This window comes from Bombina bombina, chromosome 5 (assembly GCF_027579735.1).
Source record: "Bombina bombina isolate aBomBom1 chromosome 5, aBomBom1.pri, whole genome shotgun sequence".
NCBI lineage: Eukaryota > Metazoa > Chordata > Amphibia > Anura > Bombinatoridae > Bombina > Bombina bombina.
The window spans coordinates 1,091,906,051-1,091,978,139 of record NC_069503.1 but is presented as its reverse complement, the minus strand read 5'-3'; positions in this window follow the sequence as shown (position 1 = coordinate 1,091,978,139).

Genomic DNA, 72,089 nt, shown 5'->3' with positions numbered 1-72,089 from the left:
CCCCTTGTGTCTACTGAATGCTTACCGGGAGGAGAGAGTCAGGGGGGAGTGAGATTGTGCCCAGCCCGTGTAAATAGTCAGGAAGAAACGGCTTAGAGAGGTGAGGGGATTTGTGACAGCCTTATCTATTACACAGACAGCCCCAGCATGTGGGCTGGCTGTAAAGGACACTAGATATTGAGTGTAGAAAAAGCCTTGCTCTAAAGCTAGTGGAGATTACATTTGTATTCTCATTCACTGAGAGGATTAGAAACTTTATAGTCATTTTTAGGAGAGTTAGCAGCAAAATTGCTAATACTTGTCAATTACAAACTTTATCTTCTTATCATGCTTAATTTAAATAGCCTATATTTTTTTGAGTGTATAATGGCCCTTTAACTATTGCAATATTCATATAAAGCATTATTTTCCTTCTTTTAATTCAATAATGAGATGTATATATTAACGTATATCTATTATTTGTACATTATGGTTTCTTATTTTATTTTGTATTATTTTCTTATGTGGTTTTGGAATGTTCAATATTGTTTTATTCCTAATTTCCATTTTTATTATTATTTTCATATTGTTCTTAACCTGTACATATATAGACATATATTTTGTTGTGATGTGTAATTAATATGCATATATATGAATATATAGCTGTATTTTCTGATTGGTGGATATATACTCGCCACTCCATGGTGTAAGGGGGTGTGTAAGTCTTAGTTATACCCCATTGGTTCAGCTCAGCTTAAATAGGGACTCACCTGTGGTGTTTAATCACCTCTGATGAAGCGCAGGTACGCCTGCGCGAAACATGTCAGGTGCTTTTTTTGTCTGACTATGTCCTGTATTATGGATGAATAAACACTTCTGACTATACCAGAACTTGGATCGCCTGAGCAGTGTTTGCTTTTGTTTTGTTTCTGTATAAATATATACATATATAGATAGCTAGATAGATATTTCTCTATATGTCTATACCTATATATAATATTTTTTTTGCCAATTTTTTTCTGTTTTTTTGGTGGATGTGGGTTTGAATGAGGAGGAGTATGTGAATGAGATGAGCCCCTCATATGATGTCATTGCTGTAATAATTCAAGATGTTGTTTTTGAATAAATTGCTATAGATCCTTTTGTGTTATATATTATCAGGGTGGTTAGGCTACATCCTATCCCGGGAACGGGTACATTTTTTTTTATTTTTATTAGTTTTCCAACCATAGGTATGCAAATACAAGAGATACATTTCAAAAGTATAACATTATACATTGCTTATATTTGAGTGACATTAATTAATTCTTTGGGACTGGAACCCTCCCTTGCTGGTTCTGTGATAATGTCCATGTTCAAAAAAGTTCTAAAGGCTAATTGCCAATCTTTCTCTTCTAGTCGTATGTTTAGGTCTTGATGCCATTGTGTCGTGAATAATGGTGGGGAAGGTTGTTTTGCGTTTTCCAGAGCCTTTTTGGCTCGAGATAGAGTTCCCTTAAAGGGTATCTCCGACAGGCATAATTGCTCAAAGGGGGTGGGAAGTCTCACTAAATCTTCTCTAGAGCGGTTGCTGTGAATGAAATGATTTAGCTGGGAATATTTCAGCCATGAGGTGAATGCTCCCTTCATGTGAACGCTCCCTTCAATGTGTTTGACAAGTTATCCCTTGGTTTGAGTTTGCGGTTGTCTAGTAATGAGATTATAGGTACTGAGTCAGGGAGTTCCCATGTAACTTTGGTGTTTTGCAGGGGTTCATAACCACCTGTGAGTTCCATATTTGGGGAGATTGGGGTAAGGGGTGACTGTGGTGAGGACAAAGTCGGATGTTTCTGGACTAACTGGTCCCATGATTCAAATATGTGTCTATATATAGGTGATGAGGAACAAGGAGGAGGCCTCAAATTCTTGGGGATCCAGCAAATTGAGCCTGGTTGAGGTGCTCTTAGTATCTGGGAATCTATGGACACCCAGGCTTTGGCTCCGCTCTTATTGTGCCAGTCTAGTATGTGTTGAAGTGTTACTGAGCTATAGTATGATTCTAATTGAGGGACTCCCAGTCCCCCCCCCCCTTGAGGGTCGGAATAATGTGGCTGCATTTATACGCGGTTTTTGTCTTCCCCATATGAATTAGTTGATATATCTTTGAAGCTGCTGCAGATAGGGTCTGGGGAGGGATATAGGTATTGTTTCTAATATATACAATATCTTCAGCAAGATCGACATTTTTATGGCCTGGATTCTACCCCACCACGATAGGGGTTTATCTCGCCAAGTTTGCAGGGCGTGTTGTATTTGGGTTTGTAAGGGTTTATAGTTTGCATTGAACAATTGTGGTATCTTAGGTGTTAGTTGAACTCCTAAGTACTTCAATTGGGAGCTATTTATTTTAAAGGGACATAAATCTTTTATTGTCTGAACTTCCCTTTGTGGGAGGGAGATGTTCAGGATTTCTGACATCTGCCCATTGATCGAAAAATTGGACAGTCGACTAAAATTTTCAAACTCTTTTAAGAGGGCTGGGATGGAGCGAGATGGGGATGTTAAAGTAAGTAGGACGTCGTCTGCAAACATTGATAATTTATAATGGTTGGATGCTACCGAGGTGCAGATAAAACTGAGACACTGCTGGGGTGGAATCCCTGTGATTTAACTCGTGTAGTTTGTTACAGGTACAATGAAATGGTCTACATCTCTCAGGCTCAGCTGATATACATGTAAAATACATCTGCCCATATAAAAAAAACAGTGCAACTGTGTATATATCTGACTCCCTCTTTGTCATCACTACGGCACTCTGAATATTTTCACACAAAGCTCTGTAAAACATCTCAGGATCATGTTTCACAGAGCTGTGAGTGGAATATTCCCCTTGTGTCTACTGAATGCTTACCGGGAGGAGAAAGTCAGGGGGGAGTGAGATTGTGCCCAGCCAGTGTAAATAGTCAGGAAGAAACGGCTTAGAGAGGTGAGGGGATTTGTGACAGCCTTATCTATTACACAGACAGCCCCAGCATGTGGGCTGGCTGTAAAGGACACTAGATATTGAGTGTAGAAAAAGCCTTGCTCTAAAGCTAGTGGAGATTACATTTGTATTCTCATTCACTGAGAGGATTAGAAACTTTATAATCATTTTTAGGAGAGTTAGCAGCAAAATTGCTAATACTTGTCAATTACAAACTTTATCTTCTTATCGTGCTTAATTTAAATAGCCTATATTTTTTTGAGTGTATAATGGCCCTTTAACTATTGCAATATTCATATAAAGCATTATTTTCCTTCTTTTAATTCAATAATGAGATGTATATATTAACGTATATCTATTATTTGTACATTATGGTTTCTTATTTTATTTTGTATTATTTTCTTATGTGGTTTTGGAATGTTCAATATTGTTTTATTCCTAATTTCCATTTTTATTATTATTTTCATATTGTTCTTAACCTGTACATATATAGACATATATTTTGTTGTGATGTGTAATTAATATGCATATATATGAATATATAGCTGTATTTTCTGATTGGTGGATATATACTCGCCACTCCATGGTGTAAGGGGGTGTGTAAGTCTTAGTTATACCCCATTGGTTCAGCTCAGCTTAAATAGGGACTCACCTGTGGTGTTTAATCACCTCTGATGAAGCGCAGGTACGCCTGCGCGAAACATGTCAGGTGCTTTTTTTGTCTGACTATGTCCTGTATTATGGATGAATAAACACTTCTGACTATACCAGAACTTGGATCGCCTGAGCAGTGTTTGCTTTTGTTTTGTTTCTGTATAAATATATACATATATAGATAGCTAGATAGATATTTCTCTATATGTCTATACCTATATATAATATTTTTTTTGCCAATTTTTTTCTGTTTTTTTGGTGGATGTGGGTTTGAATGAGGAGGAGTATGTGAATGAGATGAGCCCCTCATATGATGTCATTGCTGTAATAATTCAAGATGTTGTTTTTGAATAAATTGCTATAGATCCTTTTGTGTTATATATTATCAGGGTGGTTAGGCTACATCCTATCCCGGGAATGGGTACATTTTTTTTTATTTTTATTAGTTTTCCAACCATAGGTATGCAAATACAAGAGATACATTTCAAAAGTATAACATTATACATTGCTTATATTTGAGTGACATTAATTAATTCTTTGGGACTGGAACCCTCCCTTGCTGGTTCTGTGATAATGTCCATGTTCAAAAAAGTTCTAAAGGCTAATTGCCAATCTTTCTCTTCTAGTCGTATGTTTAGGTCTTGATGCCATTGTGTCGTGAATAATGGTGGGGAAGGTTGTTTTGCGTTTTCCAGAGCCTTTTTGGCTCGAGATAGAGTTCCCTTAAAGGGTATCTCCGACAGGCATAATTGCTCAAAGGGGGTGGGAAGTCTCACTAAATCTTCTCTAGAGCGGTTGCTGTGAATGAAATGATTTAGCTGGGAATATTTCAGCCATGAGGTGAATGCTCCCTTCATGTGAACGCTCCCTTCAATGTGTTTGACAAGTTATCCCTTGGTTTGAGTTTGCGGTTGTCTAGTAATGAGATTATAGGTACTGAGTCAGGGAGTTCCCATGTAACTTTGGTGTTTTGCAGGGGTTCATAACCACCTGTGAGTTCCATATTTGGGGAGATTGGGGTAAGGGGTGACTGTGGTGAGGCCAAAGTCGGATGTTTCTGGACTAACTGGTCCCATGATTCAAATATGTGTCTATATATAGGTGATGAGGAACAAGGAGGAGGCCTCAAATTCTTGGGGATCCAGCAAATTGAGCCTGGTTGAGGTGCTCTTAGTATCTGGGAATCTATGGACACCCAGGCTTTGGCTCCGCTCTTATTGTGCCAGTCTAGTATGTGTTGAAGTGTTACTGAGCTATAGTATGATTCTAATTGAGGGACTCCCAGTCCCCCCCCCCCTTGAGGGTCGGAATAATGTGGCTGCATTTATACGCGGTTTTTGTCTTCCCCATATGAATTAGTTGATATATCTTTGAAGCTGCTGCAGATAGGGTCTGGGGAGGGATATAGGTATTGTTTCTAATATATACAATATCTTCAGCAAGATCGACATTTTTATGGCCTGGATTCTACCCCACCACGATAGGGGTTTATCTCGCCAAGTTTGCAGGGCGTGTTGTATTTGGGTTTGTAAGGGTTTATAGTTTGCATTGAACAATTGTGGTATCTTAGGTGTTAGTTGAACTCCTAAGTACTTTAATTGGGAGCTATTTATTTTAAAGGGACATAAATCTTTTATTGTCTGAACTTCCCTTTGTGGGAGGGAGATGTTCAGGATTTCTGACATCTGCCCATTGATCGAAAAATTGGACAGTCGACTAAAATTTTCAAACTCTTTTAAGAGGGCTGGGATGGAGCGAGATGGGGATGTTAAAGTAAGTAGGACGTCGTCTGCAAACATTGATAATTTATAATGGTTGGGGCCTATAGGTACCCCTGAAATGCTTGGGTTGGTTCTGATGTGCGATGCTAAAGCTTCCATGGTGAGTACAAATAGGATTGGTGAGAGAGGGCACCCTTGTCTCATTCCATTTGCGATTTTAAAGCTATTTGATAATACCCCATTAACCCTAACTTTTGCTGAGGGGTTTCACACAAAGGATATTAAACCTAAAAGTAATTTTAACCCTCCTCATACTAATTCTTCAGTAGAGGCGTATATTAAATTAGTGAAGAATGAATTTGAAAAGTTGAGAAGAAACTTTAAATTCAAGACTAAATTTAATCTTACTGCATCTGAGTGGGGTTTGATCAAAGATATTCAGAACCACAAAGAAATAGTTCTGAAACCTGCTGATAAGGTTGGGGCACTTGTAATCATGAATAGAACTAAATATAAAGAGGAGGTCTCACGCCAACTTCAAGATAAATGTAATTATGACACTTTAATAGGTGACCCTACATTAAGGATAAAACAGAAAATTCAAAAGACTGTAGATGAGTCTCTTTTTTCACATATTATCACTAAAAAACAGGCAAAATTCCTGATAAAAGAGAACCCCTGTTTTTTATATATTGCCAAAGATCCACAAGCATCTGGAAGACCCTCCGGGATGCCTGATTGTGGCTGGGACTGAGTCTTCCAACCTCCGGCAATATTCTAAGATGATATTATCAGACCTTTTCTGGGTTATGTGAGATCATATCTGCAGGACACCAATAACATTTTTGAACAGAATCTCATCACAGATTGTCCCCCCAAACAGCATACTCATTACAATGGACATCACAAGTCTCTATACCTCCATCCCTCACCGTTTGGGCATTGAAAGTATGTTTTACTTCTTAGGGAAACATTGATTGTACTCACCAACCGAGAGGCGATTAATTCAGGATTTTTTTGAGATTATTTTGTATGAGAATTACATTCTCTTCGGGGACATATTCTATGTCCAAAAGAAGGGGACTGCAATGGGCTCAAACGTAGCCCCAACCTATGCGAATTTAATTGTTGGGAAATTTGAGGAAGAGATGGTATTTAGCAATCAGGGCTATAGAGACTATGTGATAGGTTGTTACAGATACATCAATGATATTTTCTTTGTGTGGACAGGAGGACTAGAAGAATTATTACAATTGTTGTCTCGAATGAATCTGTCCAATGACCATTTGAAATTCACAGTTGAATACAGTCAGGAGAGGGTTAGCTTCCTAGACACTAGGGTTGCTGTGAGGGGGGATAGCCTGAGGTGTGACCTCTTCATAAAAGAAACAGATAGGAAAAATGCATTACATTACGAGAGCTTACACCCACCCACATTGATTAAAAATGACCCCTTAGTCAACTTCTGAGAACCAAAAGGCTAGTTGACAATCCATTTGTCTGTCAAAAGAGATTGGATGAGACAGACGTTACTTTTCAAAAAAGAAGCACAGTTGATCAGGAGACTAGATGCCCTTACACCGAGGGTTCTAAATAGAGATATCTCCTGGGGTATCTTTGTATGAAATACTGTTTAGGGCAAGAATCACAAATGAGATTGGAGAGTGAGGGGGGTTGGTTCCTTCTTTTTTCACAATCTCTATAGTGTATATATTGTATAGATAGCAATTCCATGTAAAAATAATATATAAAGAATTTTTTGTGTTGCCAAGTTTAATTAAAGATGGGAGGTATGAACACAGTGAATGTATATAGGTTTAAGATGTTTGTTGTGTCTTCCTCCATCTGAAGACATATGCAATGGGGTTGAATGGTATTAACCAATCAGGATTCAGTTATGACCTATAAAAGGCATCCTGCTTGTACACACCCCATTCTCTTTGACAAAGGGCAGAGTCCCGAAACACGAATCAGATATCTTATGATGCCATCACCTGCTCCGGTCTGTGTATCTGAACGCTGCATGTTGATACTGAACAACGCTGACTACTTACAAAACATGAAAAGATTCCTGGATAACGGTGACAGTGAGGTAGGAGACCGGGTAACCGGCTACAGACGGAATCACTTGCATACATTGAGATTATGACACAGACTCACCTATTAAAAAATCCAAGTGTTGCGGCAAGTATATGTGGTTATAAAGTGGGGATATTGGTTGTTGGAGTGAGTGAAAATTAAATAATAAATTGTTATGTTATTGCAATTGTTTGTATCACTGTCACAAGTATATAGGGATTAACTATCAAACTAGTGTTAACCTACTTCAGACGCAGACGGTACAGATTACAGACCTTTGTTTAACCTACTAAGAGAGATTGCATGTCAAGTTTAACCTGGTGAAATGATGGTAACATAGTGGATGATATAAATGGCAAATCTTGAAAGTGATATTTAGTCGAAAGTCCGGTTTGATAAAACAAATTTAAATACACTGAGACTGTATATCTTGAGAGTGCTGGTAATATACTGGATGATATAACTGGCAAATTTTGAAAGTGATACCTGGTTTCAAGTTCAACTTGATGAAATAACTATAACACACTGGGACTGTATAATTTGAGTGTGTTGACAACAGGTGCAAAATCACCTCCACTCAGGATCGTCTGAATTTAAAAAGCTGGGGTTTATTCAAATCATAGTAACTATGTCTGCAGGTGATGCTGATCATTTCCCCCTTGGGATGCCTTGGGGGCTGCATAATTTCTGATTTGTTTCTTTTTTTTCTATTTTTTGTACTTATTAATTGGCAACTTTTTATTTTTTTGCCATCAGATTGGCAACTTGTCTGTTTTTTTTTCTGTTTTTTTGGTGGATGTGGGTTGAGTGAGGAGGGGTATGTGAATGAGATGAGCCCATCATATGATGTCATTGCTGTAATAATTAAGTTGTTTTTTTCTAATACAATGTTATAGAACCCAGTGCTGGGACCCTTTTGTATTATATATTATCAGGGTGGTTAGTCAACATCTTATCCCGGGCACAGGTACATTATTGTCTGTTAATTGTCTTACTGTCAGGGTTTTTTCCCTGTTTTGTTTGCCATGTGCTGCTGGCAGCCATTTTACTCACCTCTCTTGCTGACTCATACTGTGTGATGCTGCTCATTTCCTCCACTTCCTTTATGGCCAGACTGGTGTACATCATCCATGTGAGACAGGTCGCAGTCTCAGAATTGTGATGTCATCACTTATTATTTAAAGGGCATTTGTTCAGTATGCTTTGCCCTTGCGTTGTCTCAGACCTGTTTGTGAGAGCTCCTTTGTTTACCTGGCTGTCTGACATCCCTCCTGGTTCCTGATCCCTGGCTTGTTCCTGACTCTGTTGTTCTCCTAGTTCCTGATTCCGGCTGGTCTGACTACTCGCTTTGGCTCCTGACTCGGCTCATCTGACTATTCGCTTTGGCTCCTGACTCGGCTCGTCTGACTACCAGCTCTAGTTTTGATTCCTGGCTTGTTATTTGACTTGTGGACTTTTTATTATTTTTTTCTATTAATAAAGGTGTGATTATTTTTGCACTTCTCGTCTCAGTCTGATTTCTGGCATCCTGACATTACGCAAGGGCCATGAATCCTGATGGTGCTAATAATCCACCTTTACCTGCCATAATTTCCAGGATGGATGAACAGGATCACTGCTTGGATCAATTTGCACTAGCCCTGTAAACCCTGCTGACTTGCACTGCACATTTGGACTAAAGTGTCCCGCAAGTTATGGCTGCTCCTGTTTCCGCTGCTGCACCTAGTCCTACCAGGAGCATGTCCGGTTCTGCACCTCTACCTCAGCGATATGGAGGCGATCCTAATCAGTGCAGAGGATTTTTGAACCAGGTCGGCATTTACTTTGAGATGTTACCAAAGGTGTTTCCCTCTGACAGAGTTAAGGTGGTATTTCTCATCTCGTTACTCTCTGACACAGCTCTTGCCTGGGCTAATCCCTTGTGGGAGACTAATAAACCTGTGATTTCAAATTACCCTGAATTTGTGGCCTCCTTTCAAAGGGTATTTGATGTTCTGGCTCGCTCCTCCTCTGCTGCTAAATGACTCATGTTCATTCAGCAAGGTACAAGATCTGTTGCTCAGTATGCCATTGAGTTCAGTACGCTTGCCGCAGAGGTAGTTTGGAACAATGAAGCCCTTGTTGCCGCCTTCTTTCATGGGCTCTCTGATGCGATTAAAGACGAAGTTGCTGCCAGAGTTTTACCAGAGGATCTCAAGGCATTGGTGTCTTTTTTGATCCTAATTGACATCATACTCAGAGAGAGGCCCTCTTTCAAGGAGCGCTTGCGGAAGCCTCCTTTTCCTTTGTCTCCTACGTGTTCGTTCCCACCCATGCCTCCTGGTCCCGAGTCACCAGGTACTGCTGAGCCAATGCAGTTGGGATTCATGTGTCTATCCACGGCGGAGAGGGCCTTTAGGAGGAAGGAGGGGCTCTGCCTCTATTGTGGGTTACAGGGCCACCTTTTGAAGTCTTGTCCTACATGGCCGGAAAACGCTCACACCTAAGGTCCTGTCGGGGGCAGACCTTGGGTGGTTTATCCTCATCCCTGGAATCACTAAAGGAGAAACCTTTAGTCATGGTTGTCCTTTCCTGGGTGGACTCCTCCATAGTCACCTAGGCTCTTGTTGACTCCGGTGCTGTGGGCTATTTCATTGACAGGGCTTTTGTATCAAAGCACTCCATTCCTGTTTGGCCTAGGTCCGTTCCGCTTGCTATTGAGGCCATTGATGGCAGGCCCCTTCAGCCCGCACTCGTTACTCATGAAAATGCTCTGTTATCCATGGCTATTGGGGCTCCAAAAGCACAATCCCAGTCTCGACTGGCGCAGGTCCGAAATTTTGTCGTAGTCTCCTCAATGTATTTCCACTTGTCTTCAGAAACCAGTTAAAGTCTTGTGCACTTCTTCAGTATCTCAATTGCCAGAGGAGTACCGAGAGTTCCTAGACGTTTTTGACAAGGTGCGTGCTGGTACGTTGCCTCCTCACCGGTCTTACGATTGTGCCATAGACCTGTAACCCGGAGCCATTCCTCCTCGGGGCCAGGATTACCCTCTGTATGTTGCTGAGAATTGTGCTATGGAGGAGTATGTTGCCGATGCTCTGTCACAGGGGATCATCTGCAAATCCTGCTCTCCTGCAGGGGCTGGCTTCTTCTTTGTGAAGAAAAAGGGTGGCGAGTTAAGACCATGCATCGATTATAGGGGTCTTAATCATCTTACCATTAAGAATGCTTACCCTATTCCACTCATTACAGAACTCTTTGACCGCCTCAAGGGAGCTACGGTCTTTACTAAACTTGATTTGAGAGGAGAGTACAATCTCGTTAGGATCGAGGGCCATGAATGGAAAACAGCATTTAACACCAGGAGCGGGCATTATGAGTATCTTGTAATGCCCTTTGGCCTATGTAATGCTCCTGCTGTTTTCAAGGAATTTATTAATGATGTCCTATGAGATATGTTGCAGCAGTGTGTTGTGGTGTACTTAGACGACATCCTCATATTTTGCCCACACTTGAGGCTCATCGTTCTGATGTTACATGGGTTCTTCAGAGACTACATGAGACCCGTCTGTTTTGTAAGCTCGAGAAATGTGAGTTTCATCAGACTCAAGTAACCTTCCTAGGTTATGTTAACTCAGTTGCAGGGTTCTCCATGGATCCTGACAAGTTATCTGCAGTTCTGCAGTGGCCTTGCCCAGTTGGTCTTCAGTCTATTCAACGTTTTTTGGGTTTCGCCAATTACTATAGAAAGTTTATTAAAAACTTTTCTTCCTTGGTCAAACCTATCACAGACATGACCCATAAAGAGGTCACCTACTGCCATTAAGGCCTTTGATAGTCTTAAGACTGCCTTTGCTACCGCTCCAGTTCTGGCTCATCCTAATCCTGTACTGCCTTTCGTTCTTAAAGGTCGATGCGTCTGAGACTGGAGTAGGTGCCCTCTTGTCTCAACGTCCTACGCCTGATGGTTCCTTGCATCCGTGTGGTTTCTTCTCTAAGAAATTGTCTCCAACGGAGTGCAATTATGAAATTGGTGACAGGGAATTACTGGCCATAATTTTGGCCCTCAAGGAATGGAGGCATCTACTCAAGGGTACTAGCGTGCCAGTGCTCATTCTTACCGACCACAAGAATTTAACTTATCTATCTGAAGCAAAACGTTTGTCTCCCCGACAGGCCAGATGGGCACTATTTTTGTCTCAGTTTAATTATGTGGTCTCCTACCTGCCTGGTAGTAAGAATGTTAGGGATGATGCCCTCTCTCGACAATTTTCGCCTCTGTCCAAAGAAGAGTCTGTTCCTACTCCAGTTATACCCCCTGACCATATTTTTGCTACCATACGAACTAATTTGACTTCTCCCTTGTGGGAGGAGATCCTGGCTCCACAAACTAATGCACCTCCTGAGAAACCTAGTGGTAAGAGTTTTGTTCCTGAGAATCTTTGAACTAAACTTTTGCACACTTACCACTATCCTAAAGCCGCAGGTCACCCAGGCAAGAACCAAATGATTTGGTCTGTCACTCAACAATTCTGATGGCCAGGTCTTCCTTCTGATGTTGCTGCGTATGTTGCCTCCTGCTCAGTTTGTGCACAGAATAAGACTCCTCGACGTCTTCCTGTGGGTCTTCTTCAACCTATTGCTAATGGTGAGCGTCCTTGGACACATCTTTCCATGGACTTCATTGTCGAGCTCCCTGTATCCAATGGCAATACTGTTATCCTTATGGTGGTTGAACGTCTTTCTAAAATGTCACATTGCATTCCCTTTAAGAAGTTGCCTACTGCTCAGGAGCTTGCTTCAATTTTTGCCCGGGAGGTCTTCCGTTTACATGGGTTACCCAAGGAGATAGTGTTGGAGATAGCAGCCAGTTTGTCTCCAGATTTTGGCGTTCCTTTTGTGCTCAAATGGGGATCCAGCTTTCCTTCTCCTCGGCATATCACCTTCAATCCAATGGTGCTGCAGAACGGTCTAATCAAGCTCTGGAACAGTTCCTCCGTTGCTATGTCTCAGATCACCACAATAATTGGTCTGAACTGTTACCTTGGGCAGAGTTTGCTCGTAATAGTGCTATTAATGCTTCCTCCAAGTTATCCCCGTTCATGGCGAATTATGGGTTTCAACCATCCTTGTTGCCCTATTCATTCAGGTCTCAGCGTATTCCAGCTTTGGAGGAGCATCTCCGGCAACTCCGTTCCATGTGGGTGCAGATTCAGGCTGCCTTCATCGTTCTATGCAGCGCCAAAAGTTCCAGGCTGATCGTAGGCATCTGCCCGCGCCTTCCTACCAGGTTGGCAAGAGAGTTTGGCTGTCCTCCTGCAACTTGAACCTTCGTGTTCCTTCCAATAAACTGGCTCCCCATTATGTTGGTCCTTTTTGAATACTCCGACGGGTCAATCCTGTGGCCTATGCTCTTGAACTTCCTCCTGCAATGCGCATCTCCAATGTTTTTCATGTCTCCCTCTTGAAACCATTGGTTTGTAATCAGTTTACCACTGTGTTGCCTTGTTCCCGTCCTATCTTTGTTGACAACCATGAGGAGTATGAGGTCAGCAGCATTATTGACTCTCGTATGTCCAGGGGCTGAGTACAGTATTTGGTTCACTGGAGGGGCTACGGTCCAGAAAAGCGTTCATTGGTTCCCTCCTCTGATGTTCATGCTCCCGCCCTCCTCCGTGTCTTCCATGCCTGTTTCCCCAATAAGTCTTTTGTCCTCCCGCGGGGGAAGGGTTGTTAAGGGGAGGGTACTGTCAGGGGTTTTTCCCTGTTTTGTTTGCCATGTGCTGCTGGCAGCCATTTTACTCACCTCTCATGCTGACTCTGGTGCATACTGTGTGATGCTGCTCATTTCCTGCACTTCCTTTTATGGCCAGACTGGTGTACATCATCTGTGTGAGACAGGATGCAGTCACAGAATTGTGATGTCATCACTTATTATTTAAAGGGCCTCCGTGCCCTTGCGTTGTCTCAGACCTGTTTGTGAGAGCTCCTTTGTTTACCTGGCTGTCTGACGTCCCTCCTGGTTCCTGATCCCTGGCTTGTTCCTGATTCTGTTGTTCTCCTTGTTCCTGATTCCGGCTCGTCTGACTACTTGCTTTGGCTCCTGACTTGGCTCGTCTGACTATTCGATTTGGCTTTTGACACGGCTCGTCTGACTACCAGCTCTGGTTTGGATTCCTGGCATGTTATTTGAATTGTGGACTTTTTATTATTTTTTGCTATTAATAAAGGTGTGATTATTTTTGCACTTCTCGTCTCAGTCTGATTCCTGGCATCCTGACACTTACTGGATAAGCGGTGCTGTCACATAATTCAGTGAATATATATATATGTGTTTATAAATGTAAATATGTCTGGAAATACATGTATATATATATATATATAGATATATATATATATATATATATATATATATATTGGGGTGGTATTAGAAGAGAAAGTGGTTATTCAGCGCTAGGTGTCCCCCCCCGAGAGGAATATAGTTAGTAGTGTAATAGGATGAACTGGCTGCCCCTATACCTGAAATAAGGGCAATTGCAGGGTCCCCACCCTGCACTGTCCTATTTCAAATGTTAGAGAAAACTATTGTTAATAGGATGAACTGGCTGCCCCTATACTAATAGGATGAACAGGCTGCCCCTATACTAATAGGATGAACTGGCTGCCCCTAACCTGTGTTAGGGACTCAGGCAAAGAAAAGGACCTTGACGTGGTGCCTGAGCTTTCCCATTTGGCCAGATGCGGTGACTAACCTTTCCAGTTGTGATTTTATCTTAGCTGTGAGCTAGCTGCTGAGGGAATAATTAAGCAAATCCAAAAGAAGGGAGAAAGAAATCTCTACCATACTATGGCCTAGATTTGGAGTTTTGACGGTAACGACCCGCGTAGCTAACGCCGGCTTTTTTCTGGCCGCACCATAAAAATAACTCTGGTATTGAGAGTCCACATAAAGGCTGCGTTAGGCTCCAAAAAAGGAGCGTAGAGCATTTTTAACGCAGCTTCAACTCTCGATACCAGAGTTGCTTACGCAAGCGGCCAGCCTCAAAAATGTGCTCGTGCACGATTCTCCCATAGAAAACAATGGGGCTGTTTGAGCTGAAAAAAAACCTAACACCTGCAAAAAAGCCGCGTTCAGCTCCTAACGCAGCCCCATTGTTTGCTATGGGGAAACACTTCCTACGTCTGCACCTAACACTCTAACATGTACCCCGAGTCTAAACACCCCTAACCTTACACTTATTAACCCCTAATCTGCCGCCCCCGCTATCGCTGACCCCTGCATATTATTATTAACCCCTAATCTGCCGCTCCGTAAACCGCCGCTACTTACATTATCCCTATGTACCCCTAATCTGCTGCCCTAACATCGCCGACCCCTATATTATATTTATTAACCCCTAATCTGCCCCCCACAACATCGCCTCCACATGCCTACACTTATTAACCCTTAATCTGCCGAGCGGACCTGAGCGCTACTATAATAAAGTTATTAACCCCTAATCCGCCTCACTAACCCTATAATAAATAGTATTAACCCCTAATCTGCCCTCCCTAACATCGCCGACACCTAACTTCAATTATTAACCCCTAATCTGCCGACCGGAGCTCACCGCTATTTTAATAAATGTATTAACCCCTAAAGTTAAGTCTAACCCTAACACTAACACCCCCCTAAGTTAAATATAATTTACATCTAACGAAATTAATTAACTATTATTAAATAAATTATTCCTATTTAAAGCTAAATACTTACCTGTAAAATAAATCCTAATATAGCTACAATATAAATTATTGTCATCCATCCTGGCCGACGACTGAACGACAAATGACGGTTCCTTTAAATGACGTCATCCAAGATGGCGTCCCTCGAATTCCGATTGGCTGATAGGATTCTATCAGCCAATCGGAATTAAGGTAGGAATATTCTGATTGGCTGATGGAATCAGCCAATCAGAATCAAGTTCAATCCGATTGGCTGATCCAATCAGCCAATCAGATTGAGCTCGCATTCTATTGGCTGTCCGATCAGCCAATAGAATGCGAGTTAAATCTGATTGGCTGATTCCATCAGCCAATCAGAATATTCCTACCTTAATTCCGATTGGCTGATAGAATCCTATCAGCCAATCGGAATTCGAGGGACGCCATCTTGGATGACGTCATTTAAAGGAACCGTCATTCGTCGTTCAGTCGTCGGCCAGGATGGATGTTCCGCGTCGGAGGTCTTCAGGATGCTGCCGCTCTGTTCCAGATGGATGTCGATAGAAGATGCCGCCTGGATGAAGACTTCAATCGGATGGAAGACCTCTTCTGCCCCGCTTGGATGAAGACTTCTACCGGATCATGGACATCTTCAGCCCCCCGCTTGGGCTTGGATCAGGACATCGGAGGAGCTCTTCAGGACCAATCGGTGAACCTGGTATGGTGAAGACAAGGTAGGAAGATCTTCAGGGGCTTAGTGTTAGGTTTATTTAAGGGGGGTTTGGGTTAGATTAGGGGTATGTGGGTGGTGGGTTGTAATGTTTTTACAGGCAAAAGAGCTGAACTTATGGGGCATACCCCGCAAAGGCCCTGTTCAGGGCTGGTAAGGTAAAAGAGCTTTTAACTTTAGTAATTTAGAATAGGGTAGGGCATTTTTTATTTTGGGGGGCTTTGTTGTTTTATTAGGGGGCTTAGAGTAGGTGTAATTAGTTTAAAATTGTTGTAATATTTTTCTTATGTTTGTAATTATTTTTTTATTTTTTGTAACAGTTCTTTTTTATTTTTTGTACTTTAGTTAGTTTATTTCATTGTAGTTATTTGTAGGTATTGTATTTAATTAATGTATTGATAGTGTAGTGTTAGGTTTAATTGTAGGTAATTGTAGGTATTTTATTTAATTAATTTAATGATAGTATAGTGTTAGGTTTAATTGTAACTTAGGTTAGGATTTATTTGACAGGTAATTTTGTAATTATTTTAAATAGGTAACTATTAAATAGTTCTTAACTATTTAATAGCTATTGTACCTGGTTAAAATAATTACAAAGTTGCCTGTAAAATAAATATTAATCCGAAAATAGCTACAATGTAATTATAATTTATATTGTAGCTATATTAGGATTTATTTTACAGGTAAGTATTTAGCTTTAAATAGGAATAATTTATTTAATAAGAGTTAATTAATTTCGTTAGATGTAAATTATATTTAACTTAGAGGGGTGTTAGTGTTAGGGTTAGACTTAGCTTTAGGGGTAATAATACATTTATTAGAATAGCGGTGAGCTCCGGTCGGCAGATTAGGGGTTAATAATTGAAGTTAGGTGTCGGCGATGTTAGGGAGGGCAGATTAGGGGTTAATACTATTTATTATAGGGTTAGTGAGGTGGATTAGGGGTTAATAACTTTATTATAGTAGCGCTCAGGTCCGCTCGGCAGATTAGGGGTTAATAAGTGTAGGCAGGTGGAGGCGATGTTGTGGGGGGCAGATTAGGGGTTAATAAATATAATATAGGGGTCAGCGGTGTTAGGGGCAGCAGATTAGGGGTACATAAGGATAACGTAGGTGGCGGTCGGCAGATTAGGGGTTAAAAAAATTATTAGAGTGGCGGCGATGTGGGGGGACCTCGGTTTAGGGGTACATAGGTAGTTTATGGGTGTTAGTCTACTTTAGGGTACAGTAGTTAAGAGCTTTATAAACCGGCGTTAGCCCAGAAAGCTCTTAACTACTGACTTTTTTCCTGCGGCTGGAGTTTTGTTGTTAGATGTCTAACGCTCACTTCAGACACGACTCTAAATACCGGAGTTAGAAAGATCCCATTGAAAAGATAGGATCCGCAATTTACGTAAGGGGATCTGCGGTATGGAAAAGTCGCGGCTGAAAAGTGAGCGTTAGACCCTATTTTGAGTGACTCCAAATACCGGAGGTAGCCTAAAACTAGCGTTAGGAGCCTCTAACGCTGGTTTTCACGGCTAACGCCAAACTCCAAATCTAGGCCTATGGAAGCAGGAAAGCAGTGTTTCTAACAACACCAAAGAGGCAGAGAAGCAGCGTTTCCAGATTGCTGGGGGACAACTGTATTTATTTAAGACGCTTCCCACTTACCTCATAGGATTGAGGTCATATCTAGTAAGTGGGCATTTATTTACAACATAAGGATCAGATATAAAACTACCATCTATTCCACGTTGTTTATTTTACATAAATCTACTTGAATTTTTGGGACTACAAATACCTGTGAACTTTTGTGTATTCTATGATGTCATATTAGGTGAATTTTTAGTACCCTTAACCGTAATAGAAAGGGAAACTTTTTTTCCTTTCAGGACATCTAATTGATCTGATTGGTACACCACTCTACTCAAATACAAAATAACATTTGCCAATATGTTTTGATACAACTAATTCAATTGCCGCTGTTTAAAATATTTATAGTAGATATATTGCATAGTAAAATCTGTTTGACATAACAATTCGATTTTTCTGTCTACACCAACTACTTTGATACCACTATTAATAATATATTAATAATATATTGGCTACTAATTTTTATGAACAGTGCGCCCCAACACCACTCTTCCAAACAATATATATATATACATGCACAGTTTATATATAAATACATATATATTTATATATAAACTGTATTTAAATACATCTAAACATATTTTCATGCATACATATACATATTTATACGTATATTTGTGTATTTCTATGTTAAAGACCTTTGCAGCCTTTTTTTACATTTGAAACCTTCTATCTTTTACAGTATATATATATATATATATTATAAGACAGTGTGATTATAACTTTTAAATTATAACTTTAAATTAATTTTATGTGTTTTGTGTGACTTTTTTGACTTGCATAAAAGCTAACCAGATCTCTGAAGTTGCGCTATCCCAGCATACAATTGCCCTCAAGTGAACACGTTTACTTTCAACTTTTGCACTACTTCCGCCGCATGCAAAGAGCTGCAATAAGGTTTTCTTTATCCCTCTGTGTGCAAGATGCCAGCTATAATTAGGTATAAATTTGCCTTATATGTATGCTATGGGGTCAGTTTAGAACTATCTTAAAGTGGCTTAAATGAGCAGTTTTAACTGATAGTTTTAGATGAATTATATTAATTTCTGTGACATCACCAAGTACTTAATATATTGTGTTTTTTTGTTGGTTTTTGTTAATATATTGTGTTTTTTTGTTGTTTTTTTCTATTCTCTTCTGTAAGAATGTAAGAAGTCTTTTTCTAAAGGGACACTCTACTCCAGAATTGTTATTGTTTAAAAATATAGATAATCCCTTTATTACCAATTCCCCATTTCTGCATAACCTTTACCTCTGTGATTTCATTGTATGTAAGCCTCTGCAGGCTGTCCCTTTATTTCAGTTCTTTTTACAGACTTGCAATTTAGCCAATCAGTGCCCTCTCATAAGTAACTCCCCAGCATGAGCACACTGATATCTGCATGGCACACATGAACTAATGCCCTCTAGCTGTGAAAAATGGTCAAATGCATTTAGATAAGAGGAGGCCTTCAAGGACTTAGAAATTAGCACATGGTTTAGCTTTCAACTAAAAATACCTAGAAAACAAAGCAAATTTGATGATAAAAGTGAAATGGAAAGATGTTAAATTTCAAACTCTATCTGAATCATGAAAGTTTAATTTTTACTAGACTGTCCATCTTATTGTTTTATTATTTATCCCTATTACTAATATGTCTCTAAGAGTATTGCTAAATATTCACTAAAACCATCACATTTTCAGTAACAGTTTCAAGCATTTTTGTTTCTTACTGTAAAAGCAGTCGCTTCCTGAAATTTCCAATATTTGAGGTTGAAAGTGATCTGAGAGCAATTCAAGTGACCTTTATTAATACATTTTTGTTTGTTTTTCTGGATATGTGAAATCATTTAAAGTATCATATTGTAGTGATAATGTTTCCCACAAATTAGGAATACAGTGTAATTGTATAGAAAGGGGAAACACATATTATAACACTCTTGATGAGTCTTACCACAATATTCTCCATGTGTCCCTAAAGTATAATTGAAAGATTATGTTATAATTATAAGGAAAATACAATTTATTTGCAATATTGAACAAACAAAAAGCAAATGACAGCAATATACAATAAGCATTAGCAAAATTGATTATGGAAATAAATCAGTAGTCTTATGCAAACGTATGCTACATCACAATAATGTAACAAGATTATAAAATAAGCAATATAATTAACAAACCTTTTACTAAAAAAAGATATTACAGAAATAACTACAGAAAATGTGTATGCAATTAGGGATGGGCGAATGTGTTTATATTCAAATTTGAATGTTAGAACGAATGTTATTATAGAAATTCAATTTACATAATAAAATGTTCATAAAAACAAATATTCTTAAAAATTATATTATCGAATGTTATTTACAGTTTTCGAATGTCACTTTCGAATTCAAATGTCACATTTAAATTTGAATGTAGCATTCTAATTCGAATGTAGCATTCAAATTCGAATATTACATTTATTTAACACAGTTGTAGACTAGAAATACTATTTCAAATTCAAATTCAAATATTACATTTATTAAACACAGTTGTAGACTAGAAATACTATTTTGAATTAAAATATGACATTCAAATTCGAATGTGACATTTGAATTTGAATGTCACATTCGAATTAGAATATTACATTTCAAAAATTTAATGAATACATAGCTAAACATTCTATTATTCAAACAAATATATTCGAATTTTATTGAAAAATTAAAAAAAAACTAAATTTTAAAATAGAATGTTAGAATGTTTTATAAACATTCAAAATTCGATTTGAACGGATGTATCAAAATTCTTTTTCAATTTCAAATTTTAGAAACATTCGCCCATCCATATATGCAATGCAAAATATAGAAAAAGAATGTGCAATAGTTTCATAAAAATACCAAGCAAACAACACCTGCATTGTGTATGAAGTAGTTTTGAGATAAGGATACATATTGAGAACACAGCTCTTCATAGAAATTTGTCTCTTACATTATGTGTGATGCATTTACAAATGCTGCAGTATAACAAATAATGAGAATTATGTCCATTATGAAATTTGAATCATTTTAAACAATTTAGATTTTTCAAGCGCATATTACCTTACCCTGGGCCATTAGAGAGATCCATGAAGTTGTAGAAAGTTAATATAAATCACATCTACCAAAAAAACTGGTAACAAAAAAAAAGTAAAGATTTTTTATAATATACTGCAATAATAGCCCTTTGTAAGTAATATGTGTGGGGTCATCTGCAAAGCAAAGTGTTAGTGATAGGAAGATATAAAAGTCCATGAGATGCTGCAGGTTTTGGAGTTAACCCCATCTGGGCTTGGTTTAAAGTAGTCATCATGTTGTCCTTTTGCCCCTTATCAGTCTGGCAATTGGTTTGCACTCATGCACTCTGTGTACCCTCGTTTTGGAAAAACTCATATTTAAATGTTTTAACCACCTATGGTATGTAAATGACTACGATTGGCTACTTGTAACTAACATGATAATGCAATGAATTTCTAATAAAATAGTTCTTTAACCCCCTTCATGGAGCATGGAGAGCTATGCCCGTCATGCACATCCCGGCCTGTAGGTGCATGATGAGCTCTTTTCGTCATGCAGGAGGATTTTGGATTAAATACTATTTTTAGCTATCCCCCACACTAAAGGAAAAGGATCTTTGGTGGCCTCGTGGGAGGCTTCATATGGGTTATCACAGAGTACACATGTATTTAACTATATATCTGATGTTTTTTTTTTTATAAAATATATTTATATGAATATATACAGTTATAGCTATATACAGATAAATTTAGAAATAAGTATTTAGAAATACAAAGAACATTTTCCCCTATGTGAATAACATTGGAATGTAAAATATGTACAGTGCATGCACCGAAAAACACATTATTAAATATTAAATATGATTAAAATTATTTTTTTCTTATTTTCAGGTATTTGAGTGGAAAGGGCTTCAACACATTAAAAACACACATCTAAGCTCTCTGATGATCGACCAATGTAAATCAAACTAGAACTCAGACCACATGTTTAAGACAGCTAGGTATCTTTAAATATTAAAGGTATTTAGGGATTGTGGGCAACCTTGCCGAGAGGAGAGAAAAAAAAAAAAAAAGGGGAAGGGAAGGAAGAGGAGGGAAGGGATGGGCAGGGGTGAAGAGGAGACAGTGACTTCATACACAGATGTCCAAAGAACATAATTAATTTTAATTTTAATTCTAGATCTAAATCTCCACAGGAGACCTACTAGCAATCGGCAATCACACTTTCTAGGCATTGTCGCCAAGCTTCCCAGCACATACAGTGCATTGTGATATTATTGTTGGCTGCAAACACTGCGCATTCCATTGTTTCAATATGTACCATAGTGGACTTAATCTGGCTCCATCTTGGGCCCTTAGATTGGAGTTATGCCCTAGCCATGTTTATCTTAACAGCCATGAAAATATATATACATAGAAGTTTTAGGTGCCTAGGCATCTTATCAGAGATTAAATGGAACAATGCTGCAGCTGGGCAATTCGTTTCCACCATACCTAGTTTGACGCAGTAGTATAATGCTCTATTCCAGATTCTTTGGATCTTGGGACACTCCCACAAATGAGCAGGGGAGCCCACTTTGCCACAGCCCCTCCAACACAGAGAGGAATTTGTTTTGGATATCTGAAACAGGCGTAAGTGAGTATAGTGCCATTGTGTCAGGATCTTGAAGTAAAGTTCAAAGTAGGTGGTGTTGTGAACCGCACACTTGGTGAGTAGGGTTGTGGATCTCCAGGCCTTCTCAGGAGCCTCAAAGTGTAAAGCGCCTTCCCAGTGTGTTATATAGAAAGATTTATTATACAAAGGTGCCTGTATGATAGCAGATTAGGCAAAGGAGAACACCACTGAGGTGAGAGTTTTAGCTTCCCAGAGTTTTTCCCATAAAGTTTGGGATCTCAAAGGTCCTGAGGCAAAACCCCAAGCCCGTAAAAAGTTTTGCAATCTGAAGAACTCAAAGCTCATTAAAGGCGAGGAGGAAAATCAACTTTGAAATTGAGCGGCTGTGTGAATAGGCCAGTATCCGAAAACAGATCTTTTATAGATTGAATCCCTAGAAGTTCCCACTCTAGAGGGTGTGGGTCTGCCAAGGCACTCAACAGGCCGGAGATAGAATGAGTTGGGGAGGGATGCGGAGCAATTCTATTTCTATGATGAATTTTATCCCAAAACCTCAAGTTAGAAGCTGTAATATAGTTCAAACTTATCTCTGGTTTTCTGGAGTGTTTCGGAATCCAAATTAGATCTCGCAAATGAATCCCCTGTGGTAGAGATGCCTGTTCAATAGTGATTTTGGGAATAGTTCGCCGGCGAATAGTTCCCGGCGAACAGAGCTTGTTTGCATTCGCCGCGGCGGGCGAACATATGCGATGTTCGGTCCGCCCCCTATTCGTCATCATTGAGTAAACTTTGACCCTGTACCTCACAGTCAGCAGACATATTCCAGCCAATCAGCAGCAGACCCTCCCTCCCAGACCCTCCCACCTCTTGGACAGCATCCATTTTAGATTAATTCGGAAGCTGCATTCTTAGTGAGAGGAGGGACAGTGTAGCTGCTGCTGATTTAATAGGGAAATCGATAGCTAGGCTAGTGTATTCAGTGTCCACTACAGTCCTGAAGGATTAATCTGATCTCTGCTGTAAGGACAGCACGCCAAAAAGCCATTTTTAGGGCTAGAACATCAGTCTGCTTTTTTTTTTTCCTGTGTAATCTAATTGCAGTTGCCTGCCTGCCAGTGTGTGTGTCAGGCTCACAGCGTATACTGTGCCCACTTGCCCAGTGCCACCACTCATATCTGGTGTAACAGTAGTGTACATTTAAAAAAAACAACACTTTTTTGACTGTGAAATAATAGCAGTCAGTTTATTTCATATGTGTGCGTTTTAGGGCCTGCCAGGACACAGTGTCACACCAGTGCAACTCATATCTGGTGTAACAGTAGTGTACATTAACCCCTTAATGACCACAGCACTTTTCCATTTTCCGTATGTTTGGGACCAGGGATATTTTTACATTTCTGCAGTGTTTGTGTTTAGCTGTAATTTTCCTCTTACTCGTTTAGTGTACCCACACATATTATATACAGTTTTTCTCGCCATTAAATGGACTTTCTAAAGATACCATTATTTTCATCATATCCTATAATTTACTATAAAAAAAAATATAAAATATGAGTAAAAAATGGAAAAAAAAACACACTTTTTCTAAATTTGACCCCCAAAATCTGTTACTCATCTACAACCACCAAAAAACACCCATGCTAAATAGTTTCTAAATTTTGTCCTGAGTTTAGAAATACCCAATGTTTACATGTTATTTGCTTTTTTTGAAAGTTATAGGGCCATAAATACAAGTAGCACTTTGCTATTTCCAAACCATTTTTTTCAAAATTAGCGCTAGTTACATTGGAACACTGATATCTGTCAGGAATCCCTGAATAGCCATTGACATGTATATATTTTATTTTAGAAGACATCCCAAAGTATTTATTTAGGCCCATTTTGGTATATTTCATGCCACCATTTCACCACCAAATGCGATCAAATACATTTTTTCACAAACTTTAGGTTTCTCACTGAAATTATTTACAAATAGCTTGTGCAATTATGGCATAAATGGTTGTACATTTGTCTCTGGGATCCCCTTTGTTCAGAAATAGCAGACATATATGGCTTTTACGTTGCTTTTTGATAATTAGAAGGCCGCTAAATGCCACTGCGCACCACACGTGTATTATGTCCAGCAGTGAAGGGGTTAATTAGGGAGCATGTAGGGAGCTTTTTGGGGTAATTTTAGCTTTAGTGTAGTGTAGTAGACAACCCAAAGTATTGATCTAGGCCCGTCTTGGTATATTTCATGCCTCCATTTCACCGCCAAATGCGATCAAATAAAAAAAAAGTTACATTTTTCCAAATTTTAGGTTTCTCACTGAAATCATTTACAAACATTTTGTGCAATTATGGCACAAAAGGTTGTAAATGCTTCTCTGGGATCCCCTTTTTTCAGAAATAGCAGACATATATGGCTTTGGCATTGCTTTTTGGTAATTAGAAGGCCGCTAAATGCCACTGCGCACCACACGTGTATTATGCTCAGCAGTGCAGGGGTTAATTAGGGAGCTTGTAGGGTTAATTTTAGCTTTAGTTTAGTGCAGTAGACAACCCCAAGTATTGATCTGGGCCCATTTTGGTATATTTCAAGCCACCATTTAACCGCCAAATGCGATCAAATTAAAAAAAATAGTCAACTTTTTCACAAACTTTAGGTATCTCACTGAAATTATTTACAAACAGCTTGTGCAATTATGGCTCAAATGGTTGTAAATGCTTTTCTGGGATCCCCTTTGAAATAGCAGACATATATGGCTTTGGCGTTGCTTTTTGGTAGTTAAAAGGCCACTAAATGCAACTGCGCACAACACATGAATTATGCCCAGCAGTGAAGAGTTTAATTAGGTAGCTTGTAGGGAGCTTGCAGGGTTAATTTTAGCTTTAGTGTAGAGATCAGCTTCCCACCTGACACATCAGACCCCCTGATCCCTCACAAAGAGCTCTCTTCCCTCCCCCACCCTACAATTGTCCCCGCCATCTTAAGTACTGGCAGAAAGTCTGCCAGTACTAAAATAAAAGGTATCTTTTTTTTTAATATATTTTTTTAGCATATTTACATATGCTGTTGTGTAGGATCCCCCCTTAGCCCCAAACCTCCCTGATCCCCCCCAAAACAGCTTCCTAACCCTCCCCCTCTGCCTTATTGGGGGCCATATTGGGTACTGGCAGCTGTCTGCCAGTACCCAGTTTGCAAATAAAATGTTTTTGTTTTTTTATTTTTATGTCATTTTTCTGTAGTGTAGCTTCCCCCCCCCAAGACCAATCCCCCACCCGCTCCCAGATCCCTTAGATTTCCAAGTACTAAATATTTTGCACCCCTTTCTCCCACTTATAAAACATTTTTTTCTGTAGTGTAGCGGTTCCCACCCGCTCCCTCCCTGTGCACGTGCCCGCCCGCCTCCTCCCGTGCACGCGCGCGTGCCCCTGCCCCGCACTCTGACAAGGACCGCATTGATGGCCGCCCACCCGCCTCCCACTTAAGCTCCCACCCACCAATGAATGCGGCCGCAGGGGTAAAATTTGTTATTGCAGGATGCCTCGATATCGAGGCATCCTGCAATAACCGGAAAGCAGCTGGAAGCGATCAGGATCGCTTGCAGCTGCTTTCCAAACCGAGGGCGTACGCCATACGTCCTCAGGCATTAACTGTATTTTTTCTGAGGACGTATGGCGTACGTCCTCGGTCATTAAGGGGTTAAAAAAAAACAACTAGAAATTTGAAACAATAGCAGTCAGTTTCCTTCACACGTGTGCATTTCAGGGCCTGCCATGGCACAGTGTCACACCAGTGAAACTCATATCTGGTGTAACAGTAGTCTACATTTAAAAAAAAATAAAAAATGTGACTGTAATAGATTGAATAGCAGTTAGTTGTCTGCAAGCGTGTGTGTCAGGCCTACAGCGTCTACTCTGCCAACTTCTGCCAGTGCACAGTGCCAACACTCATATCGGTTGTCACAGTAGCTTGCACGCATAGTACCACTAATCGAAAAAAAAAAATGACAGGCAGAGGCAGGCCACCCCGCAGGGGCCGTCGTGGTCGTGGTGCTGTGATTCCCTTTGGCCCTAGAATAATGCCCAGTGTTCAGAGGCCACGTACCCGGAACTCAAAAAGTTCTGAGGACATAGTTGACTGGCTGACACAGGACACCCAATCTTCTACAGCTTCTGCTTGGAACCTTGACGCACCATCCTCCTCCAGCTTAGCTTCGGGCACCTCTCAAGTTACCATTCGCCCGCCTGCCGCCACCACCAACATTAGCACCACAGCCGCTTCACTTGATCTGTCAGAGGAGTTATTTACACGTCAGTTGGAAGAAATGAGTGATGCGCAACCATTATTGCCAGAGGATGTAGATAACAGGGATATGTCTCAGTCAGGCAGCATTACACACATGGACGTTCAGTGTGATGATGATGATGTTGTACCCGCTGCTGCTTCCTTTGCTGAGTTGTCAGATACAAGTGAAGCGGTTGATGATGACGATGCGTCCGTGCATGTCACGTGGGTGCCTGCTAGAAGAGAAGAAGAACAGGGGGAAAGTTCAGATGGGGAGACAGAGAGGAGGAGGAGACGAGTTGGAAGCAGGGGGAGGTCGTCTCAAGGAGCTAATGGCACAGTCAGACAGCATGCATCGGCACCCGGGGTCAGCCAGACAGCACGCCAATCAACGCATGCTGTTGCCACCACCAGAATGCCTTCATTGCAGAGCTCAGCAACAGTGTGGCATTTTTCTAGTGTGTCTGCCTCTGACAACAGAGATGCCATTTGCAACCTGTGCCAAAAGAAACTGAGTCGTGGGAACTCCAACACCCACCTAGGTACAACTGCTTTGCAAAGGCACATGATCGCACATCACAAATGCCTATGGGATGAACACATGAGGACAAGCAGCACACAAACTCAAAGCCGCCATCCTCCTCCTGGTCCAGCATCTTCAGCCACATCAACCACTGCTGTTCTCCTTGCCCCCTCTCAACCATCCGCCACTCCGTCTCTTGCCTTGAGCAGTTCCTGGTCATCTGCCCACAGTCAGGTGTCTGTCAAGTACATGTTTGAGCGTAAGAAGCCAATGTCACAAAGTCACCCCCTTGCCTGGCATCTGACAGCTGGCTTGTCTGAACTCTTAGCCCGACAGCTTGTACCATATAAGCTGGTGGAGTCTGAGGCGTTCCAAAAATTTGTAGCTATTGGGACACCACAGTGGAAGGTACCCGGCCGAAATTTCTTTGCACAAAAGGCAATCCCCAACCTGTACTCGATTGTGCAAAAGGAAGTAATGGCATGTCTGGCACACAGTGTTGGAGCAAGGGTCCATCTGACCACTGATACCTAGTCTGCAAAGCATGGTCAGGGCAGGTATATCACCTACACTGCACATTGGGTAAACCTGCTGACGGCTGCCACGCATGGAATGCGTGGCTCTGCAGAGGAGTTGGAAGACCGAGTCAGAGGAAAAGAGGAGGAAGGAGGAAGGTTGCTTTGAGGAGGTGGAAGACCAAACACAGCAGGTGTCCCAGGGGGCTTGTTGTCACCTTGGTGTTGTACGTGGCTGGGTGGAGGAAGAAACCTTCAATGACATCAGTGAGGACAAGGAACGGGACATGGCTAGCTTGGTATCCAACCTTGTGCAAATGGGGAGTTTGCGGTTGTGCAAATGGACTGTTTGCGGTGCGTTAAACGGGGAGTTTGGTCTGTCACTATGAAGCAGGCATAACCCTTACACTACCTGATCGATACAACATCATACCTGATGTTTTAAAGCATGTTATTCCAAACAATTTAGGAATGTTAGGTGATTTATGCCCTTTATGGATTAAAACCAGACTCTGCATCAACTATGTCATTTTCCATGGGAGTTTTGCCATCGATCCCCCTCCGGCATGCCACAGTCCAGGTGTTAGTCCCCTTGAAACAACTTTTCCATCACTATTATGGCCAGAAAGAGTCCCTGTGGGTTTTAAAATTTGCCTGCCTATTGAAATCTATGGCTGTTCGCCCGGTTCGCCCGTTCGCGAACATTTGTGGAAGTTTGCGTTCGTCCATTCGCGAACCCAAATTTTTATGTTTGCGACATCACTACTGTTAAATTTCCGCCCATCTACTCTCAGAACACTCTTTTCCCCATGCTGTAATATGGGATAACCTGGATGCTTCGTGATATGCTGCTATATTGGGAGCTGCTGCGCCACCAGCTAATACTGGGTAGGACATGATTTTCATTGCCACTCTAGGGCGTTTTTTTCTCCAAATGAAGTTGTTACACAGTCACTGAAAATGTGAAATAATGCTCTTAGGTACAGGAAGAGGAAGACATTGAAAGAGGTATGTTAATTTTGGCAGGAGGTTCATTTTAATGGCAGCCACTCTGCCCCACCAGGATATATTTGGTGAATCCCATTTTGTAAGGTAGTCTTTAAACTTGCGTAATAAGGGGTGGAAATTAGAGGTTATAATGGTAGAAATATCCTGTGAAAATATGACCCCAAGGTGCTTTAACTGTTTAGTGGACCAGACAAAAGGGAATTGTCGTTTTAAGGTATGGAGGTCTGAGCTTGAGACGTTTAAAGCAAATGCTTCGGTCATGGTGTAATTTAACTTATACATACTAATATATGAAAATGTTTCTAGCAAATCGAATAACTTTGGTAGTGATTTCAATGGGTCAGTGACCAGGACAGTTAAGTCATCCGCGAACAAGACTACCTTTTGGGTAGGGTCGTAGATTAGGATCCCCAATATCTCAGAATAACCCCTGATGGCCTCCGCAAGCGGCTCCATCATAAGGGTGAAAAGCAAGGGGGATAGCGAACACCCTTGTCGGGTTACATTTGTGATCTTGAATTCGGAAGATAAAAAACCAAGACCTCTCACTCTAGCTGAAGGGTTGGAGTACAAAGCGAAATTCTTAGTGCAAATAGAAGGTGTAAACCCAAAATTCAATAACTTCCCTCATATATAACCGAGCCGACCCGCTTCAAAGAATATATTTAGCAGTCTCCTTGTGTTATCAGGGCTTTGTCGCCCCAATGTAAAACGAAACCCACTTGATCCGGGTTCACTGAACATGGAATCAGTTTGTTGAGGTGTTCAGCCCAAATCTTAGCATAAAGTTTTGCATCCAAGTTTAGAAGGGAGATTGGCCTAAAATTGGGGAAAGCGTCTGGGGTTTTCCCAGGCTTAGGTAGAGTTATAATAGATGCCTGCAGGAATTCATTTGGAAAGTAGCCCAATTGTTCAGCTGAGTTAAAAATGCGCGTAAGAAGTGGTGTCAAGCAGCCACTAAAAGTTTTGTAAAAAAGGTCGGAGTATCCGTCTGGGCCTGGGGTTTTGCATGGTTTAAGAGATAGAATGGCAGCTCCAACTTCCTCTGCCGACATTGGAGTTTCCAATGATGTAATATGATCAGAGGAGAGTTTGGGTAGGGATAAATTATGACAAAAAGGATTTAATATCTTCAACCTTGGGAGTTGCATGACCTCCCAAAAGTTGCAAATTGTATAGATGAGCATAGTATTGGGCGAACTCCGACCCGATATCTTTAGGGTTAGTCACTTTGCGAATACCAGTGATCAAGTAGGGAATTCTGGCTTGGGCTGTCCTCTCACTTAATTTCCTGGCTAGTAAATAATCAGGTTTGTTTCCTTTAAAGTAAAATAGTTTCTTGTTTTCTCGTAGCCTATTCTGTACTCTTTGGTTTTCTAGTACACTAAGTTGTTGTTGTACCAAAGAGATTTTTGGTAAAAGGGATGGGTCTAAGGATAGCTTATGCGATTCTTTCAAAGATCTTAATTCCATGTGTAGATGAGCCAAAGATGTTGAGGATTCTTTTCGAGTTTGAGCCTGGAGTTTAATAAACAGACCTCGCATGTATGCTTTGAGTGCTCCCCACAAGAGAAAACTATCGACATTTCCTTTATCATTTAATTCAAGAAACAGTTTGATCTCTGACTCGAGGCTTTCTATCTTCCCCAGAATTGATAACAATGAATCTATTAAGCGCCAAGGAGGTCTAGGGGTTAACTTTGATACTCCAGATAAATGGATAGATACTGGGTTGTGGTCAGACCAAGTTACCTCACCAATTGTTGAACCTTTTATCTTGTCCAGAAGCCAAGAGTTACTAAAGAAGAAGTTGATTCTAGAATAAGAATAATGAACCGAAGAGTAATATGTGTAATCCTTACTGGTAGAGTTAAAGGAACGTCACACATCAAAGAGGTTAGCCTGAGTTAGAAGGGTAAAAATTTTTTGTACATGTCTATAGTAGCTTTGTCTATTGATTTATTGTGAGGTAGTTTTTTGTCTATCGTAGGGTCTGTGACCATATTAAAATCACCAGCAAGTAGTAAAAGACCTCACTTTACCTTTTCTAGATGAGTTAAAAACTTCTTGAGGTGTCTAATTTGAGATGAATTTGGACCATAGTAAGATGCCACAGTATAAATATTACCCTCTAATTTACATACCAATATAATGAATCTCTCTTGGGGGTCAGCTTCTACCTGTAGTTTCTCATAGGTGACATCTCTGTGGACCAGTATGGCCATGCTAGTTTTTTTTGTAAAGGAGGCTGCTTCCACAACCGGGAAATAGGAGGAGCGAATAGGTATTGGTTCATTAGTTCGCCAGTGGGTCTCCTGCAAGAAGACAATCTTCGCTTTTAAATATTTTAGTGAGCTGGATAATAAACTACGTTTAGTGGGGGAGTTAATACCCCTAACATTTTGTGAAACACAGGTAATAGACATCGTGGGGGGAGGGGAAGGGAGAAAGAGCGGGAGAAGAGAAGGGAGAGAGAAGAGAGAGAAAAACAAACCCTCTTTTGAGTAAGCTACACTCCGAAGATTAGCAAGGTTGTCAAAGCAAAGGGAAGAGTAAAGAACTATGATTAGTTTTGCGGTATATACGAGGATAAACCGCGCTAAAAGTCACTGGTACACAAATTTACCAGAGATCTATAGTAACATTTAATGAATAATGATCTATTGAAAAAAATAATACAGAACTTCAATAATTGAGTCAAGAGGCAACCCAGTCGCTGAATAATTAGGTGAGTAAATAAATGAGTGAATGGAGGAATGAGTTTATGAGTAACTGAGTAGGTGATTGGGTAGATAGTGATAAGGCTAATTGTATGGTGTGTAGCCTATTAACATTAGGGGAACACCACTTGCGTAAGTATAAGGATGAAAAGTGGGTGGATGAATGAGATGAAGTCTGATGGTTAAGCAAATGGGTAAGGGGACAGATAAAAACAGTTAAAGGAGGGAATGAGTGAATGAATAAATGAATGGGGGTATGGTGGGAAATGGATGGGGTGGGGAGTGAGATGTGCGAATGTATGAGTAAATGGGTTAGGGAAAACAGGGGTGAATGAATGAATAGTGAATGGTCAATTGATTAGTTATATGAGTGAGTGGGTATGTGAATGAATAAATGGAAGGAGAGGCTAGCTGGAATCAAGAGTGTTAACTTAGGATGTATGAACAATAATGAAAAGGATATTCCAGCGCACCTTATTATGTAGTTAAATGGGGGATAGGAGGGTGGATGGTCTAACGAATGACTAAATGTATGGGTGGTTGGGGGGAGGTTTGTTAGGCTCCTAGAGATAAGGAACAGTGAAAGAATCCACAATATAATGAATACAATAATTTCTCGAATGATTGAGTGTAATAGGCACAATGTGATCAGTTGGTACCTTATCTTTAAATTTCTTCTCTTCATATAAACCACAGGACAACCAAACACAAAATAATTACAATTGAAAGGGGAGAAAGGGGGGGACATAGGGAAGGATGCCACACAAACAAAAATAAGCATATTATTTCTAGTTGCAACAAAGGTTAGGACGTCTTGAAGTAACAACAAACCTTACACTACTAATGAGGTATACAGAGTTATTTATACATCTCTCTATGAATAAATTTGAGGAAATGCACAAAATATCATAATGCATCTGTCGCTATTCATCTTGACAGGTTAACATGTTTGCTAAGGTATAATTAAGGCTATAACCTATAGCCCAGTTATCTTAACTATTACCATGAGTTACTCCATACACCTCACATGATGATCCAACCATAAACATAAAGTAAAAAAGAAATAACAATCCAGTGTTCAGGACAAACATTGCAAGTACATTGAAAGGAACATATACATACCGAATATTGGTTACCTTAGGCTTTTTATGCGCATGATCTCAGATGAAGAGAAACCACCCCCCCTTTATCCAGTCACACTCACAATCACACCCCCATACACCCCATCTGAGACCACTACGCAAACTCATATAGCATGTATTTAGCCTGCAAATATATATATATACCTATATGGTGTGAGTCAGCACAAACCTCGAGCCATCCATTTGTTATGGTACTGACCTACTGCTCTTGGATACTATGCAAAACATACAATATAAGCCTAAACACGTAAAACATTTCAACCTGAAAACTGATGGCAGGATATATCTCCTATCATCGTAGGGAGGAAAACACAGCACATGCATAAACAGTTCAAAACATTTCAACTTATAAAACTTAATTTTGAGACATAAAGACCTTCTTGACCAATGTCTCTGTTACGTTACCAGATATGATCTTCTCATCTCACAGTTTTTCAAGTATCTCCCTCAAGGAGGGATGGATCAAAGTCACGCTTCTTGCGTTGTGGCATAGGGTTCCAGACTGCTGCAGAAGGCCTCAGTGGGGTTTGAGAAGATTCAGTGAGAGGTGGAACTGGTATTCCAGCTAGGGGAAGGGGTTGAAGTTTCTTGTTGTTGCTATGCACCGCTTCATCCGCAGTCTCCCCAGAGGTAGAGCCCCTGTCCCAAGATTTGAGCAAAGCGAGGCCTTGGGAAACAGAAGTGATGGTGAAAGTGCTGTCATTTTTAGTAACATGTAACTTCATGGGAAACCCCCATCTATATCTGATGTTGTTCTGGCAAAGATATTTTGTTATGTCGGTGAAAGTTTTCCTTTGTTGAAGAGTTCTGGGAGAGAGGTCCGCGAACACTTTGATGTTGGCAAACTTCTCAGGCATCTCCAGATTGTGAAAAGTAGCTCTTTGTAGACGCTCCTTGTATGTATAGAAGTGTAGTCTCACAATGACATCCCTCGGCTGTTCAGAAGGCAATCCTCAAGGTCTCAGAGATCTATGTGCTGTGTCGACCATATTTTCTGTAGGAGATTGAGGTTTGGCTAAAAGAGTAAAGTATTCCATTAAGAACAGCAGAAGTTCCGGATTAGTGATCTCCTCATATATGCCTCTAATGCGAAGATTGTTCCTGCGGGACCTATTCTCTAGGTCCGCCATCTTATCTTCCAATTCGGCTATGTTACCTGCTAGAATTTGTGTATAGTTGAGTAGATTTGATTGCTCAACCACAAGGTCTTCTTGTTTTCGCTCAACAGTATCAAGCCTCTCAGTAGTGGAGTGTAAGTTCTTTTTTAAGTCAGCAATAGTGGAGGTCAGCTTTTCTGAGAATGAAGCATGGTGGTCGTCAAGTAGAATTTTCATGGACTGAAGGATGAAGGATGGAGATGCCTGATATTGGTCTCCAGCTTGCAGGTTGTGAATGGCCGCCATAGATAGAGATGATGATTCAGGGCTGGAAGGAGGAGAAGAGATGGGTTCCATCGCCATCATTGAATGAACTTGAGTAGAGTCACCTGGAGCACCAAAGTGGTCTGCCACAGTCCGTTTAATCCCAGAGCTAGCTTTGTTATTATTTTTCTTTTGTTGTGAATGAGACATATTCAACTTTCAGGTGGGGAGATGACACACACCAGGCACAGTTTGAAATGTTCACTTATAATCTCCAAAGTGGGCAAAGGTCAGTTTTCAGCGTAGAGTGGGGTCTCACTTTGCTGCAACACACTTAAGAATGTGGTAGTGCGGGCATCCCCCAGGCCCCCCTGTCAGGCGTTAGAGCTTAGCCGGACATATCAAGCCCGCTATGCGGTTTAATATTGTGGAGTAGAACCCCCAGGGGTGTAAGGGGATACAGAAAAAATAATAGTGGACACACTCTCCAGGGGATTTGTCACCACTGGACCAGGATGGAAAAAGGAATTAGGATATGACCTGCTGCAACTGAGTTCAGCAGGAAAGGAGGGAGAGTGTGTTTTGCACTAATTATTTGCTTAATTACACAAGACCAAGTCAGCCAGATATGTGTTGGATTTTATATTCTAATATTTCTAACAGTTCAATAGGTTTTCAAGCTTTTACTGAATGTCCATAACAAATGTGAGCTCCACTTGTGTACCAAACTGAAACTGCACCTAAATTTGTTGCTATGTATTACACAGTTAGGTATAATGAACAGGGGAACTTGATTGCAGGATATATAAGTATTTGTTGGTTTGCACTTTATTCTCTTATTAACGTTTCCCTTCCACAAAGTACAAGTGGTTGTAGGTATTTCCAGTGTACACCTCAATATTGTCAATGTCTTTTATGAGCCTCCTCAGTAACTACAAGCTCCACGTGTCTGGCAGAAATATGTAGGCTCACAAACGAATTGGTAAACACAGATATGAAACGATCAGGCCTCCTGATCTGAAATTTTCATTACACGGTTATATAGAGACCTTTAAATGTGCTTGGGGAGCTCTTATTGCTAGTGAATTTTAAGGTAGGCAGGAGTTTTGTAAAACTTAGTCCGTTACAGTGACCAGCTGTGTATAGGAAGATAGAGGCACTAAAAATGGAGATTCACGCCACCACCAGATAACCTGGTTATGTGTCACTGCCCATCCATGCTCTGATCACTATGTAAGGTTTGTGTTGTAAAATACATAAGGGTTCAAGTGTGACTGAGTTTAGTGTATATGAAGATGGCCAGTGCCTAGCAAGCCGTTACTCACAGTTCTGAGAGGTAAAGTTGAGCCGACTCGGTTGAAAGTCTTAACTCGGTGCCTCAGTTGTAGCACCGTCTGCAGCTGCTAGGGTTTAGCAGAGCTTCGGAGCGGATCCCCGACCCTCCGGAGCTAACGATGATATTTTGCAGCTGCTGATGTAGTAGGTAAACGATCCGTCCGTTAGAGTTGTGCTCCCGTATCTGCGACACGCATAACAGTCAGTGAGGCCACCGAACCTGGACCCCCTCTCTCTGTAATACTTGCTGGACCGGATTAGCCCCAAGTTTTAGTGTCCGATGGTCCACTTGAAAGTAAAAGTATGGCACTGCTTTGGGAGGATAAAACTATTTATTCAGTTATGTTTTTCAGTATATTTTAAGAGAGTGAATTAGGAGCTCAATGAAATGGCATCTACTCTGTAAGGCTGTTCTTGGAATCAGTTTTTAAAATGTTTTATACTGGATATTTAGATAAGTATCTGCATATTCTTCTATATAGTACTGCCTATTACATGCAGTTATATGAACATTGGTATATACTGTCCCTTTAATGTATTACCCCATAGAAGGCAATGGAGCAAGAAAAGTGTGTGTGGGGAATGAACAGCCTATTCATGTGCAATCTCGATCACATATTCTTAAAGGGACACTGTAGTCAGAAATATAATGACAATTAAACAAGAGTATACATATAAATCAAGCATTTTCTAATATGGTTTCTGTATTAAATATGTACCATTTTCTAAATATCTAAGTGTAAAATTTTTATTTTTTCCAAACCCACTATTTTGTCAGTCGTTACGGATTCCCAATCCGGGCTGACAACTGCAGTTGTAAGATGGAGACTCCGATATGCATTGCGCATGCGCGAGTTAGCGCAACGTCATCGGATACGTCACCATCTTATGTTGAAGAAGATACGGACAATCGATCTTGCAGCAGTGGAGTTAGCTGCGCAGAAAACGTAAGTACTCAGTGTGCATAGTAGAATGGCTTGAAAACCGATATAATGGATCTAAATTTTAAATGCGCATGCATTTTTATTTTCATGTTAGCGACAATGTCAGCTTGATTGCCGCTATATGCGCATGCGATAGGAATTAGATTGTATTGCGCATGCGTTGGATTACGATAATAAAATTAAATGAGATGCAAAAAGATGAGATCCGATTTGCAGGTTTGTTAGCCCTTAGACGGCCCACATTTGTGGGCTGGATGACGTGATGTCATTGGAATATAATAAAATATAATTTTACTGAAAAAGGGAGCTTCGTTTGAAAAAACAAGAAGGTAAATTACATTGCTATGATAGCTAAAATGCAAAATGTTTGATCCGTTTGACACCAAAAAATAAAACGTTCACATAGCAGAATATGTTCTATTTATTCATAAATTCATATTTCTACAAATGTCTGATGGTATTTTGGTATATAAGATGATTATATATAGGTAAAGATATATACAGCTATATATATAGTCTTTTCTTGCTTTTTTTTAACACCTGAGACCTTATATCTTTGAGCCCTTATACCTTTTTTGTGCATTATTTTTTTTAAATAATTTTATTATATAGTGTTATTGTGAGTGTAACTGTACTTTTAAATGTATTTTTTATGTGTTTTGTGACATTTTTTTGTTTGTTTTGTGTAACAGTTAACCAGAACTCTGAGGTTGCTCTATCCTGACGCAAGTCAAATTCAATTGCGCTCAATGGCCTCTAGTTATCAAGCTATGTACATACCTGCCTTCACCGGTCCCAATACGCTCGCCTAAGCTCGCCTCACATCGCTGCCGCGGACCTGAATACGTTCGCCAAAGTTATCAATAAAGCTGTCAAAAAGCCGCGCACCAAGTACAGGGCGATGAGCAGCGGACTGTGATAGTTATCACTCATCCGATCTCGCTGCTCTTTGGCTTTTTTACAGCTTTATTGATACCCCTGTCACTAAGCAACCACACTATACTATACTGTTCTACCCCCTATACCGCCGCACCCGGAGCCCCCCGCAACTAAATAAAATTATTAACCCCTAAACCGCCGCTCCTAGACCCCGCCAAAACTATAATAAATATATTAACCCCTAAACTGCCGCTCCCGGACCCCGCCGCAACTATAATAAATGTACTAACCCCTAAACCTAAGTCTAACACTAACCCTAACACCCCCGTAACTTAAATATTATTTTAATAAATCTAAATAAAAATTACTCTTATTAACTAATTTAATCCTATTTAAAACTAAATACTTACCTATAAAATAAACCCTAATATAGCTACACTATAACTAATAATTATATTGTAGCTATTTTAGGATTTTTTTTTTTTTACAGGCAAATTTTAATTTATTTTAACTAGGTACAATAGCTATTAAATAGTTATTTAAAAATAAAAACTAACCTAAGTTACAATTACACCTAACACTACACTATCATTAAATAAATTATTCCTATTTAAAACTAAATACTTACCTGTAAAAAAAAAACCTAAGGCCTAGATTTGGAGTTTGGCGTTAGCCGTGAAAACCAGCGTTAGAGGCTCCTAACGCTGGTTTTAGGCTACCTCCGGTATTTGGAGTCACTCAAAAAAGGGTCTAACGCTCACTTTTCAGCCGCAACTTTTCCATACCGCAGATCCCCTTACGTCAATTGTGTATCCTATCTTTTCAATGGGATTTTTCTAACTCCGGTATTTAGAGTCGTGTCTGAAGTGAGCGTTAGAAATCTAACGACAAAACTCCAGCCGCAGGAAAAAAGTCAGTAGTTAAGAGCTTTATGGGCTAACGCCGGTTTATAGAGCTCTTAAATACTGTACTCTAAAGTACACTAACACCTATAAACTACCTATGTACCCCTAAACCGAGGTCCCCCCACATCGCCGCAACTCGATTAAAATTTTTTAACCCCTAATCTGCCGACCGCCAACTACGTTATCCTTATGTACCCCTAATCTGCTGCCCCTAACACCGCCGACCTCTATATTTATTAACCCCTAATCTGCCCCCCACAACGTCGCCGCCAGCTACCTACACTTATTAACCCATAATCTGCCGACCGCAAAGCAACGCCACCTACGTTATCCTTATGTACCCCTAATCTGCTGCCCCTAACACCGCCGACCACCAATATTATATTTATTAACCCCTAATCTGCCCCCCTCAACGTCGCCTCCACCTGCCTACACTTATTAACACCTAATCTGCCGAGCGGACCGCACCGCTACTATAATAAAGTTATTAACCCCTAATCCGCCTCACTAACCCTATAATAAATAGTATTAACCCCTAATCTGCCCTCCCTAACATCGCCGACACCTAACTTCAATTATTAACCCCTAATCTGCCGACCGGAGCTCACCGCTATTCTAATAAATGTATTAACCCCTAAAGCTAAATCTAACCCTAACACTAACACCCGCCTAAGTTAAATATAATTTTAATCTAATGAAATTAATTAACTCTTATTAAATAAATTATTCCTATTTAAAGCTAAATACTTACCTGTAAAATAAATCCTAATATAGCTACAATATAAATTATAATTACATTGTAGCTATTTTAGGATTAATATTTATTTTACAGGCAACTTTTTAATTATTTTAACCAGGTACAATAGCTATTAAATAGTTAAGAACTATTTAATAGTTACCTAGTTAAAATAATTACAAAATTACCTGTAAAATAAATCCTAACCTAAGTTACAATTAAACCTAACACTATACTATCATTAAATTAATTAAATAAAATACCTACAATTACCTACAATTAAACCTAACACTACACTATCAATACATTAATTAAATACAATATCTACAAATAACTACAATGAAATAAACTAACTAAAGTACAAAAAATAAAAAAAGAACTAAGTTACAAAAAATAAAAAAATATTTACAAACATAAGAAAAATATTACAACAATTTTAAACTAATTACACCTACTCTAAGCCCCCTAATAAAATAACAAAGCCCCCAAAATAAAAAATGCCCTACCCTATTCTAAATTACTAAAGTTAAAAGCTCTTTTACCTTACCAGCCCTGAACAGGGCCCTTTGCGGGGCATGCCCCAAGAAGTTCAGCTCTTTTGCCTGTAAAAAAAACATACAATACCCCCCCCCCAACATTACAACCCACCACCCACATACCCCTAATCTAACCCAAACCCCCCTTAAATAAACCTAACACTAAGCCCCTGAAGATCATCCTACCTTGTCTTCACCATACCAGGTTCACCGATCCGTCCTGAAGAGCTCCTCCGATGTCCTGATCCAAGCCCAAGCAGGGGGCTGAAGATGTCCATGATCCGGTAGAAGTCTTCATCCAAGCGGGACAGAAGAGGTCTTCCATCCGATTGAAGTCTTCATCCAAGCGGGGCAGAAGAGGTCTTCCATCCGATTGAAGTCTTCATCAAGGCGGCATCTTCTATCGACATCCATCAGGAGCGGAGCGGCAGCATCCTGAAGACCTCCGACGCGGAACATCCATCCTGGCCGACGACTGAACGACGAATGACGGTTCCTTTAAATGACGTCATCCAAGATGGCGTCCCTCGAGTTCCGATTGGCTGATAGGATTCTATCAGCCAATCGGAATTAAGGTAGGAATATTCTGATTGGCTGATGGAATCAAGATGCCGCCTGGATGAAGACTTCAATCGGATGGAAGACCTCTTCTGCCCCGCTTGGATGAAGACTTCAATCGGATGGAAGACCTCTTCTGCCCCGCTTGGATGAAGACTTCTACCGGATCATGGACATCTTCAGCCCCCCGCTTGGGCTTGGATCAGGACATCGGAGGAGCTCTTCAGGATGGATCGGTGAACCTGGTATGGTGAAGACAAGGTAGGATGATCTTCAGGGGCTTAGTGTTAGGTTTATTTAAGGGGGGTTTGGGTTAGATTAGGGGTATGTGGGTGGTGGGTTGTAATGTTGGGGGGGGTATTGTATGTTTTTTTTACAGGCAAAAGAGCTGAACTTCTTGGGGCATCCCTCAAAGGGCCCTGTTCAGGGCTGGTAAGGTAAAAGAGCTTTTAACTTTAGTAATTTAGAATAGGGTAGGGCATTTTTTATTTTGGGGGGCTTTGTTATTTTATTAGGGGGCTTAGAGTAGGTGTAATTAGTTTAAAATTGTTGTAATATTTTTCTTATGTTTGTAAATATTTTTTTATTTTTTGTAACTTAGTTCTTTTTTATTTTTTGTACTTTAGTTAGTTTATTTCATTGTAGTTATTTGTAGATATTGTATTTAATTAATGTATTGATAGTGTAGTGTTAGGTTTAATTGTAGGTAATTGTAGGTATTTTATTTAATTAATTTAATGATAGTATAGTGTTAGGTTTAATTGTATTTTAGGTTATTATTTATTTTACAGGTATTTTTGTAATTATTTTAACTAGGTAACTATTAAATAGTTCTTAACTATTTAATAGCTATTGTACCTGGTTAAAATAATTACAAAGTTGCCTGTAAAAAAAATATTAATCCTAAAATAGCTACAAAGGAATTATAATTTATATTGTAGCTATATTAGGATTTATTTTACAGGTAAGTATTTAGCTTTAAATAGGAATAATTTATTTAATAAGAGTTAATTAATTTTGTTAGATTAAAATTATATTTAACTTAGGGGGGTGTTAGTGTTAGGGTTAGACTTAGCTTTAGGGGTTAATACATTTATTAGAATAGCGGTGAGCTCCAGTTGGCAGATTAGGGGTTAATACTTGAAGTTAGGTGTTGGCGATGTTAGGAAGGGCAGATTAGGGGTTAATACTATTTATTATAGGGTTAGTGAGGCGGATTAGGGGTTAATAACTTTATTATAGTAGCGCTCAGGTCCGCTCGGCAGATTAGGGGTTAATAAGTGTAGGCAGGTGGAGGCGACGTTGTGGGGGGCAGATTAGGGGTTAATAAATATAATATAGGGGTCGGCGATGTTAGGGCAGCAGATTAGGGGTACATAGGGATAATGTAAGTAGTTGCGGTTTACAGAGCGGCAGATTAGGGGTTAATAATAATATGCAGGGGTCAGCAATAGCGGGGGCTGCAGATTAGGGGTTAATAAGTGTAAGGTTAGGGGTGTTTAGACTCGGGGTACATGTTAGAGTGTTAGGTGCAGACGTAGGAAGTGTTTCCCCATAGCAAACAATGGGGCTGCGTTAGGAGCTAAACGCGGCTTTTTTGCAGGTGTTAGTTTTTTTTTCAGCTCAAACAGCCCCATTGTTTTCTATGGGGGAATCGTGCACGAGCACGTTTTTGAGGCTGGCCGCTTGCGTAACTAACTCTGGTATCGAGAGTTGAAGATGCGTTAAAAATGCTCTACGCTCCTTTTTTGGAGCCTAACGCAGCCTTTATGTGGACTCTCAATACCAGAGTTATTTTTATGGTGCGGCCAGAAAAAAGCCGGCGTTAGCTACGCGGGTCCTTACCGATAAAACTCTAAATCTAGCCGTTAGATAGCTACAATGTAATTAATAATTACATTGTAGCTATTTTAGGATTTATATTTATTTTACAGTTAACTTTGTATTTATTTTAACTAGGTACAATAGTTATTAAATAGTTATTAACTATTTAATAACTACCTAGTTAAAAGAAATACAAAATTACCTGTAAAATAAATGCTAACCTAAGTTACAATTAAACCTAAAACTACACTATCATTAAATTAATTAAATAAATTACTAGCCAATACCTACAATTAAATACAATTAAATAAACTAAACTAAATTACAAAAACAAACAAACCAAAATACAGAAAATAAAAAAATATTAAAAGTATTTTAAACTAATTACACCTAATCTAAGCCCCCTAATAAAATAAAATAAAAAAAAAAATAATAAAAGTCCTTACCCTATTCTACATTAAAAAGTAATCAGCTCTTTTACCAGCCCTTAAAAGGGCTTTTTGCGGGGCATGCCCCAAAGTAATCAGCTCTTTTGCCTAAAAAAAATACAACCTCCCCCACATACCCCTACTCTAACCCACCCAAACCCCCCTTAAAAAACCTAACACTAACCCCCTGAAGATTTCCCTACCTTGAGTCATCTTCACCCAGCCGGGCCGAAGTCTTCATCCGATGGGGCAGAAGAGGACATCCAGACCGGCAAAAGTCTTCATCCTATCAGGGCAGAAGAGGACATCCGGACCGGCGGTTTAGGGGTTAATAAGTTTATTAGAGTGGCGGTGGGCTCCGGGAGCGGTGGTTTAGGGGTTAACATGTTTAATATAGGTGGCGGCGGTGTAGGGGGGGACAGATTAGGGGTGTTTAGATTCGGGGTACATGTTAGGGTGTTAGGTGCAGACACTTCCCATAGGAATCAATGGGATGTCAGGCAGCAGCGAACATGAACTTTCGCTATGGTCAGACTCCCATTGATTCCTATGGGATTGAAAACCAGGTATGCTGGGCCAGAAACCAGGTATGCTGGGCCAGAAAAGTGCCGAGCGTACCTGGTAGTCATTTGATAACTTCCAAAAGTAGTCAGATTGTGCCGAACTTGCGTTCGGAACATCTGGAGTGATGTAGGAATCGATCTGTGTCGGACTGAGTCCGGCGGATCGAAGCTTACGTCACTATATTCTACTTTTGCCAGTGTGTAGGGCTTGATAATTAGGCGAATCAGCCTCGCCACAAATACGCTGCGGAATTCAAGCGTATTTGAGGTTGACAGCTTGATAACTAGAGGCCAATCTATTGTGTTTACTTTCAACTTAATACGTAATATGAGCGCTATATCCGAGATGGGCAAACAGCAGTGATGAACCCAATATCACTTGTGCATCACTCATAATCTTTTTCTTAGTAAGATGATCGCAGTGTAGCAGTAGTCACTGGGCAATTTTCAATATTATTAACTAAAATAATATTTGTAACTGTAATTGTTTTAACTGCAGCTATCTCACATGCCATTAATTATAAAAAATAATAATAATGGCATATTGTAAATCTGCTATGCAATATATAATTTGTAATGGCCATTAACTCACATTTTATTTACGAAAGGGTTAATCAACAAATATTCTGTAACACAAAGCTGTTACCTGACTACAAAATATATACCCAAAATTATAAGTAAATAAATGTATTATTTATAATTAGTCCTTGACAAAATTTCAAGAATTGGTTTTTAATAGTATATTCCACCTGCAGTTTGTTTTTATCATGGATAGAAAAGTTAAAAAAAAAAAAAAAAAAAATGGTTTTCCAGGAGAAAAAAACATTTGGCATATAATTTCAGATTTCTATATTAAAAAAAGGAAAAAAAATATTTTTTCTCCATTTGTTCCCAGGATAAAAAAAAAAATATATATATATATATATATATATATATATATATATATATATATATATACACCCTGTTCCAAATTATTATGCCAATGATATCTTTCTCATTTACCTCAATAATGAAAATTGTCATTTGTTGTGTTTGCAGCATATTTACTGAAATCAAAAGCGATTCAAATCAAACTTTGAACAACATTTTAACTTTTTAAACATTTTAACAGATCACGTTACATTTTAACATAGGACCCCCTATTTGATAGCAGCTTCACAAGTCTTGCATCCATTGAACTTGTGAGTTGTTGGACAGTTTCTGCTTTAATTTGTTTGCAAGATGTCAGAATAGCCTCCCAGAGCTGATGTTTGGATGTAAACTGCCTCCCACCCTCATAGATCTTTTGCTTGAGGATGCTCCAAAGGTTCTCAATAGGATTGAGGTCAAGGGAGGATGGAGGCCACACCATGACATTCTCTCCTTTTATCCCCATAGCAGCCATTGATGCAGAGGTATTCTTTGCAGCATGAGATGGTGCATTGTTATGCATGAAGCTGATTTTACTATGGAAAGCATAGTTCTTCCTTCTGTACCAGGGAAGGAAGTAGTCAGTCAGGAACTCCACATACTTTGCAGAGGTCATCTTTACACCTTTGAGGACCCTAAAGGGGCCGACCGGCTCTATTCCCATGATTCCGGCCCAAAACATGACTCCACAACCGCCTTGCTGATATTGCAGCCTTGTTGGAACAGGGTGGCCGTCCACCAACCATCCACTACTTCATCCATCTGGAACATCCAGGGCTGCACAGCACTCATCAGTGAGCAGGACTGTTTGAAAATTAGTCTTCATGTATTTTTCTGCCCAATGTCCGCATGGAAGGTTTATGCACAGTTGCAAGACTCTGGAGAACTCCTCTACACCTTGATGTCTGTGGGACTCCAGAGGCACCAGCAGCTTCAAATATCTGTTTGCTGCTATGTAATGGTATTTAAGCAGCTGCTCTCTTGATCCGATGCATTGATCTGGCAGAAATCTTCCTCAATGTGCCTTTATCTGCACGAACCCGTCTGTGCATAATAATTTGGAACAGGGTGTATATATATATATATATATATATATATAAACACACAGAAAAAGTCCAGCACTCACTCACAAGCTCTCAACTAAGATAAAAAGCAGCAATGGAAGAATTAGTTACCGCATCTGGCCAAATGGGAAAAGCCCAGGTACCTGGGTGGGGTGAGCCTGCATTGTGTGGCTGTTTAGGGACCCAGGTGTATTTGGAAGAAACCTTGACGAGGTACCTGGACTTTTCCCATTTGGCCATATGCGGTAACTAATTCTTCCATTGCTGCTTTTTATCTTAGTTGAGAGCTTGTGAGTGAGTGCTGGACTTTATCTGTGTGTTTATATTAAAAAATATATATATATATTTAATTTTTTGTAATTTTCCTTGTTTGGGCCTTGCACCCAGGCCTGACTGGGGTTAACTGCCTGTGACTCTGGTGGCAGTGCAGCTTCCTGAGAGTGCTGGTTTGCACCCAGGGCTGTGCATGTTGCAGGGTCATAGGATGTGTACCCGGTCCGGTCTGAGAGTGCTGACCCCACCCCATGTTTTGTATATGTTTGGGAAATTACATAAGCCTGTGCACCCTCCATTTTTTCACAGTTGCTTTTTTTCACAGTTGTTTGATTGTGAGCCTGCATTGTGTGGCTGTTTAGGGACCCAGGTGTATTTGGAAGAAACCTTGACGAGGTACCTGGGCTTTTCCCATTTGGCCAGATGCGGTAACTAATTCTTCCATTGCTGCTTTTTATCTTAGTTGAGAGCTTGTGAGTGAGTGCTGGACTTTTTCTGTGTGTTTACATTAAAAAATATTATTTTTTGTAATTTTCCTTGTTTGGGCCTTGCACCCAGGCCTGACTGGGCTTAACTGCCTGTGAATCTGGTGGCAGTGCAGCTTCCTGAGAGTGCTGGTTTGCACCCAGGGCTGTGCATGTTGCAGGGTCATAGGATGTGTACCCAGTCCGGTCTGAGAGTGCTGACCCCACCCCATGTTTTGCATATGTTTGGGAAATTACATAAGCCTGTGCACCCTCCATTTTTTCACAGTTGCTTTTTTTCACAGTTGTTTGATTGTGAGCCTGCATTGTGTGGCTGTTTAGGGACCCAGGTGTATTTGGAAGAAACCTTGACGAGGTACCTGGACTTTTCCCATTTGGCCAGATGCGGTAACTAATTCTTCCATTGCTGCTTTTTATCTTAGTTGAGAGCTTGTGATTGAGTGCTGGACTTTTTCTGTGTGTTTATATTAAAAAATATTATTTTTTGTAATTTTCCTTGTTTGGGCCTTGCACCCAGGCCTGACTGGGGTTAACTGCCTGTGACTCTGGTGGCAGTGCAGCTTCCTGAGAGTGCTAGTTTGCACCCAGGGCTGTGCATGTTGCAGGGTCATAGGATGTGTACCCGGTCCGTTCTGAGAGTGCTGACCCCACCCCATGTTTTGTGTGTATATATATATATATATATATATATATATATATACAGTATATACATGTTTATATATACGTGCATGTACTGTATATACCGCAAATCTGCAGGGGGCGGCATTGCATCAGCAGTTCACAAGAATTGCTGGTGCAATGATAAATGCAGACAGCATATGCAGTCGGCATTTATCGATGTCCGGCGGACATGATACACTACATCATATCATGTCCGCTCAAACATTAATAAATATACCCCTAAATCTAAGTCAGGAAATATTTTTTGGGGATTTTATGTCCCTTTAAAGTCTATGGAGATTTTTTTCAGATAAATCATTAAATACGGTTTTCTAAAAGATTGCGATCGATCCCTTGATATAATTTTCTAAAGGATTGTGATAAGCCTCTGTATTGGATCATTCGTCAGTTTACAATATTAGTACTAATAACAGAGGTTAACCACAATCTTTTAGAAAAGTTTAGCTAATGATTTTTTCTAAAAAATTCTTAATTAAAGTCCAGGGTATTTTTGTAGCTAAATTATTTGATAAGCTGGGGGCGGAGCCAACTGCCTACAGACCAGTGGCGATTTCATAAAGCTCCTCCATAAAAAAATTATGTTTAAACTAATTAATTACTCAAAGGGGAGTCCTAACACTTTCACTACCTCTCGGCCCCTCAAGTGCAGGATCCCTGACTAAGCGGAGGCTGGCTGATTGGTATTTGGGAGTCAGACAGGAGGTGAAAGACCCGAAGACCACAAACACCTAAGGGCCCAGCTCAGCAGCCTTAACCCACGCAAGCCACATTGCATCCTGATTCACCCCAGCAAAAGTGTGTGATCCTGCTCTGGAGGGTCGGGGATCCGCTCCAGAGCCTAGCTGGGTTCATTGCAGCGGTTGAACAGAGTAACGCTGAGGAGGCAGCAGAGGAAACCTTCTCCTGACCAGATCGACAGGCACATGTGAGTAACATGTGAGTAACGGCTGGCCTGGTACCAGCCCACATCTACACAAAACCAGGCATAGCCATTCTCTTACACCGCAGTGTCAAACGACTGGTCCATGATATTTGGGGCAAACAGACTGTAGAGACAAGAGGTGCAACCCCAGCTTTGGCGCGAAACACCATTTTCAATATACCTCACAGACGCATAGTGCTGCGCCATGTGGAGTCTATGTAATATATAAACCCCTACTTTAACATTAGAAGGAGCCTGTGAGAGAGTGCTCTGTTCTTCACAAGACAGGCAATTCCAGCTTTGGCACGAGTCGCCACTTTACATTTATATGATGGCCCTGTAACGCATTATAGCTCTGCTGACCACGTGGAGACTGTATAATATAGAACTTTGTGCTCTGACATCAGAGGGTGCTCTGCTACTCTATATACACTCATCCTTACACTAGTGAGGCTTCACAAATAAAGAAAACTGCTGTCATCTGCCCATATACATAGCACATTGTGTGGATAGCAGGCTGCAACTAAATAGAGACTCCGGAGAAGAGTATAAATAAAATATTGCTACTCAGGTTCCCTCCACTTTAGCTAGTCTGGAAGGACATTATGTGTGGTTGTACATCTGATTTGCAAAGAGGAGTATACAAGAGACTCAAGTATTGTATTAAGACACTACTGCTGTAGGCTGTTGTGGCACTCTCCCCCTCCTTTCCTGCTGAGCGCAGTGCCAGTGGGTCATACCCCAGCTCCATTTACCATCCTGGTCCAGTGGTGACGCTCTCCCCCGGGAGTAGTGCCACTAACTTAGATGTCATTAACCACCTTGTTCCTTGCCTTGGTATACCTGGGGCCTTAATTTCCCCATGTGATTTGTTTTACATATGCTACAAAGCCTCCTATTATATAGATCTATTCATTCTAACCCTGTATAAAGGACTCAACTTAAGACCTATGCATCTAGCTCTACAGAAAGTCCCAGTAGACCAGTTTCCACGACACAGGTGAACAGTCATAGCTCCATTATGGCACATTCCAATAAAAAAAGAGCCAAACATCAGGAGGGGCCCAAGAGGACAGTGGCAGACCACTTCAGCAGCAAAGCATTGTCTGATAAAGAGCTATCTGAAGATGACACAGGGGAGTTTACATCTTCTCGCAGGACCCCGAATAGACTGAGTCCTCGTGATCGCCTTACTTCTCACACAGATGACATTTCACTCATTGAGTTGATAAACTCTCTATCTAATAAGATGGACCTGCATCATTCTTCCCTGAAACAAGAAATTAAGACCTTGGTTGCAGATCTGAGAAGGGAAATCGCCTCTTTGAGAGAGAGAACAGACACCATAGAAAGAAAGCATGAGGATTTAGACCACTAGCCTACACTCAAGGATTAGCAGAAATGATCACGGATCTGGAAACTAAGCTTGCGAATCTGGAGGACAGATGCCGATGTAACAATATCCAGATCAGGGGCATTAGTGATGAAATAACAGCTGCAGCTCTTCCTGAATTTCTCATTGGTCTTTTTAAAACATTACTAGGCACAATATCAGACAACGAGGCATTGATCGACAGAGTGCATAGAGCCTTGCACCCAAGGAATTCCTCTTCAGACCAACCCAGAGATGTAATAATTTGTTTGCACTATTACACTTTCAAAGAAAAGATCCTCAAGGCAGCTTTTTAGAACAAAGACCTTCCTGATCCTTACCATACACAGATCTTCCCTGACCTGCCCTCGCATACCTTGGCCAAACGCAGATCTTGAATGCCCATCACCCAGTGCCTTAGGCACCAAAACATCAGGTATAGATGGAGCTTTCCAGTGAAGCTTTTCTTTCAGCAGAATCAACAGTCTCATGTCATCTCGGAGCTTAAGCAGGGTTTTGATCTACTGGATCAACTTTAACTTATGCAAAACACCGACCAGGCCTCACAAACTGTCCCCAAGGCCCAACCTCTTAGCTCCGATGCCCCAGAATGGAAACCACTTCCTAGACGTAGTTCCTTAGTTCCTCATATATGTAATGTATACACTTCACATTTGATGGACTATGCTTTAGAGCAGGGGTGGGGAAAAGGTAGATAGCGGTCTACCAGTGGACTGCAAGTGAATTTTGAGGTGACCCCCTGGAAGATTTCAAAAGTCTGCATAATAAGAGAAACATTTCTCACACAACTAGATACTGAGTGAAGAGCCTTATCACCATAGATATATGAGAAATGTTTCTGTTATGCAGACATTTGAGAATCGGCTATGAGTCTATGGCGGCGGTATGTGTACTTCAGCATGTGCGATGCGGCTGTAGCTGAACTCGCTGCTCCAGCTTTGGTTACTGCCTGTCCCAAACTCTCATACTTTTTGTCTCAAAAGCGGTCAATCCATAGTACAGACTCTTCATGTGCCAGGCTGAGATGTTGCTTTGTATCCCTGGTTTTGGCAGTTCCAGGTCCTGCTCTGTCTAATATTCTGCTGCTACTTTCTAGTTCTGTCCTCCTTTACTTGTCACCAGGCTCTGCTGGGTGAATGGTCTGGTGATGTTTTTTTTTTCCAGGGTCTGTTACTCCCCCTCAAGTTCTTTTACTTACTGAGTCTGTCTATGATTGGCTGAGAACAGTCCATTAAAACAGAGAATGGTTTTCGGGGGCGCTCAGTAAGCTCAAAACGTTAGAGATATGGGTATGATCACATTAATAATGGGGACCTTAATAAGGGTGTTCTCAAATAATTATATATATATATAATTATATATATTTGGACTCTTTTCCTTTTTGGTAAAAAATTATTGAAGGATAAATCACTCTTTTTTTTCTTTTATTGAAAAATACACCTTTATGTATTTATTCGTGAATGATCTACAGAAGAGCAAAAAATTCAAATGTATATATATATTTGGACTCTTTTCCTTTTTGGAAAAAAATTATTGAAGGATAAATCACTCTTTTCTTATCTTTTATTGAAAAATACACCTTTATGTATTTATTCGTGTTTATTATAAATTTGCATAATAGTTGTTATATTCTTTATTAGTTTTGAGTATATGAAACATTAAATGTGAATTCTAATGTTTATAAATTTTATCTGTACCCAAATAAATATAATGTCACATTGAAACACTTCCGGACTCTCAGTTTAAAGCCTCTATATTTATTTGGGTACAGATAAAATTTATAAACATTAGAATTCACATTTAACGTTTCATATATTCAAAACTAATAAAGAATATAACAACCATTATGCAAATTTATAATAAACACGAATAAATACATAAAGGTGTATTTTTCAATAAAAGATAAAAAAAGAGTGATTTATCCTTCAATAATTTTTTTCCAAAAAGGAAAAGAGTCCAAATATATATATACATTTGAATTTTTTGCTCTTCTGTAGATCATTCACGAATAAATACATAAAGGTGTATTTTTCAATAAAAGAAAAAAAAGAGTGATTTATCCTTCAATAATTTTTTACCAAAAAGGAAAAGAGTCCAAATATATATAATTATATATATATAAATTATTTGAGAACACCCTTATTAAGGTCCCCATTATTAATGTGATCATACCCATATCTCTAACGTTTTGAGCTTACTGAGCGCCCCCGAAAACCATTCTCTGTTTTATTTACATTTTCTCTGTCCAGGAGGAGGACAGTATTTCGGGAGGCAAAAAAGCGTTTTAAGTCCAGCGCTTTATACACTATGAACCCTTTATTTTCTGAGAATAGTTCATTGTCATCGTTGTACCTGAGCTGTGGGTTTCCCATGTGTTCCTGGCTTGACTACTCCACTAGCCCTAGACTCAAGCCATCTTGATTGTGAGACTACTTATTCTTATGCAGGCACGGTACACATATGTGGTTGCTTGATAGTCCCAGCGTGACGTAAAAGAGAAAGCTCGCGCAGTAAGTAAAGAGCGTGGCTGATTTTTAAAGCTGTATTATTTGTGGCAAAAAAAAAAAAATTCAGCCAGCAGGTCCTATTTGAGGAAAAAATAAAATTTTCAGTCAGCAGGTCCTATTTGTGGCAAAAATACAATTTTCGTCCAGTGACTGGTGTTTTTTTTTTTTTTGTTAGGTGATCACGTCACTTGGAATAAAATCAGAGGTAGCCCTTTCCTTAAAAAAGTCTGCCACCCCTGCTTTAGAGAAGGTTTTAAGAGGGACCATTGAGTCAGAACACACTTAATCATATAGTATACTCACATATGTTATTGAATTCTGTTTCAAGTTCATTGCCTGTTCAAGGTTTTAACGTTATTTCTTTCTCTAAAGTCTCTCAGCATGTTAGGACTAGGGTTCCCTTGTGCATAGAGCGTCTCTGTAGTCATGGCCGGGGTTTTCTATTTTTTCCAATGGGAACCTCCCCTAGACAAATCGGGGAGGGTTTACAGCTAGTGGTAATGTTGGCAACCTTAACCTCCACTCGCCAGATCTGCCTCTCTAGTTTACTAATATAGAATGAGACCTAACACAGTTTATCACCCTCGGGATACTTGGCTCTATTTTTGATGTGTAGTTGTGATGCCCCTGACATAGTTCCATGGAAAAATTCCTGGCCAATATTGTGGTGCCCTTAGACTACTCCAAAACTAGTGTAGGACTCTTAACTTTAACCTGGGAAGAAATTTTCAAGATTAGTTGAGGCTGTATATTTGTTTATAATATGCAGCTGGTTAACTTAGATAATTTTAACTTTACATAGAGCAAGCCGAGAGAGCTCACTCAACAAGCAATCAGGGGTACAGGTCAAGCAATAAGACAGTCTCTAGTTTATGTAATCAGCCACTTAGATAGTGAGGAATAAGAGCTCACCTGATGTAATATGCCTGATTGACTCTCATCAAATTTGCAAGGTATTTATCTTACTTTTGATGTTCTACGGGACTTATTGTTATACAGTATATGTTAAATATCTTATACAATATGTTTTCAAGTTTTCTTCTCCCCCTCTAGGTTTCACAAACAAGACGCACCTATAGTATAAACAAATTATTGATGTTTTGTTGTTAATAGGATAACTAAGCACCTTCTAGGGTCTAAATGAGAATGTATCTTGTAATTGTACAGGTATATGAGGGATGAGACAGATTAGACCCCCAGCTAAACCTTATCCTTAACATCTGTAGAAGAGCAGGCCGGTGGCTGCAGGTACACTATCTAGCAGTTAGGTGTGCACATCCCTGGGTTCCCTCTAATTGCATCTCAAGGGGTCATAGTCACAACTGTCTTGGGCATAACCTCCAATTTCAAGCATGCACTCTTTGAGAGTCAACCACTGCAGAATACAAAGTTAGGAGTTTCTTGTATACTAAACTCAAAGGCCCTGAGTTCTTTCCCATCCCACTGGATGTATTAGTATAGATTGCACAATACAGCTTTATAACTCACACTACATGACCCTACCATTTAGGGACACAGGCAGGCCCTCTATGGCAGGATGGCTTTGGAGGGGAAAAAGTACAATCCCCTAGATAACTCAGTTGTACACAAATGTATAATAGTTTTATGTCATCCGAAGAAACATTGCATTAGGAGCCTTCTTGGGGCTTACGTTATTGTAACTGTTCATGTTATGTAGTAGATCACAGAGTTTATATATAGTTGGGTGGGTGGACCTTGGCTTTATGGGCCTGACAGGGACCACATACTCTCTTAATTCTTTTGTTTTGAGGCTTCCCAATAGTTCTGTACCTAGGTACCACATGGGGTTACACAACCCACCACATTCCCACTCCCTACATACACTTTTTCCGATTAACCTCATTTAATACCCTTACTAGTTGGTTTGCTCAGAGCTCTTTTCCCCTATATACTACACCATTGGGACATAACTAGTGGAGCTTAGACGTGAAGTGCGACTGAGTGTTCCCGCTGGGAATATCCCATCCTACCCATTGCTAGATAGTTGCACAGGAACTAGTTCTTACACACCATATCACCTCCCCCCTCCCCCCCCCTCTCCCCATCCCATCACAACCTCATAAAGGTTATTTATATAGCGGTGCTTACCCGCTGAATAGTCACTTGCTTATAGAAGAGTCCGAGACTTAGTTACTATCAGTCATATAGACATTGGCAGTATGTCTTAGGGGTAGAGCTTCTCGGTGGGCCCTTACCAGTTGCTCCCTATTTCTTTTCCTTATTTTCCCTTCCCTTTTTTTTTTTTTTTTACAATGACAGGTCTTAGACTTATGTCCCATAATGTCCAGGGACTCAACTCCTCAACCAAGCATAGTCTAACTAGCCACATGAGACGATCTAAAGCAGATGTTGTCTTCCTGCAGGTGACTCACTTGGTGCATCGACCAGGTAAATCATATCTATTTAGACACGTCACCACTTTATTTGAAGCACCATACCACTCCAAATCAAGAGGGGTAGCCATTTTTATAAGGGACAGCGTTGCCTTCGAGACACTATATGTAGAAAAAGACCCGGATGCAAGATTTCTTATAGTAGTTGGCAAACTAAACAACCAACTTTCCACCTTGATTAACATATACTCCCGAACACCCACCAGATTAAATTCCTCAGGAAATCGTTAAAGATTGTAGCTAATGTTAAACGGGGCACTCTGATATTTGGAGGGGATTTCAATTTAATTTGGGACCCTAGCCTGGACAGACAGGGTATCAAACACAGAAAGGGGGATAGGTCAACTAGTTCCCAGGCCAGCGCCTTCCGCTCTTTAATGTCACACTACAGTCTATATGATGTTTGGAGGGTGCTACATCCAGTTGATAGGGATTATACATTTTATGGGAGGAACAAAGGATAATCGGACATTACGTGTTTTAAAACTTCAAGCTTTATTTGCAATTTTAAAAATGGAAAGCAGCAAACATCCGCACAGAAGAGGCGCAACACCAGTGTGGCGTACGCGTTTCAACTTTATGCCGTATTCATGTACCATCCTCCCCCTACCCCATTGGCTGTTTGGATCACGTCACGTCTGACGTCAATGCAACACTCCGTCCTTGTGGAATAGAGGAGCTGCAGAGGTCCCGTAAGCGGTGATAATACCCGGTGAAGACAGCATTGTATTTGTGAAAAGAGGTTTAACCCTAGAGGCCGGGAGGCACCTGAAGCGGGCGTGCATCTGTATGGTGAGAATGTCAGCGGTTCTATGACATTGGGGGAATATATCTTCTAGGGGTGTTTGGATACACATGCAACAATCATTTCTATTGGCAAAGCTTGTTATTTAGACCCGTTGCATTTATTGGTGGTCTGCTACAGTCTCTTACCCTTTCTTCTCATTATACATTTTATTCCCACCCTCATAAATCCCACTGACCCATGGGCGCTGGACAGGGTACATTCTTCCACTATTTCTTTGGTCTATTGGTCTGACCATGATTCGATCCATATCTCCTTCCTTCCCAAGCCAGATCTGTCTAGTTCCAGATGGAAATATATAGACTGGCTAATGAATGATCCAGCCATCTCTGAATAGATCCACAGGGAACTTAAGGAATTTATAGTTTTAAACGATGACAGTAAGACATTGGTTTAAATGGTGTGGGCGGCACTTAAAGCCTTTGTATGGGGCCTTTGTATAAAACATTCGGCCGTAATATATAAAAAACAAAGTCAATCCTTGGCAGAACTCACGTGTTTGTACAGAGATGCCTCTTCTATCCAGAAATCCAACCCCACCTTGCAAGGTGCGTTGTATATGGAGAGACTCAGATCCCAACTTAGAGACCTGGAATTAAGTAGGGTACAGAAGACCTTGCTCAAGTTTCGGCAAAAGTTTTATTACCATAATAATAAGGCTAATTCATTAATGGCTACCAAACTGAGAAATAGGCAGTCTCAACAAAAAAACAGCCTCTATAAAATATGAGGGTAGGGTTCTTCTCTCCCCCAAAGAGATTGGGGAAGCATTTTGCTCATTCTACACCTCATTATACAATATAAAAGACTCACTTACAGCTCCACCGCCCCCTTTAGAAGACACGCGTAAATTTCTAGAATCCCTAGGTTTACCTTCTCTTACTGAAACCCAAAGACAGTTCTTGGGGAATCCCATCTCAGTGGGAGAGGTGCGAAAGGCTATCTCCCAACTGAAATAGGGCAAGTCCCCAGGCCCGGATGGGTTCACTGGTCATTTTTACAAAACTTTTGCAGAGACTCTTTTGCTCAAGACTTTTAATGATTTTGCTATCACAGGGCAGTGCCTTAGTGAATTCCTGGAAGCGGTAATCATTATTCTACCCAAACTGGACAAGGATCCCCAGCTATGTAGTAGCTACAGACCTATATCATTAATTAATAATGACATCAAGTTATACTCTAAAATACTCGCAAACAGACTGAGTAGAGTCATAACTACTATTGTACATGGAGACCAGGTGGGTTTTTTCCGGGGAGAGAAGACCCAGACAATACCCGCCATCTATTTTCCATCCTGCACGAAGTGCATAAAAGAGGTACTACTTTTCTAGCCTGTCGTTAGACGTAGAAATTTATGGGAAACATTGAAAGTGTTTGATATACCCCTGCAATTTGTCATAGCTTCCCGGGCTTTGTACTCCTCGCCCACTGCCAGGATAAGTGGAATAGGATTTAGCTCTGATAGATTTAATATCACTAATGGCACTCAACAAGGTTGCCCCCTCTCTCCTCTCCTCTTTGCAGTGGTGATTGAACCATTGGTTCAGGCGACGAGAGAAGACTCACAGATTCAGGGTTAGAGTTTGGTAGATCCCAACATAAATTGGCTTTATTCGCGGATGTCACACTTTTACTTACCTCCCCAGCTCAGTCTTTGTCCGCGGTGTTCCGACTAATAGAAAATTTCAGAAAACACAGTTACTACAAACTGAATATTTACAAAACTGAGGTCCTATTCTTAAATGTTGACCCGATGATTTTAACTAATTTGCAAGCCATGTATCCATTACAATGGTCACCACATTTTATCAAACATCTAGGAATATATCTAAGCCCAGACATTCAGAAGGTAATCACAAGAAATTATGTTGCTTGATTGCCAGAATTCAAGGGTCTTTTGTCCTCTTGGGGGTTCACAGAGTTCTCGTGGACGGGTCGCATTGCAGCTATTAAGATGGCATTTTTGCCTAAACTCACTTACTTATTTAGGTGTATCCCATTGTCGGTTCCTAGACCTGTGTTGCATCATCTTCAAAGCTTGATATCCGCATATGTTTGGAAGGGGTAGAAGCCCATAATTTCCAAATTTACAATTAAAAAACCCATGAACAAAGGTGGGTTGGCATACCCCAGCGTTTTACTTTATCATGATGCGGTGAGGTTAGCCCACCTTGCAGCTTGGAACTTAACTTCTCCTGATATCAGGTGGCTAGAAGTAGAGCAGGCTTTAATCCTCTCAGGTCTCTCACTCTCTGATCCGTCTCCGGCATCTAGATTAAAGAGTATTCTTATATGCTTACCTGAAACCCATGACCTTTGGTGGGCGGATTCAGCTTTTCTTTTTATTTCAGACTTCTGGAATAAGGGTGGGATGATGAGCTATGAGGTTGATGCTGAAACATTCACTCAGGTCCCACAGTTACATTTTGAATATCTTTGCTTATCTAGTATGCTTAGATCTTGGAACTTTCCAAAATGCTCTTTCAGAAACTCAACTAAGTGGGAGAATAGATGGAAACTAGTTAAACCCATTAAGGGCTTGTTGTCCATACAGTACAGCGAGCTGGTGGTCCTGATTGAAGATGAAAAACATAGTCAGTTTTTAGCATTGGAAAGGGATTTACACTTTACAGCAGAGGTGGGGGTATGGTTCAGAGAGTTAGTGAGGTCCAAACAAATATTACACTGTGCAACGCTCTGGGAACTGTACTATAATAGTGGTGGTTCGGTGGCACCTGGTCCCTACCTTATTACACAGGATATTTCGATCCTCCTCTCCATTGTGTTGGAGAGAGTGCGGCCTATTAGGCACCCACACAAATCTTTGGTGGGAGTGTCCTAAGCTCGGTGGGTTATGGAGGTCTGTCTTTGCCCTTTTACGCAGACTTCAAATACCAGTGGAGATGCACCCTGCGGTGGGAATCCTGCACCTGAAGACTCCTGATAGCCCAGCTAAACATTTACTGACTTACTTACTGACAGCTAACAAATTAGCAACAGCAAGGACATGGAAACAGATGGCCCCTCCTGCGTTGGGTCAGGTTTTAGACATAGTAGACTACATCAGGAACATGGAACTATACATTTTCAGGGAAAATAACAAATATGCCCTTTTGTAGTGAAATCTGGTCTACCTGGGATAGTCTTTTTGTAGATTGAATCCTTTTTTTTTTTCCCTTCCTCTTTTTTTTCTCTGGCTCCTACCCTTAGAGATTTACCTTAGTCACAATAATCGGGAGGCTCTGCCCCTATTCTATTTTATCCGTTAGCACTTGGTAACTTATTATTTATACCTTGATTGTATAACTAACCCGGACTTATGTTATCATTTTATCCCTCTTCCATAATCCATCATTGCCCACTCTGGGCAGTGAGAGTAGCTTTCATACGCCTATGTTATTCCTACATCGGATGCCTGACATGGGCAGTAGACTAGCTACATTTGTATGCACCATTTGAAAGATAGAATAATAAAAGAGGAATCTAGACAGTAAGCAGTGGCTAAATTTGCATTATGGATTTATGTCATACTTGGTATTTATTATGTTTGGTCCGCATAATGTCAACATTGGACCATTGTATGTACTGTTAGAATCTTGCATTATGTTTGTTTTTTATGAATATCTTCAATAAAAGAATATTTAAAACCAAATTATTTGATAAGCTTTTCAAAACGAATGTGATTGACCCTACAACTTGGTGGAGTATACATTTTCATGAAATGGCTTTTAGATGTCATAAACAATATACTTCTAGATGCAGTTAAAAGATGTATTGAACGTCATTCTGAATTAATTTTCTCTTACAATTTTGTATCTGTAGCAATATTCTTTAAACCTTAAATTGCTTATTTATTTCTAAATTTATTTAAACATAATAATATTTTCTGTTTTCTCTTAGCTTCTATCAAATGTGTCATCAACATTTTTTATTTAATTACAGTTTTAAAAAAAAAAAAAAAAATTCAGGTGACAATTGTAAATGTTAGTCTTAAAAAAAATGAATATCAGCTTTATGCTATTTTTTATTTTTAAGGAAGAGAAGAAGTTCTCCTTGGAAAAGGGCAAATTGGAAGTAGATTTATCTATAGAAAGAGCTTATATTTGCAGACTCAGGAGCAGTCACTGATTCCCTGACAGGTAAGAGGGAGACACACTGTGTGGTGGCTTATTACAGACAGAAAGATTTTCTGATCTACTGAATCGAGACAAGTTATTTTTGATTGCTATGGTGGCAGGCTAAATGATGATAGCCACTCACCCTCTTTCTAAGCTTGTCAAACAAATATGTGTTTTATTCACAAGGTCAATGAATTTCTTCTTTGTTCAATGAACCTTTTGCTTGTCCTACCCATTTTTTTTTTATATTTTGCTGCTTCCTTTAAAATTATATCATATCAATATTGACAGCAATTTTTACTATAGTTATTGGCTGTATATATATATATATATATATATATATATATATATATATTAAAGTATTCTTTATGCTGTTTATATATATATATATATATATATATATATATATATATATATATATATATACAAATATTAGACTCCGCACTTAATATGAATAAATAATGAAAGCAAAAATGTGCAAAATAAGAAAATATCTTTAATGTACACAGAAGAATAAGTAATAACGTGATAATACTGCATACACAAAATCATTTTTTCTATATACAGCCAGAGGTCATAAGACCTCTGCTCCTTAACTTATCCACCAACTCTGAGGTGACGGACATCAATCATCCCAATCAGATACGATCCAAATGATTGACACCCCCTGCTAGTGGCTGATTGGCAGCAAATGTGCAAGGGGCGGCATTGCACAAGCTATTCACCAGAGTGTATATATATATATATATATATATATATATATATATATATACACACACACAGTATATGGGCACAGCTAGTAGTTACTGAGTTTAGGTGTTTTAGCAACAATCATTGCTAAGAGAAGCATAAAATCTAACACATAGCCATGCAATCTCCACAGAAAATATTGCTAATACAGGGATTGATTACTAGTGGCACGCTAACTGTTGCACGCAGGCGATATGAAGTATTCCACTGCTCGATGCATGCAACGAAAGAGAAGCGTATATCATGTGTTAAAAATAAACATATTAGTTTGAGCGCAATCGATTTTAACGGGTGTCAGGTTAGCTTACTTACACATTTAACAGTACAGTTACACTAAAAATAAAAAAGTAATAAGGGCTTTAAATAGAGATACATACATACACATGTCTAAATATGTATATGTATGTATATTTTAATATATATATATATATATATATATATATATATATATATATATATATATATACATATACACACATACATGTATATATAATATATATGTGTATGTGGGTCTGTATACTTATGAATTTATGTATTTATATGTGTACAGTATACATGTATTTACAGACACATACTGTACATATATAAACACATAAATACATACACTGAGTGCAGAATTATTAGGCAAATGAGTATTTTGACCACATCATCCTCTTTATGCATGTTGTCTTACTCCAAGTTGTATAGGCTCGAAAGCCTAATACCAATTAAGCATATTAGGTGATGTGCATCTCTGTAATGAGAAGGGGTGTGGTCTAATGACATCAACACCCTATATCAGGTGTGCATAATTATTAGGCAACTTCCTTTCCTTTGGCAAAATGGGTCAAAAGAAGGACTTGACAGGCTCAGAAAAGTCAAAAATAGTGAGATATCTTGCAGAGGGATGCATCACTCTTAAAATTGCAAAGCTTCTGAGGCGTGATCATTGAACAATCAAGCGTTTCATTCAAAATAGTCAACAGGGTCGACAGAAAAGTGTGGAAAAACCAAGGCGCAACATAACTGCCCATGAACTGAGAAAAGTCAAGCGTGCAGCTGCCAAGATGCCACTTGCCACCAGTTTGGCCATATTTCAGAGCTGCAACATCACTGGAGTGCCCAAAAGCACAAGGTGTGCAATACTCAGAGACATGGCCAAGGTAAGAAAGGCTGAAAGACGACCACCACTGAACAAGACACACATGCTGAAACGTCAAGACTGGGCCAAGAAATATCTCAAGACTGATTTTTCTAAGGTTTTATGGACTGATGAAATGAGAGTGAGTCTTGATGGGCCAGATGGATGGGCCCGTGGCTGGATTGGTAAAGGGCAGAGAGCTCCAGTCCGACTCAGACGCCAGCAAGGTGGAGGTGGAGTACTGGTTTGGGCTGGTATCATCAAAGATGAGCTTGTGGGGCCTTTTCGGGTTGAGGATGGAGTCAAGGTCAACTCCCAGTCCAACTGCCAGTTTCTGGAAGACACCTTCTTCAAGCAGTGGTACAGGAAGAAGTCTGCATCCTTCAAGAAAAAACATGATTTTCATGCAGGACAATGCTCCATCACACGCGTCCAAGTACTCCACAGCGTGGCTGGCAAGAAAGGGTATAAAAGAAGAAAATCTAATGACATGGCCTCCTTGTTCACCTGATCTGAACCCCATTGAGAACCTGTGGTCCATCATCAAATGTGAGATTTACAAGGAGGGAAAACAGTACACCTCTCTGAACAGTGTCTGGGAGGCTGTGGTTGCTGCTGCACGCAATGTTGATGGTGAACAGATCAAAACACTGACAGAATCCATGGATGGCAGGCTTTTGAGTGTCCTTGCAAAGAAAGGTGGCTATATTGGTCACTGATTTGTTTTTGTTTTGTTTTTGAATGTCAGAAATGTATATTTGTGAATGTTGAGATGTTATATTGGTTTCACTGGTAAAAATAAATAATTGAAATGGGTATATATTTGTTTTTTGTTAAGTTGCCTAATAATTATGCACAGTAATAGTCACCTGCACACACAGATATCCCCCTAAAATAGCTATAACTAAAAACAAACTAAAAACTACTTCCAAAACTATTCAGCTTTGATATTAATGAGTTTTTTGGGTTCATTGAAAACATGGTTGTTGTTCAATAATAAAATTAATCCTCAAAAATACAACTTGCCTAATAATTCTGCACTCCCTGTATGTAGATATATATATATATATATATATATATATATATATATACACAGTATATATATATTATTTTATGAAAAAAATAATCATATATATATATATATATATATACTATATATATATATAGTATATAATTTATTTATAGATAAATGGACATTTCCATGTATATCTCTATCTATGTATAGATATATATTTTCTAAAAAATATCATTAGGTATACATATAGAAATATTTATTTAAGAATTAATATAACATATTCATCTACTTGAAGAATAATGGAATGTGAAATAGTTATGTTTTTTATTTAGGTTTACAGAGAATAACAGGCACGTTACATGTGAGAACAATTAGTCATATGCACAAGCATTGTTTATATCAGTAAATAGTACAGTTAAAGTCATAACAGAAAAGGAGCATGCATGTTTTGGATTTCGTGAAACCTGTCTTAAGGCCTTTCATATGATATAAAGGGGTCACTCTTGTACCCCAAGATACCTATAACAAATAATACTAAAAAAAACAAAGAATGCAGGTGAAGATCAGGGGCCACTTTTGGATCCAAAATTAAGTAAGCCTCATTTTTATTTTATTTTTAGATATAAATGCAATATTAGCAGCTATAAGTAAACAAATCAAGATAGGATTGATAAAAGTGTAAACATTTCTGTAAGTACTTAACATACATAGGTCAGTGTTATTTAACCTGATGCTGATGGAGCTAAAGTAGTATGGGATGGGGAGAAAGTGATACTGGCTTGCTTTTAGTATGTTACATACACACTATATGGCTCTATAAAGCTTATGATATGTGGAAGCATTAGGATACCAAACTATGGAGGCCACGTATGAGCTAGAACAATATATTCAGAACTAATACCAAGAATAAATGGTCATAAACGTGGAAATCTGCATTTGTGCACAAATAGATACCTAAAGGTCAACAAAACTAGTGAACTCCATTAGAGATATCAACAAAGAAGGTACAAAGTGAATAAGCCTTAAATAGGAGCTGCACTGTGTAAGAATTAAGACATAGACATATTCTACCAGACAAGGTTATCCAGTCAATAGCCATCATAAAGTTTTGTGTCTGGAACCTATTACCTAACGTTTGTGCCAAGCTACTTATTACATGAGAGACATGTCCACAATATATTTAATTATAAGATATTTTGGTGTGACAGTTTACCAAGGTAGCGGCATGGCCTAACAGCTACAAAAAATCTTCAACCTACACCAGACCACCAGGCCAAGTGGTTCCCTGTAATTTTGGGTCCGGATTGGGGCAATGATCAAAAATGACCTGTGGTGGCCATGATACAGCCAGAGATAACAAAGTGATCAGAGTGAGTGTAGAGAAGCCTGGACACAATGGCCACCTCGACAGCTAGAGTCTGTGATCCCAGGAGCAAGATTGCCTTGTTATGAGCAGGCAACTGTACTGCGTAGGAAGAGTCTGGTGTACTCACTAGATGTCGCACTAACATCTGCTTTTCCTGCTGGTCCTGTAATACCACTGTGGAGTCACTGGTCCCAAACACATATACCTCAAGAGTGACTGAAGTTGGAAGTTGAGTACTGTGGTTCAGTATAGATGTGGCCCCCATAGTTAATGTGCCGCTAGCAGGTAGGATACTCGGTAGGATCATCGGCGTAGGTAGCAAGGGAATGGACACAGAGTGCAAAACTTGCAGTGGTAAAGCTTCTGTGACTGGAGCAGAGTCTCCACCCGCAGTCCCTGTAGGTGTGAGGCTAGGAAGCTCTTGGAGCGGCATGGCAATAGGTCTGCTCGTACCACCAGTGCCTTCACGTACACTCCACAGTGCTGGCTTAGTTGTAGTTCCCTCTTCTCATGCTGCAATAGTTGCTTTCAGCTTGATCTGAAAGTTGGAAGGTATGGGGAGTGAACACTGGGGCTCCGTATCAGCCTCTCACTTATTCTCCATAGAATCAAGCTTAGGTAGGATGGGTTTATGAGCAGAGCAGCCGCCATTAGTGCCCAGTACTTCTGACAGTGATTCCTCAAATTCCACAAGGTAGTCAGTAAGTAGGCAGCCAGCTCTTCAAGAAAGCCCTCACTGGTATATGGTTCCATGTTACAAGTGTTAAGTTAAGTACTTATGCATTAAACAGCCCACAATGGGGGATGCGCGACAGTGGTTACCCACAGAAAAGTCACTGGGGGGGGGTTTGAAAAGGCCTCAGTCTCGAAATAGCTCCGGTAAATGAAAGCACTGCACGATCCTAAGAAGGGAGGCATCAGATGAAAGATGGACTTTTGATAGTCTTGATTCTGACAATTTGAAGCCCAAATGATGGCTATATCTTGTGATATTCTGTAATCACAGTAGGAAGGTATGTGAAATATTTATAATTCATGCCGGGTTTAGCGCACTTAAATAAATGCGGTTGGGTTAGCGTGCTAGTATGGTCTGCTCCACTGAAGTCTATGTGAGAATATGGTAAAGCTTTTGCGATATTTGAAGTTCAATGTTTTGCACGTGTCGAGTTTAGGCTCACTGCAAACTTTTTACTTTCAACTTTTAATACCAGCGAAACCCGATGCGCAAAAATCTCTGTCTAGCGATGTTAAAGCACGAGTTGAAGCGCTCCATTCGTATCGTATCCTACCCCACAACTGGTAGTGCTGAAGAGCTCGGTAGCATAACAAAAATGACACTGTCATAGTAAGACAAAATATTTATTTTTTTTAAAAAAATATCATTAATGACCTTGAATGAATGCTATTTTTGCCTTGTAAAAATAATGAATGTGGGTCCATCTTTTGATGGATTCTACAAGAGTCTACTGATTGCACAATCACATAAGTCAATATGGATAGATTCACCAATCACTTTACTCCCCCCTTCTTAAAGTGATAGTAAACATTATATTTTTTAAATTGTAGGATGTATCTATGCAAAAAATAAAATTGACCTTAAAAGGTTGATAACATCACTTCATGAAAAAAACTTACGGCTAGACTACGAGTTTTGCGTTAGCCTTAAAAAGTAGCGTTGAGAGGTCCCAATGCTGCTTTTTAAATGCCCGCTGGTATTACAAGTCTTGCAGGTACAGGTCTACCGCTAACTTTTTTTGTGCGACTCGAAAATACTGCAAATCCACTTACGTCAATTGCGTATCCTATATTTTCAATGGGATTTTCCTAAAGCCGGTATTACAAGTCTTCCTAAAAGTGAGTGGTACAACCTCTCCTGTCAAGACTCGTACCGCATTTGAAAGTCAGTAGTTAAGAGTTTTACGGGCTAACGCCGTAGTATAAAACTCTTAACCAAAGTGCTAAAAAGTACACTAACACCCATAAACTACCTATCAACCCCTAAACCGAGGCCCCCTCACATCGCAAACACTTAAATAAAAATGTTAACTCCTAATCTGCCGAATCTGACATCGCCGCCACTTTAATAAATATATTAACCCATAAACCGCCACACTCCCGCCTCGCAAACACTAGTTAAATTTTTTAAACCCCTAATCTGCTGTCCCTAACATCGCCGACACCTACCTACATTTATTAACCCCTAATCTGCCGCCCCCAACATTGCCGCCACTATATTAAATGTATTAACCCCTAAATCTAAAGTCTAACCCAAACTACCCCTAACTTAAATATTATTTAAATAAATCTAAATAAAATAACTACAATTAAATAAATTATTCCTAAAACTAAATACTTACCAATAAAATAAACCCTAAGATAGCTACAATATAACTAATAATTACATTGTAGCTACCTTAGGGATTATTTTTATTTTACAGGCAAGTTTGTATTTATTTTAACTAGGTACAATAGTTATTAAATAGTTATTAAATAGTTATTAACTATTTAATAACTACCTAGTTAAAATAAAGACAAAGATACCTGTAAAATAAAACCTAACCTAAGTTACAATTACACCTAACACTACACTATAAATAAATTAATTACCTAAACTAAATTAAATTAATTACAATTAAATAAAATAAACTAAAGTACAAAAAACAAACACTAAATTACAGAAAATAATAAAATAATTACAAGTTTTTAAACAAATTACACCTAATCTAATCCCCCTAATAAAATAAAAAGCCCCCCAAAATAAAACAAAAATCCCTACCCTATACTAAATTACAAAGAGCCCTTAAAAGGGCTTTTTGCAGGGCATTGTCCCAAAGTAATCAGTTCTTTTACCTATAAAAAAAAAGTACAATAACCCCCCAACATTAAACCCCATGACCCACACACCCAACCCTACTCTAAAACCCACCCAATCCCCCCTTAATAAAACCTAACACTAACCCCTTGAAGATCACCCTACCTTGAGAATTCTTCACCCAACCGGGCCGAAGTCCTCAACGAAGCCGGGCAAAGTGGTCCTCCAGACGGGCAGAAGTCTTCATCGAAGTCGGGCAGAAGAGCTCCTCCAGATGGTCAGAAGTCTTCATCCAGACGGCATCTTCTATCTTCATCCAGAGCGGATCCATCTTCAAGCCAACCAACGCAGAGCATCCTCTTCATCCGATGACTCCCAACGAATTAAGGTTCCTTTAAATGATGTCATCCAAGATGGCGTCCCTTGAATTCCGATTAGCTGATAGAATTCTATCAGCCAATCGGAATTAAGGTAGGAAAAATCCTGTTGGCTGATACAATCATCCAATAGGATTGAAGCTCACATTCTATTGGCTGATCCAATCAGCCAATAGAATTGAGCTCACATTCTATTGGCTGTTCCAATCAGCCAATAGAATGCGAGCTCAATCCTATTGGCTGATTGCATCAGCCAATAGGATTGACCTTAAAATCTGTCCGGAGCAGCAGATTAGGGGTTAATAATATAATGCAAGTGTCGGCGATGTTGGGGGCGGCAGATTAATGGTTAATAAGTATAAAATTAGGGGTGTTTAGACTCGGGGTTCATGTTAGGGTGTTAGGTGTAAACATAAAATGTATTTCCCCATAGGAATCAATGGGGCTGCATTAGGAGCTGAACGCTGCTTTTTGCAGGGTTTTTTTCAGCCGGCTCTCCCCGTTGATTCCTATGGGGAAATCATGCACGAGCACGTTTAGCCAGCTGGTATTACAGTGAGATGTGGAGCTAAATTTTGCTCTCTGCTCTCTTTTCTGCGGCTAACGCCGGGTTTGTAAACACCCGTAATACCAGCGTTGTCTGTAGGTGAGCGGTGAGCAGAAAATGCTTGTTAGCACCACACATCTTTACCGACAAAACTCGTAATCTATCCGTTAGTTTTGCCATGGGCGGCCGGATGGGGTTATTTTAGTATAACAATCAACTATATAAAGGTACATTTTATTGTACAATCACTTAAATATCATGAATTAAGGTTTGTTTTATTTATTGTTTAGATACAGCCTAGCTTTTAAAAAATGTTAACGTTTGCCATAACTTTGAGTTACCATCAGCTTTTGTTTTGATCCAACTACATGGTTTACTAATTAAAGTAGTTTCTGACTGACTTTATCTCCACCTTTTGCAAGAGGTCTGTAGAGGACTCTGAACTATAGTTTGTCTATCGCCTGAATATCAGTTCCGGTGACAAGATAAATGAACATATGAAAAAAATCTCACGTGAAAATTTGGCACTGAACAAAATCTATTGTCATAAATGCTCACATGAAAAATAACCCTATGGAAAATTTGCTCATACAAAAAAATACCCACACGGAAAATTGCTTACACAGAATTATATTATTATTTTACTTATACGTATTATCCTTGAAAGTGAAACTGAAATACGGCGCTAGGGTAAACTAAGTTAGTGCTCCAGGGAGGAAGGTTTCAAGCTGCATGTGGTTTTCAATAGAGATACTTCACTGTCTAACAAATTCTAGTCTCTGCAACTGAATATCAGCTTTATTCCTAATTGTACATATTTCCAGAAGGTTATAACTCTGTAGTAGTTTTTTTTCTTTTGGTGTAGCACAAAGTGACCATGTGATCACAGTCTAACACACATAAATCTGCAAACACTGATATAAAAAAACAAGAAAGATATGTGTGTGATTTATGCCTCAAATTAATATTATACAGATTTTACAGTTTACAGACTTTAGATTCCTTTTGAATATGGCTCTGTGCTACAATTGTTATAAATACTACATTTAAAATTGTACTTTCTTACAGTAAATATTACTGTATTGTGCAGATACACACAATTAGCATTTAGCATGCATACAACTCATTTATTTGTAATAAGGAAGCTATCTAATGTTATTACAAGCAATGCACTCTTTAAAGTTCAGTGGGACTAGTGTGCACTAGAGGGCAGCTGTATGGGTCAGTAGTATAAGCCCTTTAAAGTGAAGTCCATATGGCTTGCAGCAACCCACACAGGCATTATTATTAAATTTCTTAATAGAATACCTAATTTACGTAAAGAATTTCTAAACAATTTGAATACTTTTTTTGCATATCCATGTTAACAATTGCTGTTAGATGTCTATTTATACTAATTTTATTTTACAGGTATATTATTATATTAGATATAGTTTTTTTTTAGTTTTTTAAGTTTTTAAGCAGTTAGAAGGGCAACCAAGTTTAGACTTACTTGGGTTTTTAATATCTGTCTGTGCTATAAATGGAGTGCTGATTTGTAGATGCAGACTATAGGGCCAATTTACTATGCCCCAAATGGGGCAAATTCACATTGTTTCTGTGCGAGCCTTCAGGCACACCGGAAAAAGGAGTTATGGAGCAGCGGTCTTAAGATCGCTGCTCCTCAACTGGATCCGCCGCCTCTGAGTGGCATACAGCAATTAACTCAATCAAATACGATCTGGTTGAATGACACCCGCTGCTAACGGCCGATTGGCCATGAATCTGCAGGGGGCAGCATTGCACAAGAAGTTCACTAGTGTATCATGTCCGCCAGACTTTGTTAAATCGGCCCCTATATCACTTTATAAAGTGTCATTGAATCATTAAGACAGAATATAGCAACATAGTACATCAGCCAACAGATTGTGATGGGGATTGTGTTGTCAGCATTAAGTAACACTGTACTGGCCCATATGCTCAAGTAATCATCCCTTGTGAGAGATCTTCACATTCTCAGAAAAGATTGTAATTTGCCTAACCCAACAACAATACATTTTGAGATTCCTGAGAAGTACAGTCAACTGGTACTTCATGATGAAGGTATTTATTATATTGACAGAATTCTGGTTTTAGGTGATAAAGAACTCTTGTTTGAATTGAACATAGATACATTAATGGATATGGCATGCCATGGTGGGTAACTCAAAACCTCCACATATTTACAGTTTGTTACAAAAAAAGAACTTAGATACTTATAAAAGAATGTTTGAAATCATGAAGGTTCCAAATCTGGTGCCTCAAAAAGGTTTAGTAGATTTTGAGAAGGCTTGCCTCAATCTAGTGAGGATTGCCTTTACACATGCTGAGGTCAAGGGGGGTTATTTCTGTCTGTGTTTCAGTGTCATCAGGTAACTCAACCAGGTTGGATTGAAGATGGCGTTTGAAAATAATAATAAAACTCAAGCCGAAATCTATTGCCGCATTAACCTTTGTCCAGTCCATGATGTGAGCTTGCCACCATATTTCCAGATGAAAATAGCTATATTGGGGTTCTCACATACTTTATGTCCACATAATTTGAGGGTGCAGCAGGTAGAGATCCCCAGTTTCCTATAAGAATATGGAATCATCATGATGCAGCCTAAAACTACAAACTGCTGTAAGGGATTGTACAATGCCCTTAATTTCCTGTTCCACTGCAGGCACGCCAGCGTGTGGTTTCTGTTTGATGGACTGCAATGGAACCTGGCTTGTCACAGAATGAGAATGGCTAATTAACAGTCAGGTCATCTAGCGGTGAAAAAGAGGAGATATGATGCACTGCATAGCTTGCCACTTTTGTGCAGTAATATGAGCTGGTGGAAGACAAACTGAAATACATGCGGAGAGTGGCTAGCTTCCAGTAATGAAAAATTATATTCAAATCCTTGACAAAGGAATAAATCACTGACATGTGTCTGAATTAGTTATAATAAAATTTATAAAAAACCTAACTGTTGACTGTTCACTTTGAAGGACAAAGAAAAAAATATTGGCTAGATTACAAGTTTTTGTCGGTAAGGCTTGCGGTGCTAACGATCAGTTTATGCTCACCACTCATCTACAAACAATGCTAGTATCACGAGTTTTCTCCAAGCCGGCGTTAGCCACAGAAAAGTGAGCGGAGAGCAAAATTTAGCTCCACATCTCACCTCAATACCAGCGCTGCTTACGTTAGTGGTGAGCTGGCTAAATGTGCTTGTGCACGATTTCCCCATAGGAATCAACGGGGGAGAGCCGGCTGAAAAAAAAACTAACACCTGCAAAAAAGCAGCGTTCAGCTCCTAACGCAGACCCATTGATTCCTATGGGGAAAGCAAATTTATGTCTACACCTAACACCCCTAATCTTAAACTTATTAACCCCTAATCTGCTGCCCCCAACATCGTCGCCACCTACATTATATTATTAACCCCTAATCTGCCGCTCCGGACACCGCCGCCAACTACATTATACCTATGAACCCCTAATCTGCTGCCCCCAACATCGCCGACACGTACATTATATTTATTAACCCCTAATCTGCTACCCCCAACGTCGCCGCCACTATAATAAAGTTATTAACACCTAAACCTAAGTCTAACTCTAACCCCCCCAATTTAAATATAATTTAAAATAATCTAAATAAAATTACTAAAATTAAATAAATGAATCCTATTTAAAACTAAATACTTACCTATAAAATAAACCCTAAGCTAGCTACAATATAACTAATAGTTACATTGTAGCTATCTTAGGGTTTATTTTTATTTTACAGGCAACTTTGCATTTATTTTAACTAGGTACAATATTTATTAAATAGTTATTAACTATTTAATAACTTCCTAGTTAAAATAAAGACAAATATACCTGTAAAATAAAGCCTAACCTAAGTTACAATTACACCTAACACTACACTATAATTAAATTAAATACCTAAACTAAATACAATTAAATACAATAAAATAAAATAAACTAAAGTACCAAAAAAAAAAAAACCACTAAATTACAGAAAAAAAAATAATTACAAGTTTTTAAACTAATTACACCTAATCTAATAAAATAATAAAGCCCCCCAAAATAATAAAAATCCCTACCCTATACTAAATTACAAATATCCCTTAAAAGGTTTTTTTTGCGGGGCATTGCCCCAAAGTAATCAGCTCTTTTTACCTGTAAAAGAAAAATACAATACCCCCCCAACATTAAAACCCACCACCCACACACCAAACCCTACTCTAAAACCCACCTGATCCCCCCTTAATAAAACCTAACACTAACCCCTTGAAGATCACCCTACCTTGAGACATCTTCACCCAACTGGGCCAAAGTCCTCAACGAAGCCGGGCAAAGTGGTCCTCCAGACAGGCAGAAGTCTTCATCAAATCTGGGCAGAAGAGGTCCTCCATACGGGCAGATGTCTTCATCCAGACGGCATCTTCTATCTTCATCCTTCCAGCACGGAGCGGGTCCATCTTCAAGCCAACTGCTGCGGAGCATCCTCTTTTTCCGACGACACCTGACGAATGAAGGTTCCTTTAAATGACGTCATCCAAGATGGCGTCCCTTGAATTCCGATTTGCTGATAGGATTCTATCAGCCAATCGGAATTAAGGTAGGAAAAATCTTATTGGCTGAGTGCATCAGAATTGAAGTTCAAACCTATTGGCTGATCCAATCAGCCAATAGGATTGAGCTCGCATTCTATTGGCTGTTCCAAACAGCCAATAGAATGCAAGCTCAATTCTATTGGCTGATTGAATCAGCCAATAGGATTTTTCCTACCTTAATTCCGATTGGCTGGTAGAATCCTATCAGCCAATCAGAATTCAAGGAACGCCATCTTGGATGACGTAATTTAAAGGAACCTTCATTCGTCGGGAATCGTAGGAAGAAGAGGATGCTCCATGTCGGTTGGCTTGAAGATGGACCCGCTCCGCACTGGAAGGATGAAGATAGAAGATGCCATCTGGATGAAGACTTCTGCCCCTCTGGAGGACCTCTTCTGCCCGGATTTGATGGAGACTTCTGCCCGTCTTAAGGACCACTTCGTTCGGCTTCGTTGAGGACTTCAGCCCGGTTGGGTGAAGATGTCTCAAGGTAGGGTGATCTTCAAGGGGTTAGTGTTAGGTTTTATTAAGGGGGGATTGGGTGGGTTTTAGAGTAGGGTTGGGTGTGTTGGCTGTGGGTTTTAATGTTGGAGGGGTATTGTATTTTTTTTTACAGGTAAAAGAGCTGATTACTTTGGAGCAATGCCCCGCAAAAAACCCTTTTAAGGGCTATTTGTAATTTAGTATAGTGTAGGGTTTTTTATTTTGGGGGGGGCTTTTTTATTTTATTAGGGAGATTAGATTAGGTATAATTAGTTTTAAAAACTTGTAATTATTTTATTATTTTCTTTGATTTAGTGTTTGTTTTTTTCATACTTTAGTTAATTTAATTTAATTTAGAAAATTAATTTATTTATAGTGTAGTGTTAGGTGTAATTGTAACTTAGGTTAGGTTTTATTTTACAGGTAAATTTATACTTATTTTAACTAGGAAGTTATTAAATAGTTAATAATAACTATACAATAATAATAATTATTGTACCTAGTTCAAATAAATACAAAGTTGCCTGTAAAATAAAAATAAACCCTGAGATAGGTACAATGTAACTATTAGTTAGCTTAGGGTTTATTTTACAGGTAAGTATTTAGTTTCAAATAGGAATAATTTATTTAATTGTAGTTATTTTATTTAGACTTTTTTAAATTATATTTAAGTTAGGGGGGTGTTAGGGTTAGGGTTAGACTTAGGTTTAGGGATTATTAACTTTAATATAGTGGTGGCGACGTTGCGGGCGGCAGATTAGGGGTTAATAAATGTAGGTAGGTGTCGGCAATGTTAGGGAAGGGAGATTAGGGGTTAATACAATTTAACTAGTGTTTGCAAGGCGGGAGTGCGGGACTGCGGCAGTTTAGGGGTTAATATGTTTATTATAGTGGCGGCGATGTCCGGTCGGCAGATTAGGGGTTAAAAATTGTATTTAAGTGTTTGCGATGTAAGGGGGGGGGCTCGGTTTAGGGGTTAATAGGTAGTTTATGGGTGTTAGTGTACTTTTTAGGACTTTAGTTAAGAGTTTTATGTTACGGCGTTAGCCCATAAAACTCTTAACTACTGACTTTCAAATGCGGTAACAGTCTTGACAGGAGAGGGTCTACCGCTCACTTTTT